The sequence below is a fragment of the Armigeres subalbatus genome, chromosome 2 (genome assembly GCF_024139115.2).
Source record: "Armigeres subalbatus isolate Guangzhou_Male chromosome 2, GZ_Asu_2, whole genome shotgun sequence".
Classification (NCBI taxonomy): Eukaryota; Metazoa; Arthropoda; class Insecta; order Diptera; family Culicidae; genus Armigeres; species Armigeres subalbatus.
Window position 1 is genome coordinate 156,016,629 of NC_085140.1, and position 51,977 is coordinate 156,068,605.

General features: G+C 38.4%; 1 protein-coding gene across 2 annotated transcripts; it reads left to right on the plus strand.

Annotated features, from left to right (window-relative positions):
- Positions 1-3,818: 3,818 nt before the first annotated feature.
- Positions 3,819-30,869, plus strand: LOC134211056 (tubulin polymerization-promoting protein homolog). 2 transcript variants are annotated; one of them, XM_062687619.1, is made up of 4 exons: positions 3,819-4,132; positions 22,743-23,040; positions 29,965-30,150; positions 30,221-30,869. In XM_062687619.1, exons 2-4 carry the CDS (start codon positions 22,753-22,755, stop codon positions 30,401-30,403), a joined length of 657 nt encoding a protein of 218 aa, XP_062543603.1. In that variant the 5' UTR covers positions 3,819-4,132; positions 22,743-22,752; the 3' UTR covers positions 30,404-30,869. The 2 variants fall into 2 exon arrangements, with proteins under 2 accessions (XP_062543603.1, XP_062543602.1); XM_062687618.1 differs by lacking the exon at positions 3,819-4,132 and adding an exon at positions 22,414-22,660.
- The last annotated feature ends 21,108 nt before the right edge of the window (positions 30,870-51,977 follow it).

The following is a 51,977-nucleotide window of genomic DNA, read 5'->3' on the forward strand; positions in this document are numbered from 1 at the left end:
ACAATAAGCGCCTGTTAATGCTACCATTAATAACTGGATAATAAGCTTTAAATAAGCGATAAATCCATAAGCAAACTTCTGGATTTTACAATCCAGCGAGTTAGCTTTAGTCATTAGAAACATAGCAACACGAAAAGATAGTTCACGCTTGAGAAAGAATATCTGTGGCACAATTTCAGGAACAACAAATGCAATCCTACTAGCCGAGAGCTGTTGGCTACCCGGGTAGACGATAATAGCGTCTTCTTCTTATTATTGGCATTACATCCGCACAGTGGGACAGAGCCGCCTCGCAGCTTAGTGTTCATAGAAGCACTTCCACAGTTATTAACTGCGAGGTTTCTAAGCCAAGTTACCATTTTTGCATTCGTATATCATAAGGCTAACACGATGATACTTTTTTTATGCCCAGGGAAATCGAGACAATTTCAAATCCGGAAACTGCCTATACCGGCACCGGGAATCGAACCCAGCCACCCTCAGCATGGTCTTTGCTTTGTAGCCGCGCGTCTTATCGCACGGCTAAAGGGCAAGCCAGAGTAATCGCGACGTGCGATGCGACGCGACGCGACAGTGCAATTTGACAGCCTGTTGATAATGATTGTTATTCTTTTACGTGAGTCCCGTCGCGTCGCATCGCTCTTCGCGTTTACTCTGGCTTGCCCCTAAGGAGGGCCCACGATAATGGCATATCAACAGTAAAAAGTGATATTGATAACAAAACATGATATGAACTTTTTTGAAATAAGTGATACAATAACAAGGGGAACAAAATATGGCACTAAAATATCAAAAAAACTTCAGGTTTTGCTTTCAATAAAAACTAATCAATATCTTGATTTTAGTGGATATTCATCCGAAGCAGAAAAAAAAATGACAAAAATGACACACCAAATTTGTTCGACTTGTTGGCGTCAATGCACACTACAATCTGAATATTCAAGTTTCGGAAGCATAGTAGGTTGTTAATCCAATTAAGGTTCCCTATTCACTGTGATGCGCCTGCCATCTTGAGCATTGGTTCCGAGGAAAACCATTTTTTTATTCAACTCCTGAATGCCAACACAGAAGCTGCACATTGGGAAAACCCAATTTAATAGTAGTTTTACCTTAATGATATTGCACTGCTACTGTGTTTTCTCTTCCATTGTGGATCCACTGTACAAGTTTACATACATATTATGTTGGTAGAAGTGTAAAAAAGTTGGAAAAGTGCATTTTATATAAATTTTTCATGTTTGCTGTTAAAATTCTAACTATTTACAGATAATTGAATATCCACAATTGTCCCGAAACGGTTAACAGATATTGATAAATGTTTGCGGCCCAAGAAACAATATTTTAGCTGGATACGCTTGTTTTGTAGCTGAAGAAGACTATTTTTGGATGAATAGGCGCTGTATTAGCTTCCAATGTTTGTTGAGGTAACATCAACTAATAAAGTAAATATTTTTATAAATGTTTTGGTTTGTGATTTATTAAGTAAAAAACGATTTTCAAGAATTTCTAAATAACGCCGATCCCAAACATTTAAAACTTTTAACCGATATCACAACTAAACAAGAATAATCATATTATTTGAGGGTAAGTGGGCTTCGTGACCGTGCGGTTAGCGACGTCAATCCTCTAAACGCATGTGCTATGGACTGTGCGTTCGATTCCCGCCATGGTGAGGAGAAATCTTTTCGTGACGCGAAATGTAAATGGTCCTGTCCGTTGTCCAATGCTAGATGTTAAGTGTTCAGTTTGTCGACCTGGTCGAAGACGGTGTTTGTGTCTTTTTTTTAACTCTATACTAAAAAAATTCTCCTATACTAAAAAATATTTGCATTCTTATGGGCTTTAAAAATAATAAAGTAGGGGAACTGCTCCTTGAATTCATACCATGTACCCAAATAAATACCATTCGAAAACAAAGAATTTTTATGAAGCAATTATTGTTTTATTTCTAATTTTTGTGAATTTTTTCAGCGGTGAGCACGCCGGAAAACAACAAAACACGACACAAATTAAGCCTAAATCGCCTGTTTAGCGAATGTTATTGATATAGGAGCATGTTATTAATAATTGAACAGATACCCTATGATACCCGAGATGATACCCATATTGATATAGTTTTAAAGACATGATTATGGCCGCTTTGCTCTGAACCGATTTTGCGGATTTCACGGAAACAATATATCAATCAACTCAGGAAAAGAGCTAGTTCCTGTGAAATATAGACGGGACAATATTTCACTCATGCGAAAAATATAAACGCCAAAAAAATACATATTTTGACATGAACTTAAAAAATCCGGAATATCCATGGTATCCGGAATTTGAACCAGTTTTTCAAAACTAGATAATGAATTTTCCCGTTGAACCTGGCAGAATCAAAGAAATCGGTTGATATTTGACAGAGTTATGGTCATTTCAATTTTGACTAAAATTTGCCTATTCCGACCATTCTGTCCACCCCTATGGCTCATCTACTAGAAGTACTGCAGGGATCGTAATTCTCAATCATTCTCGTATGGGTTGAAAATGCTCACTCGCGCTTATTCCACCGAGAAATTGTTTTGCGGGAAACAAAAAACAGGTCGGATGAAAAAACATTTTGCCCTCAAAGATTAAAAGTGCCACGAAAGTTAATTTGTTCATCTCATTTCTTTCCTCTTTTTCGGTGCCATCACCAATTGCAGAAAGAGTAATCTATACGAAACAAACCATCTAACTCCTATATGCAGTCGATGGGGTGGCATAGCTATCCGAACTATCAAAGCTAACCGAACCCAATCGCAATTTTTGTTGATGTTCTAGGTTCGAATCCCGTTGCGGTCATATATATATTTTTTTGTATTTGCTTACCGAAAATTTTCACGAAAAATGAGTAAGACGTACTAAATATAATGGTGAAACAAAAAAAAAATAATCATCTAGTAGGCAAGATTTTCGTTTATCTTCTAGTTCCAGGTTTGCTTTAGAGAAAAAAGGAGTGAGTGTAGGATGTTTTCACCACAAACTGCGAAAAAAGGTTCCCCTTTCACACGAAAATTGCCTGATTTCGTCTTATCGAAACGAAAAGAACGAACCCTGAGAAGAAGCTTTATTTCATCAAACACCAAGAAAGTAACGAATAATGTCGATATCAGAGAGTTTTGGGCGCAATTTTACTATCATGAGATAGTGATAAGAACAGTTGTTAGAGTCACAATAAGTGATGAATTAAACCAAAGCTAGTATCAATTTCGAATAATATTTTAAAAAATATAGGTAGTTAATAAGAAGTAATGGAAATTAGATTCCGTATATCATGTTTGATGATGATATGAGGGTGTGTAAAAATATATCTATCATTGTATTTTTTTGACACAGTTTTTCCTCTGTTCTTAGAATAGGGGAAAATGATTAGCAGAACGATTAAAACGGATGCAAACTCCGGAAGTGACAAGCCGTACAGTGATGGATACACTTTAGCACACCCATTGGTCGTCATTATCGATTATGTAAATTAATTCATTATGTTTACAATAGTTTTAAACATATGACAAAATTGAATCGATTTAATTATGTTTTGCGGATTTACTCAACTTGATATAGTATTGTAGGCACATAAGTTTTTTCGCTAATACATACGTCTGTAACATTCACTAAAATACAATTTGGATTTGCTAGCTTCGCTACCTATGACCTAATACGAAGATTTAAAGCTTTAAAAAAAACGATTATTTTTTCCCCTGATGCTTGAGTTTTCATTGCGTCTATATCTGTAGTGTGACTAATATCTAGCTATACCAGTAACACAGTCCCCACAGTAAGCCTAGGTACGGCAAACATTTGCTTCTACATCCCCATTCAGTACGATTTGAGGCGAGTTCCAGTGCGCGCGCGACATTTTCCAAGCACCCTTCCGTTGTGTATAGCTATTCAAATATAGCTTGCCGCCCAGTGGGGACCATAGTGTGGTGCTGATCTCATCCCGCGAGTTTACTATCAGAATTGACGAGTATCGAGTTGAACGATATCGTCGAATCTAGGAACACATTTCCCCCACAGCCGAGCCCGAAAGGTTAACTTGTACGCGGACAGACAGTAATCATATTAAAACGGATTGGTTCTTCATATAATTGACCACAAAAGTGCAACTGAGGTAATGTTCTATTTACGGCTAATGAAAAGCTATACCAAGGAAAAAAATCTTTTCGAATTGTGTATAACGATATCAGTACGAAACCAGTGAAAATAAATTACTCATAAATCATTTGATAACATTCTGAAACACAGTTTATCTTATGAGATGAAATCTTAGAAAAACAGCGTCATCCATGGAAATGAAGATGACAAAGATGATGATTATTCTCCAATGTGTGAAGATCAATAATAGTTCATGCGCATTCCGACCATTCCGGAGGGGAAATTTATTATGCTGTCTCCCCCATTCCAAAGCATAACACGTTCCATGATATATGTTGACTAAACAGACCACAGGTCAGCAAAAATGCCATAACAGCCCGAGCGTGGTTCTGTTCTATACATAACGAAGGTATGCTCAGGGAAAGTGATTTGTGTAATTTTCACGACTCTTTGTCACGCAGTATGCAATCGTGTGCCACACTAATAGCGCACTTAATTTTGTTAGCTAAGGCTCACCACCAGCCAAATGTGCATTTGGTTCTTACCCCCCTACAAAAAGGGTGTGTTACTACTTCGCAAAGTCTCGACCTCATTTTTGCGCCTTGCTTTGTTTACCAACGGGCTCCATGCTCAATCAAAGTTCCTTTGCTGTTGATATCCTTCCTGCAGATAAAGCATGAGCATCATTAAACGGTGAACCAAATCAAAGGCGTTAAATGTTGATTAGTTTTAGTTAATTTACAAAGAGTTATTGACATTTTCCATGATAACTAATATTTAAATAATTAAATAACCCAAAATATTTTTTTATTTTACTGTTTGCTTTCCTTATAACACGAAAAAAAAAGGAAACATACATCCCTAATCGTTTGTTTGCGAGTACGACTAATATAGCAAGGTTCCTACTAAAAAAGGAAGCAAATACTGTTGATGGTCATATATGTTTTCTTAATAGCAAATCATAGACCATCCTACTATCAAAAACTATGTGGCAAGTGGACATAAAGTTTTGCAAGTTTTGCTGATGGAATTTACTGTACCGCTCATAAAAAATCTACTTCTCCGCTTATTTTTAATCGCAACAGAAAATGAGCGCCAGATAGTCGCCTAAGAAAAACATACCGCCAGAAAAAAAGCTACTTTGATATTTTTGAAAATTCACGTGGTACGTGGTAGATTGTGGCGATGAATGCTTTGATAGCACGTACTAATTGTAATGTGCATAAATTTTTCACATCTATGATCACGAAAATTGCCATTTTGTTGCAAGGCACAATACAAATTTCATAGTAGAGGCTCGCGGGTAAAATTATTCTTTGTTCGATGCAGAAAGTTGATAGCATTGTCGCTTATCAAAATGCCCCAATTCGCGAATGAGCTTGGACTGACTGAACATGTCAATATCCTCAGATTGCTATACCGTGATTAACCAGAACTGGTGTATCATATTTCAAATTAAGTGGGATAGAGATTGACCAAAGTTGGTATAGAACCTTATCTCCTTACAACTTTGTGTTCATGTTGAGTAAAATTAAGGTGATTATACAACAAAGCCACAAATTAGCCCAAGATGGCTTACCAGATCAGGTGCTTTATTCAGCCAACCAGACCATGTGCTGTTTTACAGTTATTTTCTAAAAGCACGAGCTGAGACAACCATAACGCACATAAGTGTGAAACATATGTTGATCATTTGCTCACTTATGCTGAGCAATCGACTTTAATTTCAGCACTGCACAGAATCATTACACTATTTATTCCTCGGTTTCGACTATTGTTGTCGAAGGGAAGAGCACCGGAATAAATGATTTGCTCATCGGTTTCGACTTGTGATGTCGAAGACGCTCTGGGAAAACGTCGCAATGAATGAGTTGCTGGAAGAGCATCGGATTGAATGATTTGTCCATAGGTTATTTACTTCTGACTTACCTGATTTACCACCAGGGTGTCAAAAAGCATTGTTTGCAGGTCACACGGGCATCTCAGCCAAATGGCGAAGCTTTCGTGTCATTTGTAGTAGATTGCAAAAAAGTTTGGATATTTTCTTCACTTATTGGCAAAAATGGAAAATTTCCCCGAATGCTTCCAAAACTCAGCTTATAATTTTCCCACATAAGCCGAGAGCTTCTTATTTGAAACCTTCTAGCAGACATATTGTCACTATGAATGGGGTTCCAATTAATTGGTCTAGCGAAGCAAAATATTTAGGACTTCTGCTATATTAAAAATAAACTTTTAAAAACCACATTGGAGGCTAAGAAAATTATTTTGAGCTTTTTAGTGGAATGTTTTCACTTGTTAAAGCCTGTCCACGTTAAATTTCGGACACCCATCATCCAATGCTATTTTTTAAAATTTTCACAAACCACTGAGAAGATTAATTTACATGACAGCTGAATCTCTCCATTTTATGTGATTCTTTGAGCATATTTTCATTCTTGTCAAAGTGATGAAATGGCTACAAATCAATTGGACATTGTCTCAGTGTCCGAAATTTAACGTGGAACAGGCTTTATAAGACGAGTTTGTACAATCCCATTTAATTCCACCACTTAATTGTACCTTGACAGATACGTATACGACTTAGTCAAGTCGAGTCGAGTCAAGTACGAGACACTGAAGACGATCCTACTGTTGAGGTCGAAATACGTATCTGTCAAGGTACAATTAAGTGGTGGATATATTAATATATTAAGTGTCTATATCCACTTATAAACAGAAAATCAAAACTTTGTCTTAAGAACTAACTTTTGATTTACAAACAATTTTTTAAACCAGACATGTTGCATGCTGTGCCAATATGGAATAGTTTCTGCAATGCTAGAAAGAAGGTAGGGGAAATGACGGCTTTGGCAGGTTTTATTCTATTATTGGCAGGGGGGTTTTTTATGACTGATTTTGCTCAAACTTGGCCTAAACATTCTTTGCATATCAAAGAATATTGTGGCCAAATTTCATAAAATTCGGTCGACAAAAACCCCCCTGCCAATAATAGAACAAAACCTTTTTTTTTTTTTTGTGTCTTTATTAAAGAGACTTTATAGAACAAAACCTGCCAAAGCCGTCTGTTCCCCTATTTCAGAGGATTCAAAATAAAATTTTGAAAATGATTCTGTAGTTGCCTCCGTGGTAAATAGTACCAATGAACTTCATAGAATTTCTAATATTGAGACATTGCAATACATGTCCAACAAAATAATTTCCAATTTTAGACAAAAATCGTTATAATCGTTATAATAATTAATAATGGTACAAGAATCTTGAAATGAGTACCATGCCAATTATTGTCTTCATCAAAGATAGTCTTGGAATAATTTTCTTGTCCTCTTGTACCATGGTACAAGTACCACAGGTGTGTCCTTAGTATTAGTATAAATTAGGTTAAGTTTTGTTTAAGTTAAAATATTGTAATTTCTACATGGCTCAATTAAACCAGAGAAAAAAAATCCTAACTGCCAGAGGCAATATATTAATAATAACTAAAAATGTGACATAGCAAATAAGGATGATAGTGTTAAGAAAACACGGAACACCTACTTTATCTGATAAATGAATGCATGTATTAGATAATTAGCAAATAAAATTAGTAAAAAAAAAATTAATTTAGTCGTCGGTTTTGACTTGCGGTGTCGAAGACGCTCTGAAGGGCGTCGAGTTGAAAGATTTGCTCATCGGTTTTCGACTTGTGATGTGTGATGTGGAAGAGCGGATTGAATGATTTACTCATCGGTTTTGGCTTGTGACGTCGAAGGCGCTCTAGATGAGCGCCGAAATAAGTTATAAGGATCATGAGCATGAAATAGTTGACAGTTCAGAAGGCACAGATAAAAGGCTGGAATAATTTGTTTAGTAAATATGCATTTGCGTATTTGTATGTGGATTTGTATGTATGATGAAATAAAAAAAATAATTGAAATTAATATTACATTAGAATCAGCTTTTGGTTATAAGCTAGAGATTATATTTGAAAGATGGACTTGGATTAGAATATTAGTTGTGAAAATTAGATATGAACATAAAATAATAATTACTGATACAATAATACATAATAATGCAATGGCAGGCATAAATAAAACTTTACTGTGGAAATACTATAGAACACGTAAATAGTAGATCAAGAACCAGTTGCAATTCAGACCCATTGAAGATGAAAAGATCGAAGAAAAATCCTGAATATTTTATATGAATGTTTGATTTTCGTATTCCATTATGACAACGTTCCAATGTGGGTTTGGGATTAAAACTTTGTTAATGAAATAGGGATATTGGCTTTACATTTCGGGTCCTTACATTGGATTTGAGTATCGGTTTGGAAAATCGTATTACAAGTAGGATTGAAATATTTGAATTCAAATTTGAATTGGGATGATTATGAATATAGAAACTGAGTACGGATATTGGATACTGGATTGGATTAGCTTTCACAGTAATTAAAAAAAAGCGATGTAAATAGTTGTTTTCTGAAAATCCCAAGTCAATGTTTTTTTTCTTTTTAGTGAGAGAAGAAGGGGAATGTGAGGGTGAGGTATATTAGAAAATGGGCAATCCACTTCCAGCGTGCATTGTTGACGTATATGCAAATATCATCCGTATTCGGTTGCCCACATTGACTAGTGAATAGCAGGCCATGACTTTGCCCCTCGTTGGACAACGAACGGAGTTAAACACTCGATAAGACAGGACACAAGCGATCAAACCAACGGATAGCCCGTTCGGCGGAATTAGGCCGCAGAGTTACGCCAATGTGAAGTAGAATGACTTTGCTTGTTGGGTTGAATCACTCGTTCTCATTAACTACGCATCGCAGCGATATGATTTTTTTAAGATTTTCATACGCAGGGCCATTTTTACTGAATTTTAATGTATACCATTAGTTAGCCATTTCCAGGCACCTTCAGCATGGTGTTGCTTTGTAGACGCACATCTCACTGCATGGCTAAGGAAGGCCCTTATATTACTATAGTAATTTATTGTGAAACATGATCAATCGTTCTGAATGATTTTGCGACGCCAGTTCAACTTATTCATTCACATAAAAAGTTTCATTTTTGGCATTTGTCGGAAAAGAAATTGAGTGTATACATATGTGCATACTTACTTGATACTTGATGGGCTACAGCTCTTCGATGAACCTACGCCGAATGGAGTATCCTTCTCCACTGGACTCGATCCTGGGCCAATAGCTTCCAGTCGCCATGAACATTGAGCGCCCTCAGGTCCTTTTCAACTGCAAAAAGCCATCGTGTACGCGGCCTTCCACGAAGTCTCCGACCACTTCCGGGTTCTCTATTAAATATTATCTTCGCTTAACGTTCTTCTGGCATACGAACAACGTGACCAGCCCACCGTAGTCTGCCGTGTTGTATAAGCTGAATAATATCCAGCCCTATTTGCAGCTGCAATACGCCTTTTCACCTCGCGGGTAACCTCATTATCGCACACCACTAATGTGCCAAGATACACAAATTCTTCTAACCAAATTTTTCATCATCCAGCACCATTTCGCTACCATCACCACTAATAATCATGGTATTGATCGTGAGTCCAATCCTCTCTGTCTCCCTCTTAAAAGGCACAAAAGCCTCTTCCACGGCACGGTGATCAATCCCGATAATATCGATATCGTCCGCAAATCCCAGGAGCATATGCGACCTTATGATAATGGTACCGCTTATTTGCACACCAGCTCTCCTAATCGCTCCCTCGAGCGCTATATTGAGCAGTAGATTCGAGAGTGCATCACCCTGCTTTAATCCATCTAAAGCCCTCTGTACACCTCCCGTGAACATGAACATGAACAAGAGGTGAGAAAGAGCGATAATTTCACAGTGAACATCGTCGTGGACAATCGAGTCTAGTTGGAAGTGTTGAATTATTGCCCACGAATGCAGGCAGCAAGTAAGTGTGCAGTAGTAAACGAAGAAAATAAAAATGAAACATATTGTCGCATATATGTATATGAATTTTTTGAGTGGGTAATCTACGGAACGATATTGATCAAGTTGATTAATTTTAATCATCTTTTCGTTTAAATGTTCGGGAATTTTGTTATGAAAAGCCAGTAGGTACATGTACTTAATGATTTCTGAATGGCAAATTTTCAACTGTGCTACCAAATGTATACATTTTGCACCGTTCAAAGCTGAATTAACAAGTTCCGGTGATCAACTGACCTGAATCCAAATATTATCTTTCGATTGGTTCGCATCAAAGGAGTTCTGGCAAAACTACCTACGAAGCATGTAATTCACATGATACATTCTGTTCCACACATTATTACAATAATGTTCAATTATGCAATTATAGTTAAGAAAATACGAATTTACGAAAAGAGAAGTAATTTCTTCTAATTTTCTATCTAGTGACTTCTATCCCATTTGAACGATTGATTTCGACATGTAGTAACAAGTTTAGTTTGATGAGGAGTTTTTTAATTTTTTTTTTTTACTTTTGCTAGATATCATTTTTGACTTTCTATTTTGGCTTACCTTTGTTTAATACTTTTCTTCATCTCATTTTTTTTTTAAATTTATTATTCATTTGTTCGAATAGTGTTAATTACTGTTTGAATATTTGACCAGTTCGCCAATAAAAAAACCCAATTTTTGCTCAAGTTTTCGCGTATTAAATTCAATTGATCGCGTATCGTATATCCGTACCGTATTTAATTGTTGTGTTTACTTTTGAAAGTATTTGTATTATTTAATATGTATTCAATAATTTTTGCTGTGCTAAGATTTTTTTGATAGTCATTATCCAAATTATGTAAATTACTCACATAAACTGTTTCAAATAAACAACTTTATTGAATAAACTAATATATGTATACCTAATCACAAACATTCTGAATGATAATTAAGGTGATTCGCGTTGGAATACAATTTAAAAACTACATAGTGCTTTCAGGGGCACATAACTCGAAAAGTAAACGACAAACAAAAGCGAAAAGTAGTTTTTTACCTTTGCTCACTTGCAGCATACACGAAAAAAATGGTTTCCAGATGTGCTAACCGCCTAAAAATTTACATTTGTGCGACCGAAAAGATGCGGACTGGTCATTTTTGGACTCTGTCGTAGTTCACCTTAATATCAATATCTGTACCTCGTGGATGGTCATAACGCAAAGAGCATACGAGCATGTGTGTACCAAAAAAACGAGGGCAGACAGACAGGCAGGATGAAAACGACAGAGAGGCAATCTACATATCTTGTTAGATTCTTCATTCTCCCTGTATTGCTGTGGTGGATATATGGCGTATATGGTGTATATATTAGAGAGGAGAGAAGCTTTCTCTGGTAAATCAGGTAAAAAAATTCCACGGAGCTCGTTCACGTTCGAATGGCAAAAGCTTTCTGAAAATCTGTTCACCGTGAACGACAGAGACGATGCACAAGCATATCGGAAGCATATCAAATGATTCAGTAGTAGCAAAGCAGAAAAAGTATGCCAAGCATTTATAACTAATATAGCTAAGACTTTGAATAAACAAAAGAATAAATAAATAAATAAATGACTTCAAATTAATGGGTTGATAAATTAAAAAAATGAACAATCGATTAAATTACAAAATTGTTGATTTGAAAACCTAATAAATGGATAATTTTTTAGATTAATAAATTCAGAAATGAATGAATTTATAAATTATCGAATAAAAAAAAAAATATAATGAAATAATCAAAAATAAAATAGTAAAATAATAAAAAATATTTCATAATAAGTTTTTAAAGGTATGTTAATAAATTATTAAAATACCAAATTGATAAATAAACAAATTCATAGATTTATAAATCAATGAAATGATAAATTAAAAAATTGATGAATAAAAAAAAATGATAAATTAATCAATTAATAATTAATAAATTACTAAACTGCCGCTGCAAGCATAACTGTCCAATATTTACATGATTTGTAATGGAATAAGTATATGGAAAAGTTATGCTTTTATGAATCAATAAATTTATTTTGAAACCTAGTAGATCAGTGACTTAATAAATAAGCAAATGAACTAATTATAATTAATGAACAATAATGATGGTGTTGTAAAAAATACACAAAAAAATGATATTTTTTCTTTCATTGCACATTAGGTAATCCGCTTTCAAAAGAGGAAAAAATAATAACTTTCTTTACCGAAAACTTACAGAAGAGATTAAGGGCTTATTCAAAAAGAAATTTTCCTAAGAATTTAAGAATCAAGGACGTGGAACACTTCTGTATGTAGTTATGAGGCTCGTTTTGCCCCAATGTCCCATACATCACGAGTTTACATATTTTTTGTCATTTTATCTTTAGGACATTGCTCTAAAATTGTGTTTATTTCTTCACTGTGGATCGACAGAAGGGCACTACATATATTTTGCTGGAAAAAGTTGAAAATGTCAGGGATTTTGGTGTTTAATAAGCGTCAAAATGCATTTTATTTGAATTTTCCGGCCGCGTCAATTTGAAATCGTCGCAAAGCAAATTGTCGCCAGCAAACATGGCCTTCAGATCTGTCAGATCAACTACGAACAAAATTGTTTGATTTCAATAAACAGATTATTTCCAGAAGTTGAGTACTTTTTTTTGCATGTTTTAATGATTTGGCTTTGCATTAACACAGATTTAAAATAAAGATATTGGCGACGATTTTAAAGGTGCATAAAAAGTGATCGACGCGATTTGTTACCAGCGAAACTGAAAATACTATTAATTTAAATGATATTTTCCAATGATATAATGAAAATAACAAATAATTATATATTTCATTGAATGTATTGAATTATAGGGGACTTTGGGGTCATACAAGTCTAAAAGCTCAATAAATATATTTTTTTTACAAAATAGGATAACTTTTTTCACGGACGACAGAGGAGAATGAGAGCTTATTCAAAAGAAAATTTTCAAAGAAATTCGGTGAGTGATTTTTTATAGACGCGGGATACTACTGTATGTAGTTATTGAGCACGTTTTACTCCAATGTCCCATAAATCAATTTTTTCATATTTTTCGTCCTTTTATCTTTAAAATATAGTACTAAAACTGTGTTTTCCTCTTCATTGTGGATCCTCAAAAAGCACTATACATATTTTGTTGGCAAAAGTTGAAAATTAAAGTGTTTTTGGGGTAAAATAATCATCAAAGCGCATATAATATAATTGACAAATTATTGAGCTATATAATTGCATAGAGGAATTTGGGCGAAAAGGCATGAGAAAAGAATATTTCCGATCTCATCCTGTCTATTGTCACATCGACTCTCAAATAATATGATAACTCTTGTCTAGTTGTGCGATCGGGTATGGTTTGGAAATGTTCGACATCGGCTCTATCAAGAAGTATTTAAAAATCGTATTTTATCCAATAAATCACAAAACAAAACATTTGCGAAATGATTTACTTTATTAGTTATTGTTTCACAAACATTTATCAATGTCTGTACAACATTTTTGGAAAATAATATCAACAATTATCTGTAAATATTATTTATTTTTACAGAATACATGAAAAAATAAAAAAAACGCACTTTGATGCCTATTTGACCCCTAAATCCCTTAAATTTCTAACTATTGTCATATTTAGTGCACCTCTATGGATTCACAGTGCAGAGATGAACACAATTTTAGAGAAATTTCTTAAAGATAAAATATAGAAAAAATATGAAAACTCGTTGGAATTTATGTTGGGAATCCTACGCCTTTGCTCGCAAGGCTAACTGGAGACCCGTATAAATTAATATAATTTAATAAAAATAAAACACCAATAAAAAACCAAATCTTTCAGTCGTATTTCTTTTGTACATAAATTAACTATTACATCAAATACAAATCATAAAATAAAAAAAATAAAATTATGAATAAATACAATGGTTTCTACAGTCGACTCTCCACATCTCGATGTTCTATATCTCGATATCTCTCCCTATGTCGATGGTTTCCTCAGTCCCTTCAATCTACATACATTTGGGCTCTCTACATCTCGATAACCTCCCTATCTCGATATCTCTCTATCTCGATGGATTCTGATCATATTTTGTTCAGGATTCACTCTCCTTATATCGATATGGTCAGATTTTTAGGCTACTAGACCATATTTGGACAACAACAAACGCATTAACAACAGGAAACGACATTTGTTTTGTTGTTGTTTTTCATAGCAACGAGCTTTTTCGGATCTAGTGCCCATTTCAATTTTCCTTCCATTCCTCGATCTCTCCCTATCTCGATGGTCCCTTCAATATCGAGATGTAGAGAGGCGACTGTAGTTAGCCTTGCCAGCAAAGGCGGAGTATTCTCGATTTTCGTTGCGGTCTAAAAGATTTTTTTCGGGTTTTCGGCAATCTCGACTCACTGGGAATAGCGTATTTTTGTACTTGCAACATAAGACACATATCCATGCAATGGACGGATACGGAATAGAAACATCAAATAATAACTGTGGAAATGTTAATGGAATATTGAATAAAGAAGCAGGCCAAGATTCAGTGGTAATATAGAGCCATTGAAGAGGAAGAAGAAGAAGAAGAATGAATCAATTTTTTTTATGAATGAAGTAATCTATCTATGAAAATATAAATTTTTCGATTGAATATACGAATGATTGAAGTATTAAAAAAAATATTTATAAAGAAAAAAATAATATTACCACATAATAAAAAAGAAACACAATTCATTTATGAGAAACTACTGAGTTAGTTTCCTTCCGACCAAACCGATACGAGTATTAAATTGAGCGACAGCGACACACAAAGCAGGAACCCACCGAAACCGATTCAACGAGAACAGTAAACACTCTCGGTCGGTGTGAACTCCCAATCCAAATCAACCTATTCTCCTTGTATTTTTGAATTCACCACAGCTCCACGTTCATGTTCACCGTCGCGTTTACACTTGCGATGAGTTCACCGCAGATACGATTTCACGATGATTTCACAGGCATGACCGTGGAATGCTCATAAATCTGATATTATTGATGTTTTTTATGTTTTTATGCATCTCACTACTAAATGCAGCATCTGCCTTTCATTTGAACATGATTCCCTCACGATTTGAGTATGTATCAAGAAGTTATTATCGAAAAACAGTTTGTTCACGTTCACGTTCACGGGAGGTGTAAAATGCGCTTAAGGTAGCAAATGACGTCGATATTTCATTCACAACCCTTACACCCTTACATTCGATCCGTCCAACGTTATGCGAATCAGCCGTATCAGTTTCGTCGGAAAACCATGTTCAAGCATAATTTGCCATAATTCATCCCGTTTCACTGAATCGTACGCCGCCTTGAAATCAATAAACAGATGATGTGTCTGCAAGTTGTACTCCCGGAATTGATCAAGGATTTGTCTCAGGGTAAACATTTGATCCGTCGTTGATCGGTCCTCATGAAAACCTGCTTGGTATTCGCCGACGAAGGGCTCTTCAAGCGGTCTCAATCTGTTGAACAGAATACGGGACATAATTTTGTACGCCGAATTAAGGAGGGTTATTCCTCGGTAATTGGCTCACTCCAGTCTGTGCCCTTTCTTAAAGAGAGGGCAAATGAGGCCGTCCAACCAGCTAGCAGGCATTTCCTCGTCTTCCCATATTTTCGACAAAATATGGTGCAGAGCTGCTCACTGCAATGTTTGAGAAGTTCAGCCAGAAGCTGGTCCTTCCCCGCAGCCTTATTGTTTTTCAGCTCTTTAAAAGCTTTTTTAACCTCATCTAGTGCAGGTTGTCGTATCCCAGCCGAAATGGTTGGACGAATCCGCCATTGAATAGCGGTGCGACATTCCGTCTCTAAAATAGTCAACAAACTGAAGGAAAAACTCCTGTCGAACGAGCAATCAACGCCGCATGCTACGATGTCACTCATACTCAAGAAGATATTTTAGGGAACATTGGGGCTTACGAAACATATATTTTTTATTAAATGAGTCTGTATCTGAAACTATACAATCACCTCAATTTAATATATTACATTTTTTTTGTTTACCCAAAATAACATTAACTATGAATACTACATAGGTGACTCCACAGCTTGTCCATTGTCGCTAATATTTATTCTGTTCACCGATGCACCGTCACTTCCACTATTCAACAAAGTCTCGAAGTGTTGCTTTCACCTGCCAGCCCCTTCGGTTTTATCTGTCAGAAAATTCTCTTGTTGGTCGTTGCATTGACAGACTCATAAAACCTCCGCATATCGTTCTTCTCAATTTTTTCCTGTGCCTCACTAATAACTTGTTCTTCGTACTCTTTTTTTCTTCCTGCGGTGGGTTCGTTTTTCGGCTGTTCTTGCTTCCTTGTACCGATCGCTATTCGATTGGGTACCCGACACTAACATCCGGCTTCTGGCAACGTTGTTCTCGTCTGTCACTCTCTGACACTCCACACCGCTCCATGGATCGACTCCCATAGATCGTTGATGTTGTCGCTAACGTTGATTGCACTTATCCGTTCGTCGAGCTTCTGGCGGTACTCAGTCGATACTCCTTCCGCCGACAATCGCTGGATATTGTAACGCAACATTTGCTGTGATTTTTCGTTCGATACAGTTGACAACCGTGATCGAATTTTACTGACAACGAGGTAATGATCAGAGTCGATAACATCCGAGAAATGGCGCCCATCCACCAGAACATGGTCTATCTGGTTGCAAGTTTCACCGTTTGGGTGTCTCCAGGTATGCTTTCGGATGTTCTTTCGTGAAAAGTAGGTGCTACTGATGGCCACCCCTCTGGCAGCAGCGAAATTTACTTCCGTAGGCCGTTGTCATTGGTAGCGGAGTGAAGGCTCTCCCTACTCTCCATAGGCTGTATCAAGACATTCATAAAACGTGTCCTTCACGTCGTCGGATTTATCGTTTGTCGGTGCGTAAGCATTGATTAGGCTGTAATTGAAGAATTTGCCCCGTATTGTCAACATACAGATTCGTTCGCTAATGGGTTTCCACCGCATCACTCGCTTCATCTGCTTGCCCATCCCTACGAAACCAACTTCATGCTCTGCTTTTTCGCCGCCGCTGTGATAGATGTTATACTTGAATGTAGTGTTGATCGTGGGGTCCACGGCTCGAAATTCACGTTCTCCGGATCTGGGCCAGCGGACTTCTTGAATAGCGGCCACGTTCACTCCAACCTTTTGCAGTTCGCGAGCCAGAAGGCTCACTCGTCCAGGTTCATTTAGGTTCCTGACATTCCAGGTACCGAGTTTCCAATCATAGTCCTTATTTTGGTTGCCAAAAAAACGTTCTCTTTTTCTTCTATCTCCATTTTTCGTGGTATTTGAGAGTCTTCAGTAAGCTACCTTACCGGGGTCGCGTTACCTACATCGTACTGGTGGGACTGCCACCTTAGGTATAGCTGACGCGGTACAGCATTTCATTTCTCAGCCGCTGGGTACCAGAAAGACGCTGTTTGTGCCGCACCTCCCGGTGAACAGACGCTCGAGACGTACCTTCTCACTCTAGCTGATGTCAGAAGTGCCCAGGCTGCACTACCAGCTAAGTACACAACCCTTAGCTGGCGGTATTTTGTCATCGGACGACCCGTGGCAGCGTGAGATAAGAACTTGTGGGGACCAGAGCTCTGTTGGGCGCTCCTTCTTTGACGTCAACCCACCATTTTGCAGCTCACATATGTGCATAAGATTACGATAATCATAAGAAAGAGCATAATCTCCAGCCAAGCCTTTCTTAGCTGTTTGCAGAGGATGACATAAATATATCGAGTACGGCTGCGTTATACTCTTCAACGCTTGAGCTCCAATAAACAAGTAATTTAGAATATAACTTGACAATAATCGATTCGCCCTTAGTTTTTACCCGATAGTTAGAAGAAAAAAATCAAGGATTCTCATTTAATAGAGACGTGGTAAATAATCGATGGTTTTCCAACTAAACAGTTACGTTTTAGAGAGAGAAAAAAAGTCGCTCGGGACCTCTGATAGATTGGCCTATCTTTCTCTTACTTACTTACTTATGAGTTCTTACACCTCCGGATCCGAATTTCTGTTGCTATCCGCCTCTGTAGACGACGATGGTGCTCGTTGGTTGTGATCCAGTTGTAAGGCCACGATGATGAACAATAACGGTGATATGTGCAGCACTCTACACGAGAAACCCTTGTACTGTGCCTCGATAAGGCCGATGATTTTCTCAGGAACCTCCTTGCGTCTCAGGGCGCCCCACATATTCTCGTGATTGAGACAGTCAAAATTTGTTTTCGTAGTCAATGAAAACCAAGTAAAGGGACTCTTGGAATTCGTTGACCTGCTCCAGAATGAGAGGGACAGGATGAGATGACAGTATGGTCAACACAGGATCTTCCGGCACAGAATTCGGCCTCCTGTCGCCGAAGAGTCGCACCAATCTTCTCCTGAATCCGGGCAAGGATAACTTTGCATAGAACTTTGTGAACGGTGCACAGCAACATAATGCCTCGCCAGTTATCGCTTACAGTCAGGTCGCCCTTTCTGGGTACCTTCACTATAAGATTCCTTGCATCCAGCTGACCGGGAAAGGTGCGGTGTCCCAGATATTACGGAACAAACAATGCAGAAGTTGAGCGGATGTCATGGGGTCAGTCTCGGCTGATATACGATCGACCTCTGGGGCTTTAGGACTGCAAAAATTGTCGGGTACGGGTCGGGTTCGGGTTTGATAAGATTTTTCATTCCGGGTTCGGGTCAGGTCCGGGTTTGAAAAGAATTTATAAATCGGGTTCGGGTTGACAAAATGTGAAACCCGACCATCTCTAGTGACCTTGTGACCCGGTCGATTTTTCTCGGCAGCAAAATTAAATTTCCATGGAGAGTTAGATTTTTTTTTTAAATATGGGAAATTGCCAATTAAGAAATCAGGGTATGAGCAATAAATAAATATAAAAAACTTCCACAAACAATACAAAATTTACACAATACAATCAGTAAAAGCAATAAAACCCTAAAAAATACAAAAAAGCAATAAAAATTGATAACATTTTCCATGAACTTTCAACATTTAATAAAGGGATCATTTATAGAAGAATGCTAAGTTATATTGCTTTTATTATTTCTTTATGAAAATTTTCATATTTTTATTGCCCTTTATAGTTTTTTCGTGGAAAGTTTTTATATTTTACGAGGAAAAAAAATTATTTTGTTGGAAATTTTGTAATTTTTAATTGCTAATATTGATTTATTTTTGTTTTTTTTTATATTTTTCCATAGAACATTTTGATTTCTTTTTGGAATTTTTTTTTATGGTAACAATTTTTCCTTTTGAAAGTGCAATTTTTGTTTTTTTTTTGGAAATTCTCAAATGTTTATTATGGAAATTTTGCATTATTTGTGGAAATTTTATATTTATTTATTGCTCATACCATGATTTTTTATTGGCAATTTCTTTTTTTTTTCGGGGGTGTTTTTATTTTATTCATTTTTTTCTACTTCTGTATATATTCCACTTCCACTGCGCCATCAATTTCTACTGGAATATGGCTCATACAACATACAACAAGAGTCAGATACTTGGTCAGATAGCATTTTTGAGCAATATACGTCTTATTCACAGGTCATTGAGTTTTAAAAAAGTGTTTTATTTTTAAAATACTTTCGAGGTGTTTAACATTCTGATATCATAAAATAAAGTTAGATATTGTCAGCTGGGGTTACATTCTCAGCATAAACCGTTGATGCATAAGTTTTAGGTTGCTAATGGCGCTAGAAATCTTGTGATCAACATGCAAACGTGAGATATGGAAACCAAAACAATGATATTGACATTCAAGGTGCCGATCAAACTCTTTATGCAAAACCTGGGTTACTATGTTTCAATCGGGTTGGTCTGAATAGCTTTATCGGATAACAGCCATCTAAAGTTATAATAATACGCCTTTTTTACTGCATAGACTAGTATAGACTGTAAATGGAAACAATTTCATTATTTTAAAATCTACCATAATCTGTTACGAGAAATATCGTTGCTAGTATTCGAACCAGCTGCGTGAATTTTAGTTCGTCAATAGATTTAAGAAATGTTTTCAAAACCCTCGTGTATTACAAGCCTCCGTCAAGGCAGATGAATAAAATCAGTGGACTTAGTGGTCTCGATATTTAAGCAATTACAAATTTTAATTTATATTAAGATAGTTTTATTCTAAAAAAACTCTCTTTCATCAATAAACGTTACAATGAGTTAGTATAACTGAGAATTTTATAAAAGGGCAGAAATATGTGGGAAATATATTTTTCTTCTTTGAAACTTACTAAGTATGAGAACTGCCCCGTTTTCCATCTCACTGAACATATATTCATCTCATCGTAAAACAAAGAAATACAGCACCAATCTCGTCGCTTCTTTTTGCTAACTTGCCTGACCAATGCGGAAAAAATCATAAAAATGAAAAATAAACCAATTTCTTTTTCATTGCTTTGTTTTTGATGGGATGAAAAAGGGGCTATGAGATGAAATGCCGGACCGTTCCCCTATATAGTATGTTTTTACTATACTCAATGATTACTCATTAACACGTACCCCGTTGCTTCTATTCATAACTGAAGTAATTTTGACTTTATCCGACGCCGTTCAGACTGAGTGATAGCAAATATGCTATATTAATACTATATTAATATAATATATTTGGTGATAGCCACACATCATTGACTTGCGTAATATCTAAATTTGTTAGTCATAAGCTTCATGAATAAACCATATAATGATGCAGTCATCACATTAGTCTGTGGTAAATGTAGGTAGACATATACCTCAGAGGAGATTAAGGCGTTCCCGAAATCAATAGGTTTTTTTTCTGGTGCTTTCAATAATCGTTTAGTTATCTTTAATTTGTTCAATCATGACACTTCATTTTTCAATGGAAATAAAACCTCGATTCGTTTCGATGAAGTGATGTTATGTAAAATGTGTAATTTATTTAGACACATTTTATCGTAGTTTGTAGTAAATAATTTACAAGATTATTTTATTAGATTTTATCCAATCGATTGGATATAACATTCCGTTGCAAAGATAGAATTGAAAGTTCCAAATGAACAGCACGAATGCATAGCATGGTTGTTATGGCCGAAAAATACAGCTATTCCAATGGCTGTAATATTTTTTACATTTCTTAACACGAAAAGAAACACAAAGCCCATAGGGTTGGTCAGCTACCAGAAGAATAATTAAAATATGGTACATACATAGTGAGGCACTGACTTCTTTCTGAAGTTCTGTTGGAATAATAGTTAAAAGTCGTGTCATACACTATTTACTATAAGCAGGGTTTATCTGTTTAACTAAAGAGTTGAGTCCCCCGAAGCATGCCCATAAGCCATAAGTAATGAATTCTATTAACCGGAGTAAATTTCGTGAATCAATATGAAGGAAGGCCTTTAAAAAAATCCCCACACTGGGACAGAGTAGCCTCGCAGCTCATTAAGCACTTCTACAGTTATTAACTGTGAGGTTCCTAAGCCAAGTTACCATTTTTGCATTCGTATATCATGAGGCTAACACGATGATTCTTTTATGCCCAGAGAAGTCGAGAGAATTTCCAAACCGAAAATTGTCTAGACCGGCGCCGAGAATCGAACCCAGCTACCCTCAGCATGGCGCGCCTTACCGCACGGCTAAGGAGGGCGCCTACACTATTGTAACTATTTTTGTGGTGGTCTTTTTAAAGAAATTCGCTTAAAATATGCTCGGTCACATAAATTTCTTTGACTTTTGCTGGTTTTAACACATAGAAGAGTCCGCTCTGATTATTATTGGCGGTCGGTGGGACTGTCGATTCCAAGCATCTGATAATGATGCATAACACAGGAACAAACATCAACAAAACCTTTCTGGGAGAATGCAGTCACCGTCGTTCGCTATGTTGTATTAATTACGAACATATTTGCTCTCCTTCCGTGATAAATTGGTCCCAAAGGGTATACAGATTGCATGATAAACGAAAACACAATATGTCGATGCGGTTCAGTTACGCGCATCAATAGTTACATACCTATAAGATATATCTCATTAGCTTTAAAACATGGAATGAAACTCAATATCTTAACGTGAGACATTTTACTCTACTCAGTTTCTCCCATCATCATAGAAATAGCTGTTATTATTGCGTTAGTGTTTGCCGACTGCCCCCCTATAATGCTTAATTACGGAACCCCATATATGTTTATGACGTTGCAACATTGGTGATAAAGGTTTGTTTTTCGTTAGGCGAAATTTCTTCCTAACTGAATATTTTGTTATCAGTTTGCGTTCTGTGTCGCTTGCGTCTACTCAGGCATCTCCATTGAACTTAGTCTACTGCTGTGGTATTTTGCAAAAGTCCGCCAATCGACTTCAAATTAGCACCCGCGGAGAAATAAGCCAAATCAAACAGAATATATTTATGTATGATCTCATGTTTGAGTGATGACGATCTTATTGACAATAGAGACTAAGCGCTAAGATTTCAAGTTCGTCTCACGTACTTGTCGTAAAACATCTTTTCGAACGTCGATATAGACTATCGCGCCACGGGGCGTTATTTGAGCTCTGAATTTTGTGTTGATTGCTGAGCAAGCGAAATATGTACTCTCATGTCGCAGTGCATCGGTTAGTGATGATTTGAAAAACATTTTATAATTTTAATCGTGATTATTGAACAAGACTAAAACTGTGTTTCATTTAATTCAAGGTCCATCATCATGTCCGACGATAAACAGAATGGTTCTGATCAGGTTGACAAAGTTGCTGTTGAAGTAGCTCAAATGGCACTGGAATCGAATGAAGACGCTGCAAAACCGGCGACATCCGATGGAGCTGCCTGTACAGGAGCTACAAAGAAAGAGGAGAATGGTACGCCCAAGGTGGCACCTGTTTCAACGGCCGCCTTCAAAGAGCAATTCAAAGCATTTTCAAAGTTTGGAGACACCAAATCTGATGGGAAGCACTTGACCCTTTCGCAGAGTGATAAGTGGATGAAACAGGCCAAGGTGAGTGCAATGTTAGTTAGTGCATCATTCTGTAATAATTGTTTTGCTATCTTATCGTTCTTTATCACGCATATATTTACCTTCTTTTGTTATTGAGAGCTATAATTCTAGCAGTACTGAATGATGTTGATATTAACCCCCACAAGGCCAAATTCTTCCGGAAGGCAAATTTTGAAAATGCAAATATCATAACGCTGTTTGCTTTCAACCGAACGGTGTGAAATTTTGAAACAAGGTTCAGTTTGTATTCTAGTTTCGATTCCACTTAGAGTGATGTCCAGATTCTGGACATGGCCATGTGCATCTCGACTCGAAACGAGCAAATCATATAAGCTGCCGTAGGAAAGTACTGTCGAATCAAAATGCGCAATGAGGCCCCTGGTTAGATCAGGAACTATTCCAGTTTTTTTGGAAATCCTACGATTTAACGTTTGGGGTATTTCGATGAAAACTTTCTTTTATTTGGAACTCTTTTCACAAACATTGCATAATTACAAACCTGCTTTAAATACGGTTGTATTATTTATTTATTTATTTAGTTAACATATAAACAGATAACACTGAATCAACAATTTGACGCCACAATACACGTTTCGAAGCCGCATCTCTCCATCCTCGAAAGCGCCTCATGAATACGGTTGTACCTTTTAGTAATTTTTCAAAATATTTGAAGTACTTGTGAGCGTCTCTAGGTTGTCTCCAGATGTCCCGGGGAGGCTGTACCAGAGGACGTTTTAGTTTCTAGGCCAAAACAAGTCATGCGACAGCTTTTTCTTCATGATTTCTCACGAATAAACTTCTGGTGAATCTGTGAAATACAAATAAAAACTTCATTGGCCACACCAGAAACCTACTCTACTCCACCCTATTCTAGTATGTTGGAGGCCGCGTCTCCTCTAAAACATCAAGTTTTTTGTTTTTGAAGCTACATACTTCTGGTGGCATCTGTTAAAATAACACAAGAACACCTGCGCTGTCCATAACAGCGTAGCCGTCCCATATGAATTTTTGTCAACTGTGGGTGTTGCGTCATGTTGCTGCTGGGTGCTCCGGGGTGGAGCGAGAATCCAAAGCTGCCATCATGTAGGAAGCAACGGAGTAATTTTCGAAATTTTCCTAGATACTTTGAATTTCCAATGGAATTCCTGGATTTATCTGCGAAGTAATTTCCGGGGGATTTTCTGGGAAAATCACAAGAGGAAAATTTTGTCTAAAAAATGTGGAAGAAATTCTTGCTGGGAATTTCGGAGGAATTACTTGAGAAATTTCCAAGAGAATGGAATTTCAGATAGTATTCGAAGAAATACCTGGAATAATTTTCGAAAGAGGTTTCTATAGGAATTTCTGGAAGTATTCTTCATTTTTTTTGGGGAAATCCTGGAGGATTTTCCTGAAGAAATATTTAAGTTATTTACGAAAACATGTCAGAAGTTAATTCCCCAGTAATTCTTGTTAACATCCGAAGAATTCAGGTTAGCAGTACGACTCGCTTTTGATTCCGGAATTGCTTGCTAGAAAATTGGCGCAATTACAGTCCATCCAGTATTTTGCACGTGGTAATGGCGGCATAAGTTCCTCCAAGTTTGCCATTCAAAATTATTTTTAAGAACACAAGGCATTGAATATTTTCTAAATTAATTTAAATTGTGATAATCACCTGTTATATTTTTTTAGGTAACCTAGTTTCATCATAGATATCTATTGCGTGACATTTTGTGTTTGCAATTTAAACCCACGCATGTTTCAACAATTTTCAATAAAAGAATGGGAAAGTTTTCCAAACGTAGTTCATTTCAACTGAAAGTGTAACTAACACCACTGAACTATTCAGTTGAAGCTACCTAATTACGAATTGTAGTTGGAACCACTTCTATTGCTAAGATAAGATTGAGAATTGAATTATTACGTACAATAGGAAAGAGAGAAAGCTAGAATTCTCACTTTCCTTTTGTACGTTATAATTAAATTGAAAACTCTTGTAACTTGAACTTGAAACATCATTTAGAATTATTTGGTTTTTCTTGTAAAAGCATGTGGTGAATGTTAATAAGCATACCGATAGAAATGTTTTTATAAAACAAACACGCATGGTTGTATTCGGTAAATTCTTCTCCGACATCACGAACGTACGCACTTACCGCAGTACGAATATTGAATCCGACCACTACCTTGTTGCAGTATTGCAGATATTCGATCCGCCATGGCCATGGGAAGCACCGCAGCCGCTGCACTAGGCACGGTGCCCCCGGATTAGAGAAACGACTGGTATGACGGCAAAAGTGAGCAGTTAGTTGAGGAGAAGAATGCAGCATGGGCGAGATTGCTGCAACACCGCATGAGGGCGAACGAGGCACGATACAAACGGCTCCGGCTCCGAATCTCCAGGAAATCCAGGAGGAGATCAGCCGGCTGAAAAATAACAAAGCCCCTGGAGTTGACCAACTACCAGGAGAGGTGTTTAAACATGGTGGTGAGGTACTGGCTAGAGCGCTGCACTGGGTAATTACCAAGGTTTGGGAGGACGAGGTTCTGCCGCAAGAGTGAATGGAAGGTATCGTGTGTCCCATCTTCAAAAAAGCGCTATGCTGGATTGTAGCAACTACCGCGCAATCGCATTGCTGAACGCCGCCTACAAGGTACTCTCCCAAATTGTATGCCGTTGACTAACACCAACTGTAAGGGAGTTCGTGGGGCAGTACCAGCCGGTTTTATGGGCGAACACTCCACCACGGACCAGGTGTTCGCCATTCGCCAAGTACTGCAGAAATGCCGCGAATACATGTGCCCACACATCATCTATTCATCGACTTCAAAGCCGCATATGATACAATCGATCGAGACCAGCTATAGCAGCTAATTCACGAACACGGATTGCCGGATAAACTGACACGGATTGATCAAAGCGACGATGGATCGGGTGATGTGCGTAGTTCGAGTTTCAGGGGCATTCTCCCCCTTCGAAACGCGCAGAGGGTTATGGCAAAGTGATAGTCTTTCGTGTCTGCTAGGGTAAGACGGTATAATGCGCCCCACCTGGCCAAAACGCCCCCCTTTGATTTTTAGAAAACTATAACTAACCAAAGGTCAAATTCAGTTGGTACCTATAAATATTTGTAAAACCATCATCCTATGTGAATATGGAAATATTTTTGTATTACATAATGAAAATATTTGCAAAATACAAAAAGTCACAGTTTTGATGTAACTCTTAATGTTTGTTTGCTGAACATTCTGGAGCGATGGTAGCCTACTGTCCGCAAAACTTGCACGGGAACACTTAGTTGGGCAACAAAATAACTTTTCTCAGTGGTTAATATAATATAAAATTGCTTCCATCTTCAAAAATGTAACGTTTTCCAAAAACATGTTTCACTGATCAAAACGCCCCAGTGTAGGCAGTACAGTATGCCCTTACCAACTGCACACAAGCGCGGCGAGCTTGCATCAGTTGCTTCCAAATTATATGGAAACTATTGAAATGTAATTCCAACCTGCTTAAATGGACTTATGTTGCTTTTTTATTGTCAAGCACATAAGAATGTGTAACCTTTTTATTATGTGATTGATAAAATACTAATGAAGGGCTATGAAACGTCTTTGGTTAAGGTGGGGCGTATTGCCCAGGCACTTTTTAAAATCATTTTTTTACGAGTTTTCAAAAAAGTTTTATTACGTGTTATCTGTAATATTTTCAAATGACTACTCACGAGCAATGCATTTGTGACTTCCTGGACTACCAAATAACACAAAGTTTGCATGAATTGCGTTGAAAAGTAAGCGTTAGGAGGGGCATATTATACCGTCTTACCCTATTAAAAATCGCTTTGGAGGGAGTGATACGAAGGGCAGGAATTGACACGAGTGGTACGATTTTCACGAAGTCTGTCCAGTTATTTGGTTTCGCCGACGACATTGATATCATGGCACGTAACTTTAAGAGGATGGAGGAAGCCTACATCAGATTGAAAAGCGAAACTAAACTGATTGGACTAGTCATCAACACGTCGAAGACGAAGTACATGATAGAAAGAGGCTCAAGAGAGGACAATGTAAGCCACCCACCACGCCGATAACGATACCAGCAGAGAAATTCGGAGACGCATCATGGCAGGAAATCGTACGTACTTTGAACTCCGCAAAACGCTCCGATCGAATAGAGTTCGCCGCCGTACCAAACTGAGTATATACAGAACGCTTATTAGACCGGTAGTTCTCTACGGACACGAGACCTGGACGATGTTCGTGGAGGACCAACGCGCACTGGGAGTTTTCAAAAGGAAAGTGCTGCGTACCATCTATGGTGGGGTGCACATGGCAGACGGTACGTGGAGGAGGCGAATGAACCAAGAGTTGCATCAGCTGTTGGGAGAACCATCCATCGTTCAAACCGCGAAAATCGGAAGACTGCGGTGGGCCGGGCACGTAGCCAGAATGTCGGACAGTAATCCGGTGAAAATGGTTCTCGACAACGATCGGACGGGAACAAGAAGGCGAGTTGCACAGCGGGCAAGGTGGATCGATCAGGTGGAGGACGATTTGCGGACCCTCCGCAGACTTTGTGGTTAGCGAAGGGCAGCCTTGGACCAAGCTGAATAGAGAAGATTTTTATGTATTGCACAGACCACTCCGGCCTTAGTCTGGTAATAAATAAAATAAAATGGTTGTATGCGACCTATTCGACGCTAGTCTCTTAAATTGATCCCTCCATCTTAATTTATCCATAGCTTGATTCATGTTTGGGCTTTTTGTTGAATGATTCTTACATTTCTGGACAAAAAAAAATAATTGGAAAACAATGAAACCCGCAAAATTAGAATTTGTAAGAAAAATGTTTGACGTTTGTTTGTTTTTAACAATTCCGATGAGGGCCAATATTTTTCAAAAAATTAATGCCTACTTTGATTAAAATATGTAAATATTTTCTACCTCTTGAATGTCACAATGAAACTCTTTGGAACTCTGAAAGTTTTTGGAAAAATATTCAAAAACAAATTCTAGTTATCTTTTCGATTATAGACGACAAAATGCAATAAAATTCTGTTATATTTGAAACTTCCTGGCATTTTTTAAAATGAATATATCCCTTGACTGATTAACGTCTCCAATTATAATTCTTACTACTGACGCCAATGGACCAATTACGCCAAAAATGCTGGTGCCCCACCTTTACCAGAACTATGGCGCCGCCAGTGGTTCTGTTTTCTGCAATCGATCACATAATTTAAATAGTTTTTAGTAACGAACCTGAATTAATAATAATTTAAATAGTTTTTAATCCAGCCTCGTTAGTTTTTAGGACATTGGTCGGTGTTTTGAAAATGATCATTGTTCCGAAGATATTGACAAGACTATGGGGTATACTTCGGTCTCGGATAAATGGTTGGGTTGGGGGTCAGGTACGTAAGTGTTTATCTCTTTTTATTTCTGATCAAAACCTCAGACATTTTTTCGGAACTGTCTGTAAAATTTGAATTAATTGCCACCGACGGTGGCCCACAGTATATAGCCATGACAGTTGTCGCTGTTGCAAATTGGTCTCGGGGCCAGGATATTGAGCTATCGATAGTGTCCGTAGGTATACCGTTAGGTTGCCACATAAAATGTGAATTTCTGACTGACATGTGCGTTAGTCTGGTGTGAGCCCCCCTGATAGTCCCTCCCCAATGTATTGCCGAATTGCCTGCCGGCGGATGTTGACTAGTGGAAGGTTTTGATATTTAGTGGGTCAGGTGAGAATTTCTATGTCATCCATCACTGCACAGTGGCTAAAATCGTGTTTTTAGCGCGTTTATAATAGTACCTTTATTGTGTGATTTAGCGTATTGGTGTCTTCGAGACATTTTATCAATAAGTCGACGCGCTTCTTTGGAGATATTCAGCCTTATGATTAGTCCCCCCCGTCTTCGCGAGAGTTGTAGAAAAAGTTCTCCTGAAAAACTTTGTCGAGGACACCAAGTTCGTAATTTCAATACTTTTAGAGATTTATTTATTTTTATGCCAACAAGTTTTGATCATGTACGATGTATAGGCATATGGAGACGCATGGTGCATTGGTTCATCAACTCCTTGTGATAGGTGATTGATTTCTACCTTGCATAGTAGGAAATGGTTTTTGATGAAACATTCCTTTCATTCGCTTACAACTCTACAGTTCAGGTATTAATTTAAAGTTCATTATTATGCTATGTGTATAAGACTGACTGCCACAATTTGCCCGTTGTCAAGTAGCAATTAAATCAAATATGACTTATAAATCCAATAAAACTGTTATAACTTTTTTATTTTTATTTTTTAAGTTTATGATATGATGAAAAACACATTTTGAATGGTTGTCTTCATAAAACGTAAAAAAATCCAAACGTAACGAAATTACGAACTTGGTGCCGTCGACAATGTTTTTCAGGAGAACTTTTGCTACAAATTTCATGTCTTTATGTTGTGAAGTGAAAAAATAAATTTTTCATTTCACTTTTAGGAGGATTGATCAGTAAGCTGAATACCTCCCAAGAAGCACATTAACTTACTGATAAAATATCTCGAAAACACCATTACGCTAAACTGAATAATAAAGCCAAAGGTACTATTAAATTAACGCGCTCAAAAAACGATTTTAGCCGCTGTGCAATGGGGCAACATTTATTATCACACAAGTTACTATTTTAGTAATTTTCATACTAACTTCAAAAATAGCATGTGCTCAGGTAATTTACAACCAATTTAGCTTAAAATTTGAGAGGATTCCAAACTTGCAAATGTGATCGTTTAAAGCATTGGGGCTGTCATTAATTCAAGGAGCATTAATCCTACGCTACGAATTCTTCTTTTAATTTTAATAGTGTTAAGCTGTGTTAAGTATTGACAAAACCCTAATCATAGGAAGAATGAATTTGAGCATGATTTTCTCTATCTAATATTGTATTGCAGGTGATCGATAAGAAAATTACTACTACAGACACTGGTATCCACTTTAAAAAGCTAAAATCAATGAAGCTAACATTCGAGGACTACAATAAATTCCTTGATGATCTGGCTAAAACCAAAAAAGTTGATTTGAATGAAATCAAAGGCAAAATGGCCAATTGTGGCGCTCCTGGTATACACAACGCTACTGTGAGTATAGTTTTTATGTTTTGCGATATTCTCATCTTATTTTCCATTAAAATGTTCATTTTCATTCAAGCCTGGAAAAGCGGCTGACACCGTGGCCAGACTGACAGATACATCGAAATATACTGGTTCGCACAAGCAACGGTTCGATGATACCGGAAAGGGTAAAGGAATTGCCGGTAGAAAAGATCTTCCCGACGGCTCCGGTTATGTAACCGGATACACACATAAAAACACATATGACAAAACGCACTAAACAATGTACCTTTTGGAATACTCTTCCATTCTCTAAATATAATCATTGCCCATGATAATGTTTCACCAATCAAAATAATGTAAAACATTGAAGTTATCTACAGTCTTCGAGAATTTTAAGTTGTAATGAGAGGTTTTAGTTATGGAAATGACAAGATTTAACGGGTAATATGTTCAAAATTGATTCGTTAATGTTTATTTCTAAATCATTATTTTTTTTTTGAAATTTTATCTACGATAGTTTGTTCTAGTCTTGTTACGTTTGCTAAGCGACAAAATAGATAACAAAGTAACTTATAGCATTATGAGAACTGTAAAATTTCCCTCACATAGTCATTATTTTTTGTACCTAAAGCAGGTCATTGGATAAGATCCTAGCGATATAAAAAACAGATTAAATTTAACATATTTGTATTTTTCCACTGATGATATTGGCGAATAATAATATGAACGCTAGTAATATATAATTTTTATTTAAGACGATGACATTCAATGACAATGTATGTCCCAATAATCCACATAAAAAAAATTTAGCTTGTTCAGATGACGCCTTTTGCAATTCGTGGCATATTTCTGAATTGAAAACAGCATAAAAATGGGGACCTCCTTAGCCTAGTGGTAAGATGCGCGGCTGTAAAGCAAACCCATGCTGGGTTCGATTCGCGGTGCCTTTCTAGGCAATTTTCGGTATGGACATTGTCTCGACTTCCCTGGGCATAAATATATCATCGTGTTAGCCTCATGATATACACATGCAAAAATGGTAACTTGGCTTAGAAACTTCGCGGTTAATTACTGTGGAAGTGCTGAATGAACACTAAGCAGCGATGCGGCAATGTCGCACTGGGGGATGTAATGCCAATAAGAAGAATAAGATTAAAATGGATTGAATTTTTAAAGCCATGTAATGCAATTATAGTTTATTGTAGCATTTCGCACCTGATTTCGCAATTGGAAATAAATAGTTGATGTTTTTTGTAGGAATGTGTTCCTGTACTATAAATATAGGAAGGAATAATATTTCGGATTTCGTCACTTTATTAGAATATCGTGAAAGACTACCCAAAGCAATAGAACTTCTGAAGCGTTTCCCGATGAAAACAAAACCCATGTGCGCGTGCAAGAGAAAGATGACTAAACGTCAGCAGGCATAGTGCATGAAATCATAGTACAGACTTGTTAGACATCAGCGGTTTTCTTAATTAATTAATTTAATTAATCTTTAATCTATCTTCTATCTTCTTCTTCTTCTTCTTCTATTCTTATTTATTCTTCTTTCTTATATTCTTATTCTTATCTTATCTTATATATGGGTCATTCCATATGAAGTGACCGAGAAAAAATGCAAACGTGCAATCGACTTTCTTAGAATCGAATGAAATTTTGACCAATTGTTTATGTATGAGTTATACCCCAAAAAACAAAATTTCGTGGTGATTGGACCTCCCCACGATTAATAAGACCATCCCCCTTTTCGGACAAATGTATGAAACTCATCATATTGTTTTGTACATATCTCTGGAACTGTGAGGTCTATAATGAATCTAAGGTAACCATTCGAAAGAAGATTTTTCAAGGAATTTATAAAAAAATAATTTGTTGATGTGCAGTGTTGCCAAATGAACAATTTTCAAGTTTTTGTGTGAAAAATGTATTTTTTACCCAATGAGTATATTTTTATTCAGAAAATAACCTCACCAGCGTGTTCCTTGACCATTTTTACATTGGGAACGCTTAAAACCCCGAGGTACTATGTTCCGATTTTGAGATACAGGATTTAAAAATTGAAAAGTCCTTTTTTCACTGTGAACATTGTAGATTTTTTTTTACTGATTTCCGAACATACACACATATACGCATTGACACATACATAACACACATACACAGCTCGATTGGCTGCTTCCCCACTTACAGCATTGCGTTAGAAATTTATATGGAGATTAGTATGGAAAAATGTATTTTTTTGCATTTTTGCTCCTAGCGGCTTTATTTTATCGTTAATTCAAACATCTGACTCAATACTGAGAGATGCTAAAAGAGTTTTCTGAAGAATAAGCATTGCTGGAAATATTACAACGCTTTGAAGATTGATTATTGGAATCATATGCAAGAAATCAATGTTTCTGCCAGCACTATCTGATCAACTGTCCTTACTATGTCTGAAACTCGATTATGCATATGTACAACATGTGATAGATTTAGTTCGGAAAAGGTATTGGAGGGTAATCGCCCCTTCTGTGGGCTTTGATCCCACTGTCCTGGTTAGACGGAAAAACCATTTCTCTTTCCGGAATTGTCCATTAAAAATTAATCTGAATAACTACAATTTGTTCCTCAGCACTAAAAGTAACACTCAGTTGAATTATTGGTACACGTAGTTTGGCAGTTCTGGTAGAATAAACAATTTTGGTCGTCGTTCCTGCAAGGCTCCTTCTTCTTCAAAGATTTTCGGGATCCTTAGGGTTAACTATTAAAAATTAAAACAATATGTCACATTGTTTACGAAAATCTGTATTCTCTAGGAGTAAAAAATGAAAAAAATATAGCGAATATTGGCCGTTAAACAGCAAATATTATCCATTTATTTTTAAAATACAGCAAATAAAATCATTATCTCAAAGAAGACCATTTTTATGATGTTTGTTATTGGTCTACTATTTGCATACTTTGATAATATACACACACAGTTGACAATTTTTGATTACATGGTGAGTGAGAGAGAGCTCATGGCTATCGTCAAATCACATTTGCGTGCTGTGAAGTGTGGGTTTGATAAAGTAGTAGTAAAATAAAAACTTCTCGTGGATTCTGCTCTAGTGGACTAGTATTGACATTAAGGTCTTCTTCTCCCTTTTATATAGCTACAAAATATGTTTAAAAATTGCATCCAACGTTTTTCGCCATTTTCAACCCTCTTATTTACCCTTACCCTCACAAATAGTCACAAATCAATAACCCTCTCTTTCTGTACGTACAAGTACCATTTACATAATGATTTGCCTTTTCATACATTATTTTTCCATAATAACATAGTGAAAGTCTACTTCCTTATGAGCTAATTTATTTTTACCTCTCTCGTACACTAAGTGTACCGAAAGGCTCTATGTTCGCTCCAAAAACAATATTTTTATAGAAGACGGGAGACCCATAGTGTTGTATACCAATCGACTCAGCTCAACGAATTGAGGTGATGTCTGTGCGTGTATGTGTGTGTATGTGTGTTTGCGTGAAAAAGTCTCATCCACTATTTAGGGGCTTGTCCTGAACCGATTTGTTCGCACCATGTTGCATTTTACGGGAAATCTTGTCCATTGTTTCCTATTAAAATTTTACTGGTTGGGATTATGGGCTCGAAAATTATGGTCAAAATACTATTTCCATAATGCACGAGAAAGGCACGAGAAAGGTAAATTAATCAGGGTTTTTTAGATAACCATATTGTTTCTTTTGTCGTAATTGCCTCTCGTATGTCTTTCCTTTGTTGTTTTTTTTAGAAAATGTTTGTTTAACGGTGATGAAATTCTTGTTTCATTTCTATGTCCCGTAACAGTAATGAAACAAGATCTTCATCAATTTCTCCTTATCGTCATAAATTTAGTATTATTCGTTTCCTCCTTACTGTGATACTGTATTCCATAATCCAGATTGAAACACGAGTCTTTCGGTTCACTTAATCTAACGTTATTTTGTAAGAATAAAATAGTATAAAGATTTCGGCTCCGTAACGCTCAACGGCATATGAGCCGAGAGCTTTCGAAATTAATAAATGTTTTATAAAATTAAAAAAAAAAACTTTCCATAGCAGGTGAAATAATATAGTATATATGTGAGTAATAGTTAATAGTACGCTCTACAACAATACAGAAAAGCTATTCCTTCCAAAGCGTAGTCACTAGCGTAGCGTGCCAAGTACATTATTTTCTATTCAAAGGCTCAAGTTACATGTTTTACAATTTATTTGAAGAAAACAATATCTTCGAATTCCTGGCGATTCGATAAAAGGTATAGGTTCGGTATGCATAACACAATCTTATGTGATTGATAAGTTCCATATGAATCATATAATATTCAGAACTCCATAACTAGAGAACGGCTCATAGTACCTTGGGGTTTCGAGTGTTTCTTATACAAAATTTTCTGGAGAACACGATGCTGGCGTTATTTTCCAAATAAAAATATACTCATTGGCAGAAAAATACGATTTTATACTTAAAACGCAAAAACAATAGAGTTGGCAACACTTCTACTCAAAATCGATATTTTTCTCAAAAAGTTTGAAGAATTCTCTTCAAAATGCATAAAAAAAAGTTATTTGTAGCTTAAAAACTGTCCGAGATATGAGTTGTTCAAAAATATGATTTTTACAAATCGTCAAAAACGGGGGGTGCTCCCATTTGCCAAGGGGTTGTCCAATCATCAAATAAATTTGGATTTTTATATATAATCGATAGATAAACAAATCCACGAAATTTGATTAACATCGGTGAAAGTCGATTACAAGTGGTTCGGTCACTTGGTATGGAATGACCCATATATATATATATATATATATATATATATATATATATATATATATATATATATATATATATATATCTATATATCTATATATTATATCTATATATATAAAAACCAATCTATGTATGTATGTTCGCTAACTACTTCTGAACCACTTGGCCGATTTCAACCAAATTTGGTACAGACATTCTCTATCCTCAGGGGAAGTTAACAAAGGGGTGGGATGGTCATGTAGAAAAGGGGGAGGGGTGGTGGGAGGGGTTTTGTTCAGAAAACGAACAATTCTGTGTAACTTTCAACTCCCAGGACCGATTTCAACCAAATTTTGTACACATATTCACTACGAGGAGGCGATCATATGTGGGGGGGGCTGATTTGGGAAATGGGGAGGGGTCTGGAGGGAGGGATTTTATTCAGGAAACGGGCAATTCAAAGTAAATTATGAACCCCTGTACCGATTTCAACCAAATTTGCTACACACATTCTATATCATAAGGAAAAGATAACAAGGGGGGTGGAATGGTCATTGGGAAAAGGGGAGGGTACAGGGGGAGGTGTTGTCTTTGAAAAACGAGTAACTCAGTTTTCTCAGTTTCCTCCAGGACCGATTTCAATCAAATTTTGTACACATATTCACTATGAGGAGCCGATCGTTCTTCTTCTTCTTATTGGCATTACATCCCCACACTGGGACAGAGCCGCCTCGCAGCTTAGTGTTCATTAAGCACTTCCACAGTTATTCACTGCGAGGTTTCTAGACCAGGTTACCATTTTTGCATTCGTATACCATGAGGCTAGCACGATGATACTTTTATGCCCAGGGAAGTCGAGACAATTTCCAATCCGAAAATTGCCTAGACCGGGACCGGGATTCGAACCCAGCCACCCTCAGCATGGTCTTGCTTTGTAGCCGCGCGTCTTACCGCACGGCTAAGGAGGGCCCCGATCGGAGCCGATCGTATGGGAAGGTAATTTGCACAAGGGGGGAGGGGTCTGGAGGAAGGGGTATTGTTCAGAAAACGGGCAATTTAGTGTATCTTCTGAACCCATGTACCGATTTCAACCAAATTTGGCACACACATTCTCTATCCCAAGGAGAAGATAACAAAGGGGGTGAAATGGTCATTGAGAAAACAAGGGAGGGTAAGGGGGAAGGGATTGTCTTTAGAAAACGAGCAATTCAGTATAGCTCCCAACCCCAGGACCAATTTCAACTAGATGAAATGATTAAATCATTCAACTCTATGATTAAAGATTATTATTAATGATTTATTCATTTTTGACAATGATGACTGATAATGATTAATGATTAAATTCATTTGTGAAGATGATTAACGATAATGAATAATGAAAAGAAAAACGTTGGAGTATGATTAACGATCGGTGGTGACGAAATCGAGGTGGTAGAAGAATTTGTGTACTTGGGCTCACTGGTGACTGTCGAAAATGACACCAGCAGAGAAATTCGGAGACGCATAGTGGCTGGAAATCGTACGTACTTTGGACTCCGCAAGACGCTCCGATCGAATAGAGTTCGCCGCCGTACCAAACTGACAATCTACAAAACGCTAATTAGACCGGTAGTCCTCTACGGACACGAGACCTGGACGATGCTCGTGGAGGACCAACGCGCACTTGGAGTTTTCGAAAGGAAAGTGCTGCGTACCATCTATGGTGGGGTGCAGATGGCGGACGGTACGTGGAGGAGGCGAATGAACTACGAATTGCATCAGCTGTTGGGAGAACCATCCATCGTTCACACCGCGAAAATCGGACGACTGCGATGGGCCGGGCACGTAGCCAGAATGTCGGACAGTAACCCGGTGAAAATGGTTCTCGACAACGATCCGACGGGCACAAGAAGGCGAGGTGCGCAGCGGGCAAGGTGGATCGATCAGGTGGAAGATGACTTGCGGACCCTCCGTATACTGCGTGGTTGGCGACGTGTAGCCATGGACCGAGCCGAATGGAGAAGACTCTTATATACCGCACAGGCCACTTCGGCCTTAGTCTGATTAAATAAATAATAATGATTAACGATTACCGATCGTGATCAAATGTTGACACACTATGTGTAGGATTAATGATTAACGATCGATATGATTAATGATTAATGATTATGAATGATCAAATTGAATGATTTGCATAGTGACCAACAATCGAGTTACCTTTATTCCAAATTTTAAAAGGTATGAAAAATATATGATTATGATTTAAGATTAATGAATAAAAGCAAGTTATGCAATGATCCAATGTTCCAGCATAATTTCTGTACCCCTTGCCCGATTTCAACCAAATTTGGAACAAACATTATTTTTCTTAAGAAGGCGAAAATGATAAGGATGATATTTAGAAAACGGGAAGGTTGTAGAGGGACTGGCATTGTTTAGCTCTCAATGACTTCAGTGTAACTTCTGATTTCCCCTTAGCCGATTTCAGTCAAATTTCGAACACACATTCTTCATATTAAGGAGACGACGATAGTGGGTTAAGGTGATTATAGAATGCAGCCAGAAATCGGTCATTTTGTAAACCACGTGCTTTCCCAATATTTTGTTCAAGAGCACGAGGTGAAAGAACAATAACGCGTATGGGGCTGATATAATGGTAGATCGTTTGCTTAGTTATGCTGAACAATCATAATTTGAGTTTTGGCACTGTACGATATCTATTACGCCAGATTTGGGCATTTTAAAATGTATATAGATAAAAGTGTGGTGAATTTAAAATTCACCACGGGCTTGATTCTATAATCACCTTAAGGTGGTTATACAACAAAGCCACAAATCGGCCATCTTGGATACCACGTGCTTTTTCTAGTGATTTTTCAAGAGCACGAATTGAAAGAACAACAACGCCCATGGGGATCGCAACATCTGTAGATCGTTTGATTACTCATACTAAGCAATCGACTTTAATTTCAGCATTGTACAACAAATATTACGTTGGTTTTGAACTTTTGATAATAGGAGTAGAAAAACGTGTGGTGAATTTGAAATTCACCACTTGGCTTGATTGTATAATCACCTTAAGCATGGAAAAGGGGGAGAGTTGTATTGTTTAGTTATCGATCAATTCAACATTTCATCGAAATCATGGTTTGCTCAGTGAAAAGCAATGATTAATGTGTTTCCTTCTGGATGGTGAATGTGATCCTTTCTTTAAAAATAGAAATAGACCTTTTTAGCGGAATAAGGCATCGGTGGATATTTTTTCTTCTTTAGAAATAGACGTGTGCCCGGAATAAGGCGATTTTGGGTTTGATCCCTTTTTCCAAATCAGTCAATGTTTTCAAATGAAATCTGCCTTCTTTTAATCAAATGATGAAGTATCAATAAGAAAACACAATTTTCCTTTCGACCAATTGGTTTATTCGGTTTATTCATTTTCCGATTGTGAAAAAACAGCGAATCAAATTGGCAACTCCGAGCAAACCCGGGTACATACAGCTAGTGATTTATAAGAACCAAGACTATTTTAAGAAAGCCAGAAAAAAGTCAGGAAAAAATGCGGGAAATGAAAATTAAGATCTTAATTACTTTGGATCCTGTACACCCCGGGTAGTGCAAAAGGCCGACATGAAAGATCTCCATCGTGGGCGATGTCCAGCTATCGTCTTAACTTGTTGCCAAGTTACATTTCGGTCGACTTTTTTAATTTTATTATGTTGGCTACGCCACCTCTGGGTCTGCCTCTACTGATTTCCAGTCTAATGTTTGTTTGCAGATTTCATTTCCGCTCATACATAAGGTGTGGCCGACCCAGAACCACTTCCGTTCCCAAATTTCAATTGCTATCGGCCTCTGGTGCCAACGACGATGGAGTTCGTTGTTTGAAATACAGTTGTGAGGTCACCAGGCACGAATTATGTACCACAGGCATCTGTTGATAAACAGCTGCAGTCGTTAAGTGTTCTCCACTTATACACACCATGTTTCACTAGCGTATATAGCAACACAGATTTCACGTTAGAATTAAAAATTAGGATACTGAGACGTTCACTTATCTGCCTGCTTTTCCAGATATTTATTAAACTCGCAAAGACAGTCCTTGCTCCATGCGCCTATGTCGATCTTGGTACCGTCGTCTGACGCCATTTGGCTACCAAGATATTGGAAGCTTTTCACATTCTGCACTGATTTCCCGGCTACTGTGGAGCTGGAAGTGATTGCCGTGTTCAAATCCAACGATTTGGTTTTGTTGACGTTGATGACTAGACCCGCCGAAGCTAACCACTCGGAATGGTCGTTGTGCTTACTCTACATAGCGCCGTTGAGCTAGGAGTGCAACGTCATCCGTCAATTCGAAGTCGTTTGGGTACCCCATGGTTTGGTACACGGTCAATCGCCTATACCAGAATCTCGACGATTACATTGCCTCAAACCAGCTATGATCCGGATGGAGTCGCCCCACATATGTTGTGATTGAGACAGTCGAAAGTTTTTAAAAAACTTCATTATAGGTAGCGATTTTCCGTAAGATGAAGTTCATCTCTTAAACGGTCGAAAGCGTTTTCATAGTCAATTTATTATAATAAATAGGCACAACTTATATTTATATTTAATCAATATGACCATAAACAAATAATTGAGCTCTTGAAATTCGTTGAACTGCTCCAGAATGATACAGAGCGAGACAATAATGCTGTCCAATGAGCAGCTCGAAGTAGCTCGAAGTTGTTCCCGTCCTGCTCGTTCTTTTTTGTCAACAAATGGGCATGAGCAGGACAGGAAGAAACTTCGAGCTACTTCAAGCTCTCATTGGACAGCACTAATAATGCTGTCCAATGAGCAGCTTGAAGTAGCTCGAAGTTTCTCCCGTCCTGCTCGTTCTTATTTGCCTACAAATGGACATGAGCGGGATGAGAATAACTTCGAGCTACTTCAAGCTGTGCATTGGACAGCACTTATATGGAGCACGGTTAGAAAAAAAGTATCTAATTTTAGGTACTTTTTTTTTCTCTTGCATCTCCCTCCCTATTCCCTTTGTTGTCATAAAATGAAGAGCAAAACCACTCAACAAGGGCATTAAAGTGTGGGAACCCAACGTGGGCTGCGAAATGGTGAGTTGAAATCCGGAAAGAGGCGCCTAACATAGCTCTGGTCCTCACAAGTTCCAATACTCACGCTTCCACGGGTCTTCCGATGACAGCAGAGGCGCATCCTTCTTAACCGACAGCAGAGGCGCATCCACGTTCCAAGTCGTGGGTAAAACAAATAGGAAAAATGTCAGTTTGCGCAACAGTTCTGGTGTTGAGAAATCAAGACACATATTAGAACATCCTTACATTCCAGACATAATCTTCACATAATTTATGAAATTTTCATCGATTTTCAGAATAAGTATAGCTTCTTCAATAAGCATGATTGTAAGCCTATTAGAGAAGTGTTGGCGGGCCTTGTCAGTTTGCGCAACAGTTCTGGTGTTGAGAAATCAAGACACATATTAGAACATCCTTACATTCCAGACATAATCTTCACATAATTTATGAAATTTTCATCGATTTTCAGAATAAGTATAGCTTCTTCAATAAGCATGATTGTAAGCCTATTAGAGAAGTGTTGGCGGGCCTTGATCTCGAATACATGTCCCTGGTCCACCAATTTGTGAAAGATGCTGATGTAAGATTGTGATCTTAGTCTGCACACCCCCTTCTCTGTCGTACCCCATATCGAATGTCTTCCTCTTTTTGTCCATTTCAATGTCTGTCGTTAACCCCTTTCGTATGTCTTCCTCTAATTGTTGTCTCTCAAAAAAATGTTTGTCCCGTTACAGATGTGAAACATCGCCAAGAATGTCAACTATGTGAACATCAGCATCATAATTACTTAAGCACCCTAAATTTCCTTCCTTTCCTACTATATTATTGTATTCCCTAACCTCGACCAAACCGCGAGTCTTTCGGTTCCCCAAAACTAACATTAGGTATAAGATTTAAGAAATGAATTGTTAAACTTGATTTCGGCTCCGTAACGCTTCACGGCAATTGAACCTCCAAAATAAACGAAAGATTAAAAAAAGCATGATTGTACTAGTAGTTGCTAGTTGCAAACGATGATCAATGCAGGATAAGGAGAAGAAAATTTTCTCGACAATCATTTCTACGAGACGAATAGTAATGTATGGGAAGTCGACTAAATACTTCAGTTCTTTTCCACACGGTTTTTGAGATTGAGTTTTTTTTTACGCTTTCGAGTTTTACCCGGCTTACACGAAACGAAACCGGAAATTACGTTCTATAAGTGCACGATCCATCAAGCACAACTCATTCAACTTCACTGTCCTGCAGCTAGTTAAAAAAACACACACACAATTTTTTCACCCGAAGGCTGCTGAACACTTTATAAATTAAATTAAACAAGAAAGGAGAAACTCTGGGCAATTATAAGTTACTATTGTAAATATTGTCCCAGTCATCATGTATATGAAATTGAAGATTTCTATGTTTTGTTCATTCAATCTTTTGTCCCTTCTACCTCTGATCCATAAAAATTATCGTCTCTTATCCAGGAAATCGTATGATCGTCGAATAATCTTTCAGGGAGTAAAGGACCCGTCGCAGACCAGATTTTATGCGGTCTTAAGGATATTTGTGATTTCTTAGTCCTTCCAGGTTTCTACAAAACTTCTTTTCATAAGTTTCTAATAATTCATTTAAACTAAAAATAAGTTAAACTGCTCAATATCTGATTATATTATATAGACCTAGAAATCAGACCTATCACACACAATTCACAGATTTCAGTGAATTCACGATGCTCTATGGGAAAATATAATTTCATTTAAATTCTTACTACGCGAAAATATAAACTCTCCTCTTTCATATCATGGGTAAATTAAAATGTTCTATCGGGGAATCTAGAACATTTTTGCCTTTCTAGTATATAAAGGATGTTTTATTTTTTTCAGTTTTTCCAATGCATATTCCATAAAAATCGTGAAAGACATGCATTTTGAATGAAGTCCTTCTGCCGAAGACACCGCGAATTTCGTTGAAATTCACCGAAATCCCAACAACAGAACTGTTCGGTAGTTAGTTCACCGATTTTCTGTGATATTTTCCTTTGTTCTACTGTCAAAGCCACGGAAAATCTGTAAAATTATTTACCAAACAGCTATGCTGTTGACAATTTGGTGAATTTAGCGATTTTAGGTGAGCAGACAGTATTGCAACAAAAGCTTAAAATAATCGAATGTTTTTGATGAAGCCTCTTCGACACTCTCACTTCGTAACATATTCATATTCGGCTGATCATATCAGAATTTATTCAGACTTCGAAATTTAAAAAATGTCTGTAAAACTGAACACTTATATAATGATTCAAACAATTTCCCACATAGATCTGACCCCGACGTTCAACTGGTCGGGGTTCAGTCAAATCGCACCAAGCGCCAACAAAAATAACTCATTTTACGCCCAAACTTTCGTTCAGCAGATTTATTTAATCGCAAATCGTATCAGATATCCATCAACCCCATAACTGTGGATATCCTACTGCAAATGCCCGCTTGAACTGATAAGAAACGATTTCCGTTGTCCTTGTACGAATAAAATATCACAAGTCAGTCAAAAAGCCGCTTGGTGCGGTTTGGCCGAACCCCGACTTCGGAGTTCGAAGCAACTTCGGGCCGAAGTTGCTACGTGAAGGAGAATATTTTATGCTCTACTCGGCATGATCATGGGTAGGACAGGCCCTATCAAAGCGACCATGTGCCGCTCAAAGCGTACTAGCCTAGTCCTGGTGTTGGGTGGGACTTTAAACAAATTTTACCCGACTGATCGAGCGTCTGTCCACCAAGGAGGTGCGGCTCCAACAGCGTCTGTACTGGCATCCAGCAGCTAAGAATGAAATGCTATTCCCCAGAAGCTATACCTAAGATGGCAGCCCTATCCCGGTGGATAGGGAACCTTGGACCAACAACCTACTGTTCCCGAAACATCAATTTGTTCGAGAATCCGATAATGAAAGAATACGAACTGATTTTACGACGACGACTCTTAGCGCGAAACAACGGACACGAATAGGAACATGGAACGTTTTAACCCTAGCCCAGCAGGGTAAATTGGCACAACTTGCCAATGAGGCACGCCGCATGAAGTTTGAGATCCTGGGAATAAGTGAAGTCCGTTGGCCAAACTTTGGAGAACACAGAACGCCGTCGGGACAAGTTCTGCTATACTCTGGTTTACGAGGTTAACACGCTCCCCGCTCCCCATCGCAGAGTTGGCTTCCTACTAAGCGCTCAGGCACACTCTGCGCTTATGATGTGGGAACCTATAAGTGAAAGGATAATCGTTTCCAGATTTAGAACACGGGTCCGAAACCTTACTATAATCCAATGTTATGCGCCAACCGATGCTGCCGATCTGCAAGACAAAGAGAACTTCTACAGTCTACTCAATGCCGTCGTAGGTAGAATTCCGAAGGGTGATATCAAGATCTGTTTGGGCGACTTCAATGCGAAGATCGGATCCGAAAACTCGAACCATGAGCGCATTATGGGACGCCATGGTCTCGGAGAAATGAGCGAAAACGGAGAGCTGTTCACAGAATTTTGTGGTAATAACGACATGGTGATCGGGGGATCGCTCTTCCCTCATCGACCGGTCCACAAGGTCACGTGGGTCTCCCGTGACGGCTTTACAGAAAATCAAATCGACCACATCTGCATCAGCCGAAAATGGAAACGGAGCCTTCTTGATGTACGGAATAAACGTAGTGCCGATATCGCGTCTGATCATCACCAACTCATCGGCGAAATACGTCTGCGCATTGCGCGGATTCGTCGGCAAGAGGAAAGAGTTGGACGACGATTCAACACACGCCCACTGGAAGATGCCACGGTGAAACGGTCCTTCGTTGAAGAACTGGAGACGCGTGCTGCAGATATTTCGGAAGGTGGCAGCGTGGAAGACCAATGGACCGCCATCAAGAATGCCTTCATCGCCACCAGCGAGAACAATCTGGGCGAACTGCGCACCCAGAGAAAACAATGGATCACCGATGAGACCTGGAGGAAGATAGAGGAGCGAAGAGAAGCCAAAGCCGCGATAGAGCGATCGAAAACCAGAGGAGCCAAAGTCTTAGCCCGTCAACGATACGCGGCTCTTGAGAAGGAAGTAAAACGCTCATGTCGACGGGACAAGCGAGCGTTGGCAGACTCTCTGGCCGACGAAGGAGAGAGAGCCGCCGCAACCGGGGACATTCGCCTCCTCTACGATATCTCACGACGCTTAAGCGGTGCGAAGATGAATTCAACGATGCCTGTGAAAGACGCGAATGATCAGTTATTGGCCGACCCAACTGACCAGCTGAAACGCTGGTTCGAGCACTTCGAACAACTTTTTCAAGTGCCAGCCAGGCCATCACCACCTCGGCATGATCTGCCTAGGATCCGACGTATAACACGCGTTAATACCGAAGCTCCATCACTGCTAGAGATTCAAACAGCCATCCAAAGCATGAGATCGAATAAAGCCCCAGGGGTCGATGGCATATCAGCCGAGATGCTCAAAGCTGACCCCATGACATCCGCTCAACTACTGCATCGTTTATTTCGTAATATCTGGGGCACCGCAACTCTCCCGGTCGACTGGATGCAAGGTATCTTAGTGAAGGTGCCCAAAAAGGGTGACCTGACTGTATGCGATAACTGGCGAGGCATTATGTTGCTGTGTACCGTTCTCAAAGTTCTGTGCAACATTATCCTAGCCCGGATTCAGGAGAAGATCGATGCGACTCTCCGGCGGCAGCAGGTCGGATTCCGTACCGGAAGATGCTGTGTGGACCATATTGTCACGCTCCGCATAATTCTGGAGCAGGTCAACGAATTCCAACACACTTAATCGACAATTTTTTGCTCGGTAAAACAAATTGACGAACATGACCGTAAAAGCTTATATTAACTGACATCTCGTTAACAAATAAGACATTTCTTTGTGTTACTGAAATTCGGCAGTCAACTTTGCCACAGCTTTCGGCAATTCAGAAATGAACCGAATTCCGGTAACACATCTGTCAAAAAGAAAAACTTTTTTTCTGTTGGATTCTCGGCAAATTATTTTACCGGCCTCGGCGAAAAAAAATAAGTGTGAAGAGTCCCTTTACTTGGTATTTATTGACTACGAAAAAGCTTTCGACCGTCTCAATCACGAGAATATGTGGGGCGCCCTGAGACGCAAGGTGGTTCCTGAGAAAATCATCGGCCTCATCGAAGCACAGTACGAGGCCTTTTCGTGTAGAGTGCTGCACAATGGGGTCCTGTCCGACCCTATCCGGGTCGTAGCTGGTGTGAGGCAAGGATGTATTCTATCACCGTTACTGTTCCTCATCGTAATCGATGAGATTCTGGTAGATGCGATTGACCGTGAACCAAACCGCGGGCTGTTATGGCAGCCTATAACCATGGAGCACCTAAACGACTTCGAATTGGCTGATGACGTTGCACTCCTCGCGCAACGGCGCTCTGATATGCAGAGTAAGCTCAACGATCTTGCCGAGCGCTCCTCTTCGGCAGGTTTAGTCATCAACGTCAACAAAACCAAATCGTTGGATGTAAACACGGTGACTCCTTCCAGTTTCACAGTAGCCGGGCAACCAGTGGAGAATGTTGAAAGCTTCCAATATCTTGGTAGCCAAATGGCGTCAGACGGCGGTACCAAGATCGACATAGGCGCACGGATCAAGAAAGCAAGGGCTGCCTTTGCGAGTTTAAGAAATATCTGGAAAAACATAAGTGAACGCACCAAAATACGAATTTTCAACTCTAACATGAAATCTGTGCTGTTATACGCTAGCGAAACATGGTGTGTATCAGTGGAGAACACTCAACGGCTGCAGATGTTCATTAACAGATGCCTGCGGTATATAATTCGGGCCTGGTGGCGTCACAACTGGATCTCAAACAACGAGCTCCATCGTCGTTGTCACCAGAGGCCGATAGCAACAGAAATTCGGGATCGGAAGTGGGGCTGGGTCGGCCACACTCTACGTAGGGGCGGAAACGAAATCGGTAAACAAGCATTAGACTGGAACCCAGCGGGACATCGCAGCAGAGGCAGACCCAGAGGCTCATGGCGGCGAAGCCTCAATAAAGAAATAAAAGAAGTCGACCGAAATCTAACCTGGCAACAGGTTAAAGCGATAGCCGGGCAACGCTCAGGATGGAGATCTTTCAAGTCGGCCCTTTGCACCACCGGAGGTGTACAGAATCCATAAGTAAGTAAAAAAATCCAACGTTGAGTAATCTCATGTTTACAAAAGTTGAGTGAAATTTACCTAACTTTTGGTTAGTTTCTATTTAATATTAAGTATATTTTACTTAATATTAAGTGAATTTAACTTGATTTTAAGGAAAAATTACTTAATTTTGGGTTCCTACACTGAACCCCGATTTGAGTGAAAAGTGCCTAATATTAGGTACTTTTTTTCTAACCATGAGAGTAGCATCAATCTACTACTGAGTCCGGGAAAACTTTGCATAGGACTTTGAGAACGGTACATAGTAGGGTTGTGGTTTCGGTAGTACCGGTACCGAAAATACCGGTACTGAACTCCAACGAGAGCAAACAATAAAATATGTAATTTGATTTTGAATAAAATGTAATATGAAGAAAGTAGAAAGTAAATGGCTGAAAGTTACAAATATCTAATAAATCATTCACAATTCTGAATTATGTTTTTACTTATCGAACCAAAAAGCTTTTAGCCATAATACCAAGCTCTGAATTGTGTTACGTGATGAACTTATAACTTAAATAAAAAAATCACGAAAATTCAACGAACCGAGAGAGAAACATCGTCGAAGCCCGAAATACTTACTGCAGAGAAACGTATCTTGCAACGATGTTGAAATTCCATGGTCTTCAACTGTTGGCTACCTTGGTGTGATTCTGGATAAAAAGCTAAGCTTTGGTTGTCACGTGGCGTCATGTATAAAAAAATGTGACAAACTAACGAGAACTCTGTACCCGCTCGTGAAAAAACGGTCTCGCCTGAATCCCAGCATTAAGTTATTGCTATACAAAGCTATCTTCCGGCCTACGGTTGCGTATGGCTTCCCTGCCTGGTACAACTGTGCTCAAACTCACCGCAATAAATTACAAGTCAAGCAAAATCGCCTACTAAAGATGATTAATCGATGCAAAATCGTCTACAGAAGATGACTAAAGATTTGGACTTCCTATTCCCAACGGATGAGTTACATACGCTTGCTGGAGTTGAGCGTATAGACGACTGGTTTCAAAGACTGGTACCGAAGTTCCACCAAAGCTGTTCCTCCTCTACAAATCCATATCTACAAGAGATGGCCGATGGGGCAGCAGGGACAGCAGGAACAGCATGATGTCCAAGGGCTTGACGACCCCTCCCCAGCTGTCTGCGAGTCAGGGAGAACTGCCTAGGGCGTGGTGGGATTTAGCAGTGGGCTCTGCTAAAATCCCTCCCAAAAAACCACAAGTGCCCGTAAGCGGACTCTATCAAAGCGACTGTGTGCCGCTTCAAAAGCACAAGCCCAGGGAGGGAGTGCCAACTGGCATGTGGAGTGTCCCTACTTCGGTAGGGTAGTGCGTGAGCTGCTTCGGCAGGGAGTGAGTGATCTGTTTGTGCTGAGGCAGGAGTGTCATAGCGAGTCGCCGCCGCTATGGCCACCTCGAAGCGCAGCAGAAGTCTGAGTATGGACTGCACATGCTAAGGTAAGAGTGTCGTAGCGTAGTATCGTTGATTAGTCCCCACATACCGCTATCGACACCTCGAGGCATGGCAGTGGAGTGTTAGAATAAGTTGTGGAGTGTACCTACTTCGGTAGGGTAGCGCGTGAGCTGCTTCGGCAGGGAGTGAGTGATCTGGTTGTGCTGAGGCAGGAGTGTCATAGCGTGTCTCCGCCGCTATTGTCACCTCAAAGCGCAGCAGAAGTCTGAGTATGGACTGCACATGCTGAGGCAGGAGTCGAGGTATCCATCGACACCTCGAGGCATTGCAGAGGAGTGGTAGAGTGAGCACCCGAGAAGGGGTCACATGGAGCGAATGGTCTTTGGAGAAGCTGCTTCGGCGGCAGGGTAGCAGTGGGTTGTACCCACACACCTACAGTTGTGCACATGTGGTGCATGGGGAGTGTCCCTGCTTCGGCAGGGTAGCGTATGGTCTGCTTCGGCAGTGGTGTGATTGATCTGCTCGTGCTGAGGCAGAGTGTCGTAGCGCAATATCTGTAGGCCCAGGCAGTTACCGCTATTGACACCTCGAGGCATGGCAGCGGAGCGTCCGGGAGAGCATCCAAGTAAGACTCAAATGGAGTGAATGGGGTGCGAGCACCCAAGTCAGTCTCGCGTGGGACGAGTGCCTGTGTGAGCGATAATGAGTGAGTACGCTTAGTACTGCCGTCCCCCCAGAAGTAGTACTGCGAGGTAGTTCCTGGGGGAAACGATGGAAGGGAGTTTAGTCGGTATTACCGGTATGGTCGAGTCCGACACTCCAGTACACTTCCGTGTGGTAGTTTGGCAACTACAATGCACGTGTACTGGGTTAGTGTGTAAATGCATTCTCCCTTGTAAAAAAAAAAAAAAAAAAAAAAAAAAAGAGATGGCCGAAATGTGATACTAGAATTAAGCTTTTTCTTTTCTCTTTTTTTTCCTAAACAATTTTGAAGGTTTTTTGAATTCTAAACTTTTCCTTCCATGTTGAACAGTAAAATAATAACCGTAACTACTGAAATATAAAAATGCTAAGATATCGCTGAAAGGAGATCCGTAACACGATTTTAGATTGCTACTAAACAAATTGTATTAGATAAGTTGAAAGTTGAATAAATAAATAAAATAAAATAATTGGAATTGAAGGTAAAACATAATCATATATTATAACTGATATCTCTCCATAGCTTGAATATAAAACTTTCCCCAACCTGCCCAAACTCTTTAAGCAGTGAACTAGTTGTATATCCCGCAAAACTTAAAACCCCCATGGGTAAAGATGTTGTGAAGCCTTATCCTTTAGTCCCTGGTGTATCATGGACGATGTGAATTCAAAATTCGCATCGGTGGCTAGGCCCCTGGCCCCCTTATACATCAACAAAATAAAATAAAATAATTTTTTTGAGTGAAAGTGCAAATTTGTTTTATGTCCAGTCGTGTTTCTCCAGTAAGCAGAGCAATTGGCCGGTTTAGTTGAAAATTAGTTCTTCTTTGTGCGGAAAGCAAAACAATCGGCCGGTCACCGAAATTTTGTTCTACATTGTGCGAAAGTGAAAATTTAGTCCACATCCAGTTATGTAGTGCGGTCAATAATTAAAATATTTAGCGTTCGTTCAATTGTTTTTTTGCCTAAAATCAAACTACACGCTTTACACGGCAGACCGTTTACCAAAACGAACCCTGCCACACTCCCTACACCATATATCCAACATCCCAGTGATTTCTCGTGGAAGTGCAGATGACTCGTCGGCTTCTATCAAAGCGAGTATCACATCAACAATTTTCTACCAATTCCTCAATTGACCTGCATTCGGACACGGCCTGCGCTGGTGGATATTTTTGGGTCACCAGTTGACCAGTTCCCGGGCAGAAGCCATGAACAGAATAACATATCATGATATGGACTTGATTGATATAAGAGATAAAAGAACAGGCAACAATATCTAAATTTTGCACCGAAATATAATTTGAATATTAAGATATGCTATGGATAAGAACAAACTAATGGCACTTGATTTCGATCACTTATTACAAATAACATATCTTGATTACCTCATGATATTTTAGTGCAAAATATTGATATTGTCGTCTGATCTTTTATCTCTTATATCAATCATGTACACATCTCATTTTACTATCTTATCAACATTTGATATTATTGAGCTATTTTCGTCTACTCGGGTTCTTACACATTCACTCTCTTTTTCGGGTTTTGCGTAAGTTTATCTGCTTACGAGTCCACAGTCTCCATTTTTTACCCTTCATAAAGCAATGCGTATAAATAAGTCAGATTAGTCAGGCTCTCCTTAGCCGTGCGGTAAGACGCGCGGCTACAAAGCAAGACCATGCTGAGGGTGGCTGGGTTCGATTCCCGGTGCCGGTCTAGGCAATTTTCGGATTGGAAATTGTCTCGACTTCCCTGGGCATAAAAGTATCATCGTGCTAGCCTCATGATTTACGAATGCAAAAATGGTAACCTGGCTTAGAAACCTCGTAGTTAATAACTGTGGAAGTGCTTAATGAACACTAAGCTGCGAGGCGGCTCTGTCCCAGTGTGGGGATGTAATGCCAATAAGAAGAAGAAGAAGAAGTCAGGCTCTTCTCCCCATCTATTGGGTCAATCTGGGATACGAGGGCTTGGTTATATTATTATATGTACGAACTTTTTTCTGGAAGGAGATTCTCTATTCATCCCGTGGATTCGCATAAGTGTCTCTGCTTATGGAAGCACCACACCCATTTTTGGCCTCTCATACAGGAGTCTGATGAAATACAAACAGTAGTATAATCATGATCAAATCGTTTGTCAGATATGGCCAGTGCTATCGGCAGGTGCCTTGCCACAATAGATGGTAGTATCATCATCATCATCATCACCAATTGACCAGTTCTTACACATTGAAGATGAAGTTAGTCCCAAACTTCATCTGTTGCTTCTCTGTGTAATTACAGCTGACCTAGCAATAACGGAGTAGCAACAGCTGGGGGTCAATCATGCTCATGCTCGTGCTCAATTTAAATGGAATTTTAGAATTTTGAAACGGGTGGATGGATTTTCTTCATTCCTTCAGCAGTTACGTTCAATATAGTTTCCGACGGGTTTATATCATATTTCCTTATGCAAAAATTACGAGTAAGGTTGAAAAACTAAAATTCAGATTCGTATGGAAATTTTGCATAGGGAGTTCACAACGCACATTTTCGCCTACTTTGCAGGACAACGTCTGCCGGGTCAACTAGTATAATATATAAAACAAAGTTGGCATTTGTCTGCGCATCAGTTAAGAATAGACAGTCCAATTATCGCTAATTTATATTCGAAGACTTTTTCTTTATTATACGATAAAACTGTAAAAAATTGAAAAATGTTTTGATAGAACTGTAAAAAAAAACATTCTAAAGAATCGATTTGTTTTCTAGATAAATTGTGTACGCAAAAAATTGTATTAAAAAATGATCAATTCTTGGCGAGACAAAGTTCGCCGGTCAGCTAATTGTTTATATTTTTATCCCACTGATCAATCTATTAATTAATTTGCTTGATGTATTTCCGATTAATTTTACCGTATGTATTTTAGAAACGTAATTTGCTATGATCTTATGATTTCACTGATACCTAATATTATCAACCGATCAGCATATAGAACGGAAGAAAATTCAACACCAACCATTTTATCTTCTAGAGATGAGCCAGCCTAGGGCTGCAAGTCTCGTTTATATTAAAGACATAAAAAACTATTCTATTTTAATACCAAGCACACGCATGTCCCCTTCCCCTACTTAATTTCTAAATTAAAAAACACATAAATGAAGATTTGAAAAACAAGTAAACACATGTTTTCTATACGACGAGCTCATGGATTTCGGATACAAAATTAAAAAGTTAAATTTACTAAGTCGACACTTACACAATGTACGCATCATTTATAAATATATTTCATCATTCTCTTTTTTTCCTAACTGGTTAGCGTATTTTTTTTTCATTTGATGAATGGCTCATAGTAAAATTTATATTAATATCACATTTCTTATGTGGATATTAAATATAAAGTCTCAACAGTTTCCTTAAGTTAACCTTTTAAAAATAATTACAAGTACCGTGAGCGTAATTATGCATACTTTTCGATAGTCACCATGCATATCAATCATACGGGATCATACCTTTGCGCTATGTCAGTAGTGTGGATAATAATTGCAGGCTTCTGACATAACATTTTCGAATTTTGTTAGAAATTACTGACGGTCACGGTACTTTATCTGCTTCAGCCTTTCCGATTTTGTTGCCTTTTTTTAATTTCATTCGCTGAGTTTAAGTTTTGCGTTTTCTGTGTTGTTGAACATAAAAAAATATTTAAAAAAAACATAAGCT

Coding starts and splice junctions, on each gene's coding strand:
- LOC134211056 (XM_062687618.1), top strand. CDS start 22,635: ATGTACTCTCATGTCGCAGTGCATCG. Junction 22,661..22,742: donor TCTCATGTCGCAGTGCATCG/GTTAGTGATGAT, acceptor ATTTAATTCAAG/GTCCATCATCATGTCCGACG. Junction 23,041..29,964: donor AGTGGATGAAACAGGCCAAG/GTGAGTGCAATG, acceptor ATTGTATTGCAG/GTGATCGATAAGAAAATTAC.